The sequence below is a fragment of the Diadema antillarum genome, unplaced genomic scaffold, assembly GCF_040938485.1.
Source record: "Diadema antillarum isolate AM-2024a unplaced genomic scaffold, OU_Dant_1.0 seq00000778_RagTag, whole genome shotgun sequence".
NCBI classification, from domain to species: domain Eukaryota; kingdom Metazoa; phylum Echinodermata; class Echinoidea; order Diadematoida; family Diadematidae; genus Diadema; species Diadema antillarum.
The window spans coordinates 773,237-845,325 of record NW_027271666.1 but is presented as its reverse complement, the minus strand read 5'-3'; the positions used below and the strand labels follow the sequence as shown (position 1 = coordinate 845,325).

The 72,089-nt window shown below is 40.1% G+C and overlaps 2 protein-coding genes across 2 annotated transcripts; one reads left to right on the top strand and one right to left on the bottom strand.

The window, feature by feature from the left end:
- Nucleotides 1–21,416: 21,416 nt before the first annotated feature.
- Nucleotides 21,417–62,313, bottom strand: LOC139738986 (DNA topoisomerase 3-beta-1-like). Its single transcript, XM_071649601.1, has 16 exons — nt 62,038–62,313; nt 60,473–60,547; nt 59,568–59,645; nt 58,293–58,412; nt 57,405–57,572; nt 55,466–55,600; nt 53,191–53,303; nt 52,249–52,449; nt 51,388–51,589; nt 48,919–49,101; nt 46,913–47,122; nt 45,636–45,853; nt 44,435–44,615; nt 43,925–44,124; nt 34,078–34,186; nt 21,417–21,653 (listed from the first exon to the last, which is right to left on the bottom strand). The coding sequence occupies exons 1-16, from the start codon at nt 62,194–62,196 to the stop codon at nt 21,417–21,419; spliced, it is 2,589 nt and encodes an 862-aa protein (XP_071505702.1). The 5' UTR covers nt 62,197–62,313.
- Nucleotides 62,314–62,813: 500 nt separating this feature from the next.
- LOC139739000 (uncharacterized) lies at nt 62,814–68,432 on the top strand. The gene is made up of 3 exons (XM_071649616.1): nt 62,814–62,927; nt 66,250–66,677; nt 68,057–68,432. Exons 1-3 carry the CDS (start codon nt 62,825–62,827, stop codon nt 68,219–68,221), a joined length of 696 nt encoding a protein of 231 aa, XP_071505717.1. The 5' UTR covers nt 62,814–62,824; the 3' UTR covers nt 68,222–68,432.
- Nucleotides 68,433–72,089: the final 3,657 nt, after the last annotated feature.

Here is a 72,089-nt window from a genome sequence, read left to right as displayed (position 1 = left end):
GGCACGGACTATGCGACAAGTCACATTACCACTTTGCCCGACATCCAGCGGCGTCGGCTGGAACTTGGATTGGGTACGGACTATGCGACAAGTCACATTACCAAAATACCCGATATCCAACGGCTTGCTAGTTGGTCTTCTCGTGCTCAGGAACGGTGCTCCAGCTCAGGAACATGTACCACCACTCTCCAAGCTGTTGTATTGTGGTAGAATTCTCAAGAAGACACATTGAAGATAGTAATTCAGGAACATATGTACAGTTTATTACATAAAGAAGTGAACATTAACAACACATTGGAAATGTATCATACACGGGCTACTTGTTGCGGACTATGTCACACAACGGCCACTTTATATGCCTCTCCTCCTGTCGCGGAGTGAAGAGGCAATCCCGCACGGCCGTGGGCATCGCGGAAAATACCCGCAGTAATCGTTCAAATTATTTACAATGTTGGCGTGGTTACAAAATTCGTACAACGATTATACATTTTAGCAGTATCTCTTGTACATGGTTACTTTAATTCGGCATGTATCATCGGTCTAAACCGGAGTTGGTATTAAAATAATCCAAATTTGCCCATGACAAACAAGTAACCACATATTTAATAATAAATGTTAAAACTCATAATAATGCACTACCACCTTGAAACGTTTGTCCAACGTTTCGATATTGTGCCCATTTCTATACTACCGGCACAATCGATTATGACAAATTATAATCGAACGCGGTTAAATCGAATTTCGTTACATGGCTTCCCTCCCCATGCAGGCTTCGTCCCTGGAGCCTAACACATAGAGAGCAAAAAGTGACAACAAAAATGTACTACTAGAAACATTATTGAACGTTTGCTCCTTTACAAAACTCTACGTACAGTCCATAGCAACGTTATGAGACAACTACAGTCTTTAGTTCAAAGCTGTCCAACTGTCATATAGACTAATTGTTCGTCAAAATCTCATCTTTTAAGAGTTCAACAGTCTCTTCATTTGATTTCCTGACCGGGCTGCTCCCTTGCAGCAGACAGGTCGACACGAGAAATGTCACATTTCACCCTGGCATGGTGTGCCAGAATGAATTCGATGTACGACGAGAAGAACGGGCGTGCCTCAAAGGTGAGCGGCTCCTCGATCGGGGTAGATAATCAGGTGGCCTTCCCGGTGACCGAGAATAGCGTGCAGGTGAGGAAGAGTCGTCACACCGGCGATGTCCACTAGGTAGCTTTCCCGCAACCACTGGTGCTGTCGCGCTGACGCGGACACGTGTCCCTGCTCGGCCTGTAGAGAACACCTCTGAGTCGTCTCTCAGAAGCTGGTATGCCGATGAATTGCTTTCTGGGGGAGTTTCTGTCAAACTGCATTGACAGAAGTCATCCGGATGTGGCGGCACACGATTCTGAGATATGCCTTCGTCGAGAGGCGTGGTCTCCGTGTCGTCCTTAGCAAGGCTGGTAAGGTTGGCTGGCGCTGTCCCTTTTACCAACGTCGGTGCTGTCGTTGCTGCACATATCTGTTTCTCATTGTTTATACATGGGAGAGATACCCATGGAGTATGCAGCTGCATGTTCTCGAAATCTAGCGTGGTTTCCAGACCAATCAGGAGATCCAGACCAAGGATGCCCTCAGCTCTTATGTCAGCTACTACCAAGTCAACATGGCACAAGCAGGAACCAAGCTGAAGTTCCATGGTAGCATGTCCCTTTGTTTTCAACCGAGATCCATCTGCTTGACGAACGATGCTTGTCACTGGTTCAAGTGGTGGCTTTCGCTCAGGTCTCATTCGCAGGTACATTGCTTCTGAGACATATGACTGCGATGCACCACTGTCTACCAGAAACATCACCTCCTGCCCATTCACGTTCAAATTCACGTACAGTCCTTTCTGGAACGTGGATGACAGAAGTGGAGTTCCGGAACTAGGTCGTGGCGGTTGAGATGTCTCTGGTTCGGATGCCTCTCTGGCTGGTGTGCACCCGTCGTCTGGAGGATTCGTACCCTCCTTGGATGTGTCCTCGTCAGAAGGCTGACTGTCCTCCTGTTCGCTTTTAGGGAGTGTCTCAGTCTTTAATGCCAAGTCGTTTTTTGGCACTGGCGCTGACTGCTCCTTCTCCCTCTTCTTTATTAGATCGCTCACTGCTTCGATCATGAGAGTGGTGTTATTTTCACACACCCCCATGGGTTTGTCAGCAGTGTCTTCATCCTTCACAGCCACTACGTTATCTTCCTTCTGTGACAACAAGACACGGTTATACTGTCGACGATCACTCTCCATCCGCAGGAAAGCTTCTGTGTTGAGAGCAGCTTGGATTGCCTCGTCGAGCGTACGAGGCTGAGCCCGGAAGAGGCCGATTCTGATATCCCGGTCAACTATAGCATCGAGAAAATGACCTCGAGCCAATTTATCTTGGCCCGCTTCCTCGAATTCAGGATATGCCATGGATGTAAGCTCGCGAATGCTCTGTCCTAGCTCCTGCAAACTTTCCTTCGGTCTGCGTTGTCTGGTGCGCAGTTCTGCCAGGAATACTTCTGAATGCGAAACAGGTCCAAAGCGGTGCTTCAGGCGGTTCACGAGTTCTTGGTACGTCAACTGACGTCCCGTCTGCTGTGCTAGTACTTTGACAGCAGCTCCTTTCAAGCTGGCAGCCAGGTATTGAAGAGCTTCAACTTCCGTCCAGCGGTTAACTCCAGCGCAAGCTTCGAAATGACAAAGATAATCCAGCACAGGTCCTTTGCCATCATATCTATCTGGTATGACAGCCGGTGTGCTGGTTCCGTTGCCCTGAACATCATAATGACGTCTCTGGTCCCAGAGCTCTGTTCGACGTCGCTGGTTCGGGGCAAACTGGTGTGGCATTACATCTGGTTGTCCTCCAAATGTAACAGGCTGGTCACTTGTACGAGATGAATGCGCCTGCTGCATTGGAGTTTGATGCTGCCGAGGTAGTAGTTTTGCCGATGGCGGAGCTGACAACTCCACCTCTCTAATCGCATCTCCAAACAGCTGAGGTGACACCACTGGTGAGGGTGGCAGTGACGACTGGTTACGGCGCCCTCCAAGTGTCATCGGTGAGCAGCGTAAGTTAGAAACCGAAGTTGGCGCTACTCCAGTTTGTTTGCGCACCGACTCTGACACCTGAGCAATCAAGTCGTCGATTTCGCTAATCTTGCTCTCCAGCAAAAGTGACAACTCCAACAATGGCGTTTCGCGTGCCATAGTGAAAACACAGTTAACTACATTAATTCATACAAAAGTTACAAATAGGGATCCCACTCCTGACACCATGTGTGACGAACTCGCCTTCTCGTCGTGAAGTAAGAGAGTGTGTTTGCCTGTTTGTACAAATGTCTCCGCGAGCCGTGTCAGGATGGCCGAGTAGGCGGGGTTCGTTTTGTTGCAGTTTACAACGATCCCTTTAAAGCATTAAAACTACCAGTCTGTGTCTACCATGTAATATGTTGTGTCAGAAGCAGCTCACCAACACAAGCGGCACACATACAAAGTTCAGCATCACTTAGATAATGTCACTTCCAAACGTCAGTTGTAGATGGTGTTAAATTGGTACGTCTAGTTTGTTACCAACTTTTGCTACCAAGTTCTGCTACCAACTCTTGCTACCAAGTGCTGCTACCAACTGTTGCTACCAGGTTCTACTACCAAGTTTTATTACCAACTCAGTCACGCTACCGTGGAACACCTTTCACAACCATATGGTGGCACAGGTATCGTTGATGGCACGGGGTAAAGTGCTATATCGCACCGTTACCAACTTCCTCAGGCGACGACTGGAACTTGGATTGGGCACGGACTATGCGACAAGTCACATTACCACTTTGCCCGACATCCAGCGGCGTCGGCTGGAACTTGGATTGGGTACGGACTATGCGACAAGTCACATTACCAAAATACCCGATATCCAACGGCTTGCTAGTTGGTCTTCTCGTGCTCAGGAACGGTGCTCCAGCTCAGGAACATGTACCACCACTCTCCAAGCTGTTGTATTGTGGTAGAATTCTCAAGAAGACACATTGAAGATAGTAATTCAGGAACATATGTACAGTTTATTACATAAAGAAGTGAACATTAACAACACATTGGAAATGTATCATACACGGGCTACTTGTTGCGGACTATGTCACACAACGGCCACTTTATATGCCTCTCCTCCTGTCGCGGAGTGAAGAGGCAATCCCGCACGGCCGTGGGCATCGCGGAAAATACCCGCAGTAATCGTTCAAATTATTTACAATGTTGGCGTGGTTACAAAATTCGTACAACGATTATACATTTTAGCAGTATCTCTTGTACATGGTTACTTTAATTCGGCATGTATCATCGGTCTAAACCGGAGTTGGTATTAAAATAATCCAAATTTGCCCATGACAAACAAGTAACCACATATTTAATAATAAATGTTAAAACTCATAATAATGCACTACCACCTTGAAACGTTTGTCCAACGTTTCGATATTGTGCCCATTTCTATACTACCGGCACAATCGATTATGACAAATTATAATCGAACGCGGTTAAATCGAATTTCGTTACAATATATATAATAATAATAATAATAATAATAATAATAATAATAATAATATAATAATGATAAAATATACCAATTTTCAAGATAATATTTCTCTGTAAGCAAATTTCTTTAAGAATAGTTACAAATTATTCAGGCTTTAGTATAGACCAGCAACACGAGCACATCTCCTATGTACGTACAATGTAGCTTAGTATTTCATGATATGCAATTGGAAACCTCTCACATCAATTCTAAATATAAATATCAGTTCAACTAACGCGCAGACAATTTGGAGATGATGCATAAATAATTACAGTTTATAATGTAATTTTAATGACCGCCGCTGCGTGATGAAGTGCCGGGATCCATACGTATGTAGTCTATAAAAACGCCCGTTACATGCATCGTTTAAAAAACAAATATCAGACACCAAAGGCACAAGAATTACGAGGAGTAATAAAGTGTCATAAAACATAAATCTTTCCTTTAATTTTCCCTTGTGTCTCTTTTTTCTTTCTTTTTTTTTCTTGTGAGTTTATATTTTTACTTTTCATTTATTAGAAGACGCCAATGCACCCAAGCACATGAATCACAACATGATGTGAGCTCGCAAAGAGGAGGTAATAACTTCTGGGTGATTCATCATTCTGTATCTCATGAGTCGTACTCTGATGATGATTTGCGTCGTTGACTTCGGGAGAAGTATGAGTCTAAGTTTCAGGGCATCCCAGACTGGTGATCCATAACAGAGAACACGCACATAATATACGATTATAATCATGCATCAATAGATATTTCTAGACCGTATATGTAACTGTATATTGGGAGAGACTACGATGGGAGGGGCGGCTTTCACGCCCATTCAAGTTGTCTGTAACAAATCCTGCATCATGAAGTTGTGTACAAATGACGGTAAGTCAGAGAGAGAGAGAGAGAGAGAGAGTGTGTGTGTGTGTGTGTGTGTGTGTGCGTGCGTGTCAGGCAAAAAGAGAAAGAGAGAAGAAATTAGTTGACACTAATCACCTTATAACCCCCATCCCCCCCAAAAAAAAAATGGCAGAGAGAGAGAAAAAGAGTTCTCTTTTCTTGAATCTACTCTTTACTGGATTACCCCTTTAGTTCTTTTCCACTTTCTCTTTCTATCTGCATGAAAAAAAACCAACAATAAACAAACATACAAACACAGAGCTTATAGTTCCCACATGAAGCAACCTTTCCCCTTTATAGCTCACTTTTATATAAGTCCTCGCTGCTCCATCACTCTTCCATCATCTCTGTATAATATTTACATGCATATTACATGAATGCCATGCGATGTTAATAGATTCTAAGAAGATTGAGTGAATCTGTTTGTATATACGGCGATATAAATACGCTCGGTTGGTAAATATCATGGGAATATTGATAGGCATATACATAGTTCTCTCTCTCTCTCCGTCATATATTCTTGTCACCTGTGTATCTTTAATGATGATAATAATGATAATACTTATAAAAAAATGATACATTTCCGATGTTTCTGACAATAATTACAATAATGATAATGTATTTAACCTTATAAGTAATTTCTTATATAGCGCTATATGGTTTCAAACTACTCAGAGCCCATGCTGCTCTCTCCAGAAGAGTATTTATAAAAAATAACAAACTTAACTATGATGAAGAAATAAAACTTCTTTATAACATATTGCATTAAATAGGAAATATATCAATAACAACAATAACCTACTCTCTAAAAAAAAAGACCGAGTGAAAATATTCACTCTTTAAAGAGTGAATACAAAAAAAGAGTGAATTTAGAGTGAAATTGGAGTGAATTTTGAGTGAAAATGTTTATTTTCACTCGTTTTAGAGTGACCTCAGGGATCACTCCAAAATCTTCGAGTGATCCCTGAGGTCACTCCAAAATGAGTGAAAATGAACAACAGGTTTAGTAAATTCTTTATAATTGCTTTCAGTTTATTTCCTGTTTTATTTTGTTCATTTGATTTTTCAATATCTGACATTTCTTTCTCGATTCTCAACATTCTTTTTATGCATAAGCTTCTCTTTTATTCAACAATAATTTCGTGAAAATATTATGGTATGTAGGCCTACTGTGATTTGTGTGCTTTCGGTGCGTTACACCCTATGAACGCTTCCTCTTGTTGGGTTGAAAATAATTCATGTGAAAGTTTCCTTGTATATGTGGGGACCAGAGCTTTCTATCCATGTGCTGTGAATAAACAAAATAAACAAATAGATTGGATACAGAGAAGTGCCTTCCAGAAATGTGGTGGTTATAAAATCTACAGCATTTTTTTCTTGTTCTTTTCATGAACACAACAGAAACCACCTAATCATCAAACCGAACAAACAATCAAAGGTGACATTTTCCTTCATTTGAAGAGAATGTAAGCGTCGCATTCAAGCAGCCATTCCCTTTATTTCATTTTTTTCATTTTCTTTTTCATTTCATTCTTCTTCTTTCTTTCGGGGGAGGGGGGAGGCACACAGGGTCATATTCAAACAAGGTTATTCACCTGCGAATGTGTCCTATGGTCGATTTGCAACATAGGACATCAACCCGGCTGGAAGAGTTTTATTCTTTCGTGCATTTTCAAAAGAACGAAAAACTCCAAAGAATGAAACTCAGTGAAGCGTATTATTATCCGTCTGAACGGAGCATCCGTTGGTATGGCGTTGCACCACAATAAAGTAGACAGCCTTTTCGATATCGATGGTAGAATCAATGAACCTCATGAGGCAGCCACGCGCAAAAAGCTTTTAGACGTGTCTATCATCGCTCGCGTTGATTCACATGAGTGCTAATATGTCATTTTCATCTACCACTTGCGGAAGAGAAGCCTCGCAATTCAGTCATTCGTCTCCCGATATCAACATGACTGCTTGTTATGAGGGGTAATTTGCGTGCATGGGATGAAAAACAAAGATTTTATGATACCTGGTAGAGGTGGCTCCTGAATTTCGCTTTCTTTTTTTCGATCACGATCGAACCAAATGTCTTCGGAGTAGACATTTGGCCTGTCAGAGAAAATACATTCATTACGAAGTGAGGAAATCATTCTTTAAAGAACAAGTTCACCTTAAAATACATGTGGCTTGAGTAAATGCCGCAATATCAGTTGAACACATCAGTGAAAGTTGGGTATTTCTTAAGGAAATTCAGACAATTCCTTCAAAAGTTATGATTTTTTTTTTTTTTTTTAGTTTCTGCGGAGTCAATGCTGACAAGACTAGCACGGTTTATGATGGTACATGCGTAGAACAATATAGGGACAAAAACAGAGAACTCCAGAAAATTTCATGCTTTGAAAAAAAAAAATCACTCGACTTGTTATTGACGTATAAATGATGAAGGTTAATATGATTTCCCCCACCTTCTGAAAGAGTAGAGTCAGGTGCTCTTTTATTATGCGAGGAAAGTGAAAATATGTTACATTTTCTTTATACGGTGTGTATTTCCTTTACAAATTATTGTTGACCGCATCTGACATCACAAACTGCGGAAGTCTTCTTTAGAAGCGGTGGCGGCAACAGAACTTCAAAATTTAATTATTAATTTTTGAGCGGATTGTCCGATTTTCCTCAAACTTTCACTGATGTGTTCCACTAATATATTGCTGCATTATCTCAATCCACATGTTTATCAAGGTTAACTCGTCCTTTTTAGATAGGAAACGATCGATTTTGGAGAGAGAGAAGGAGGACAGAAAGAGAGAGAGAGGGAGAGGGAGGATGAATGGAAAGATGGAAACACAGGGGTGCAAGCGAAATTTTAAAAACTACCGTTATTCGTATGTCTATATTAAATGTGTGCTAACACTGTATTTCATTTTCTTTCGCTACGCCTTCCTCAATAGCGTTCCACGCCGATCAGACATTCTACAGTATGCTTGCTAATGTGGAGCACGATTTTTTCTTCAATTTTATCCATTCTTTCATCTTAATTTGATACTACTTTAGGTGTAAAGTGTATAGCTGGCACGCACACACATCCATACATTACCAATATGTTGGTGTGATTGTGTGTGAGAGTGATTGTGTGTGTGTGTGGTGTGTGTGTGTGTGTGTGTGTGTGTGTATGGTTTACTGAGACATTGCGAGTGGGCTGGAGATTTTTGGAATTGGAGTAGGTTTAGTGTTTTTCAAAGAATTTACATGCAAAATGGGCTAACTTTTCACCGAGAACCATTTTCAAACATCTTAAAGGAAGTCCATCATCAGATAGAGCAAAATAAAAACTGTTCATAGAGCAAAATAAAAAAGTATTCACGCTCATGATTTCTTTTGATATGGTTATTACAAAAACCAATGATCAACTCAGTGCTTAATAACGTAAATTGATGTAGGGGAAATTGTAAACCAGCTGCAATTAAATAAACCTTTCTTGTGCTGCGTCACTAACTAAATAACAAGAAACACTCTTGAAGTAAAAAATATATATAATTTTATAATCAATTTCTTCATATTATTTTCTTTAAAATTTAGCTGGTTCAAGCGTAGACGTCGTACATAGCTCAAATTGACAAGAATATAGCAAACTCGATCAAACTCGATTACCGATCAAACTCTTCATTTTTGCTTCCCCCTTCTCCAGCCTTTATCTTTTTCCTATCCAATGAGCATATCTAACCATTCTTCATCCACCAAAAGGTCATGTACGAGATTTCGCTACAATGCAACAAAACTGTTAAAGAAAATGCGTTTCTACAATCATCGAGTTGATTTCATTTTTATATTGAGATGAATAATTTGTTCCGCGAGTCCACTAAGTCACTTCATGAATATTTTATCCATACATAATTGATGAAGTTGCGTGGGTTTCTTTTTTCATTACAAACATACTTTATTACTTAAGACTTTCTTGTGCGACGCATTTCCCAGGATTTATTGCTTCCAGAAGGATTTTAATAAGCGCTTTTGGGCTTGAAAGACACCAACCCTCCCATAGCTATGAATTTGCTCAAACTTCTCTGTATGTATACATCAGCTCTACCCCACTCCGCTAGTAATTCTCATGTAGGCTGATGTATGATTACCTCGTCCAAATCGACGAATATCGGCTCAATTTTCGATATTGCCGCTTGATGGAGCATCAAAAATGCATGATGTCCTGGTGCCAACCGTGGTTGTTACCCAGGGGCGTCACCAGCTTTTTTTCAAGGGGGTGCGTTTTGACACTAAATGTTTACCGGATTTTTTGGACAGACATTTGGAATATAGGAAGCTCTCAATCCCTAGACTTTTACTGTTTTTTGAGGGAAACCAAGCGGGGAAAGGGCACCGGCGTAGCTAGGATTTCATCTGGGGGGGGGGGGGTAGTATGCGAGGGAGCGAGCAAGGGTGGGGGGGGGGGGAGGGTGTGGAAGTGCCGGAGGGGGTTGTACCCCCTATAAATGGATCATGGAATGACGGTGTGAAACGACAACTGGCAGCGATATCAGGAGAATGGCATAACGACTACATGCGAGCGAGGGGAGCGAGCGAGCTTGAAAATTTTGACATTTTACAGTCCAAAAACTGCCGTTTGTAGCCATTTTTTTGCTTTGTAACTTAAGGGGGGGGGGGAGGCGCACCGGGCGCAACTGCTGGCAATTACTGGCAGCAACATCAGGTGAATTGCATAATAATTAAATGCGAGCGAGCAAAGAGAGCGAGTTTGGAAATTTTGACATTTACAGTCCCAAAACTGCCATTTGGAGCCATATTTTTTCGCTCTGGAAATAAAGGAGGGGTGGGGGGGGGGGGGGGGCGCACCGGGCGCAACTGCTGGCAATTACTGGCAGCAACATCAGGTGAATGGCATAACAATAATAAATGCGAGCTTGAAAATTTTGACATTTTACAGTCCAAAAACTGCCATTTGGAGCCATATTTTTTCGCTTTGGAAATAAAGGAGGGGGGGGGGGCGCACCGGGCGCAACTGCCGGCAATTACTGGCAGCAACATCAGGAGAATTGCGTAACAATTAAATACGAGCGAGCCAGCGAGCGAGCTTGAAAATTTTGACATTTAACAGTAAAAAATAAACAAACAAACTGCCGTTTGCAGCTATATTTCTTCGCTTTAGAATTTAAGGGGGCGCATCGGGCGCAACTGCTGCAAATACGGCAGCAATATCAGGAGAGCATAGTGATTACATTCGAGCGAGCGGAACGAGCGAGCTTGAAAATTTTACATTTTACAGTCCAAAAACTGCCGTTCTTAGCCATATTTGTTCGCTTTGAAAATTAAGGGGGGAGGGGCACCGGGCGGAAGTGCTGGCAATTACCGGCAGCAACATCAGGTGAATTGCATAACAATTAAATGCGAGCGAGCGAAGAGAGCGAGCTTGAAAATTTTACATTTCATAGTCTCAAAACTGGCGTTCTTAGCCATATTTTTTTCACTTTGGAAATTAAGGGGGGGGGGGCGCACCGGGCGCAACTGCAGGCAATTACTGGCAGCAACATCAGAAGAATGGCATAAAGATTAGATGCGAGCGAACGGAGCGAGCGAGCTTGAAAATTTTGAAATTTTACAGTCCCCAAACTGCCGTTTGTAGGTATATTTTTTCGCTTTGGAAATTAAGGGGGGGGGGGCGCACCAGGCGCAACTGCCGGCAATTACTGGCAGCAACTTCAGGAGAATGGCATTACGACTAAATGCAGGCGAGAGGAGCGAGCGAGCTTGAAAATGTTGACATTTTCCTGTCAAAAAACTGCCGTTTGCAGCTATTTTATTTTATTTTTTCGCTTTGGAAATTAAAGGGGGGGGGGGGGGGGGACGCCCGGTGCGCCCCTCCCCCTGGATCCGCCACTGGTAGTCAAGGGTGTGGGTTTATGTTCATGACTGGGGGAGGTATGACCAGCGAGGTGGCGTCGAAGTGACCAAGCGGGGAAAGGATGTCCAAAATCTGCACTTTAGAGCATCCCCTAAACTAATTGTGCGTGTTTGTTTGTGTGTGTGTATTATAATATACATGGAAAAGTTAGGAATTGGCCCAGGTCAAGTCTTTTTATTGGCAATGCAAGACATTTTTATATAGACTAGTATGTAAAGCAACACTGCAAAATCAATGATCTAGCTTTGATATAACGAAGCGTAAGGTTCAAAGGTGTACATTCTACATCACATTGCGCAACATTGTAGCGACTCTTCGTTCGGATGTACTGAGTACATACTATATGCGCACATCCTGCTTATATGCAGAATGCCAACCAGGAATCACAATCTTTTGTCGGGTCCGGGCTTTTTGAACAATGTTTCACACTATATACCTATTTAATTATGGTTAAAAGAAATCATAGAAAAATATCTTATTTCTGGATCACCCTTTCATTCAAAAGCAGTTTACTAACACTTGAACTACTATTTCGGTAAATCTTTTTTTTTTTTTTTTTTTTTTTTTTTACCAGCGGATTGGGAGGGGGCGCATCCCCCCCCCCCCTTTAGTTACGCCACTGCTTTTGGGTGAAATAATTGGACAGATTTCTTGAATTCTAACAAAAAAGCAAGAAAATCGTTTCATCGCGGGAATTATGATTATGTGGGGTGGGGCAAATGGTGCGCTTGCCTTCCAATATTTTTATGGGGGCAACATTTTTGCTTTCTTTCAAAAGCAAGAAAATCTTCTCATTTCGGGAATTATTAATTATGGGGGGGGGGGCAAAACTAAAATATGCTTGCCCCTCCATTTTTTTTTTTTTTTTTTTTTTTAATGAGGCTAAGGCTCGCTCTTGGGCTGGCAATATGGATTGGTCAGAAGTAACGTACATAGACCCTACATACTTAGCACACGTACATGCAAACGTGTATAAGTGCTCCGTATCGTATACGGATGTACAGTACCGTCGATATAGATAGTAAACACTGTAGAATACTAATAGATATGTATAAAATCAGTGCTGCCAGAACCAGGGGTGCGAATTGTTTTTGCCGACGATTTTGTGTGTGTGTGTGTGTGTGTGTGTGTGTGTGTCCCTGGTGCAAAATATTAAAAAAAAATAGAAAAGAATAATTATTTAGCGTCCGTCGTTGAGGTCGGTCGCAGACTGATCTTTTTTTTTTTTTTTTTTTTTTTTAAGGATCTGAAGGGGGGTGCGTTCGCACCCAACGCACCCCCCCTGGTGACGCCCATGTTACCTCGACGAGTAGATGAGAAAAGTCGATACTTTGACTGAACTCGACTTGTGTCTACTCATTAAGCTCATAATTTTAGCCCCTTGAGTAAACCCTACGATAACAACAATTTTTCCCCCGAAGTTATCATTGTTAGGAATCTTTTCTGTTTTCTCTCCTTTTCTTAGTTCATTGTAGCATTACCATTTTCATCAATGCCACTGTGACATCATTTTTTTTTTCTAGAAGCTGCAAACTTTCGTGCAGTCTAGGACACGTGATAATGAAAATTCAGTGTGTGGTATGTGCATGTGTGTGTCGATTTGTGATATATAGAGATGTAAATACATAATATACCCCAGTACAGACATAGGACTAACAGACTATTCATACATTATGCACGTATATGAATACGAACATGCAAACATACAAACACATGTGTCACATGGAACATGGTGACGCACGGAATAAGACTCTCCATGCATTAAAAACGAACACACACACACACACACACACACACACACACACACACACACACACACAAAGTCTTCAGTTCGAATCTCATGCAGAGCGTCCTTTCCTGCTCGCATTGTCCCTCAATCGTGACTGAAGTGTTGAACTTGCACTTGGAAATCTTGCGGTAATAGTAATGACAGGGCCCTCCGGTAAGTTTGATATTACAGTATGGATCAAAGAGGCAATGCTGGTTGCAGAACAAAAAAAAAAACAAAACAAAACAAAACAAAACAAAAAAACACACAACATTTGTATGACAGTTATCACTATTACTTCAATATCCTTAGCAATGCTATTATTATTCTCGTGGGCAGTGATATGTGCTTTCCAAGACATGGATTTGTGGTATATGTATGATATCGTCTAAATTTGTAGACACCGACTTCCTTCACCATGCTATATAGCAATGATATATACCCATGGACACTGCTAGGTGAATAGGCTGACAGCACATGATACATTCATTTGATTCAAATATCCCGAGATTGCTCCTTCAACAGTTTTCTCTCCGAATTTCCGAGAACCTTCGAAATTCAAAATTTAGATTAAATTTTGCCTTTTCTATTCTAATGGAACAACCGAGTGTAAAATACTTAAGTCGTGCAACCCAAGTTATAGAAGTGATCGACGCACGCACACGTTACGCTCATATCACATCACAGCTACAGCAAGCCTGCTGTCCCCTGTCATTTGTAAACCATGCACGGCTCCTTGAGAAAAAAATCCCATCCCGTATTACCATGACAACGTCTAGGACGAGAGTAGGAAAACATCAGGTGTATGTTCTCAAAATGTCCGCGAGTAAGCGTAAGAGAGAGAGCATGAGATAGACAAAAGAAAAAAAAAAGAGGCGAGAGAAAGACAAAAGACAGAGAGAAGAGAGAGAGGGGGATATGTTACACATAGAGAGGGGCAGAGAATATGGAGAGTGAAGTAAAGAGGGAGACAGAAAGAAGGTAGAGGGAGGGAGAGACGAGGGGGGGGGGGGGGGGTTGAGAAGCGGGACTGGGCTTCTGACTGGAGGCGCGTACTGATTACCAGCTGAAATGAGCGATCCTGACCCCTATCCGATGACTAATTGCAAATCGGAACATAAAATAGAGGGACCAGCCACACTCCACTTTCTAGGCATGTATACACTTCTCCTTTACGAGCAGGCTGTGATCATGATGTAGAAAGAAAGTGACGGATGAGACGAGAAAAGTGAATGAGGTATTTTTTCCTCCCGCCATCAATATCCGTAAAGGATTTTTTTTCCCCTATCCAGTTCAACCGCCAGAATATCTTTCGTCGTTGACAAAATGGGAAAGCGAGGAGGAGAGGGGCAATGACCAGTTGCAGGTGTGTCATTTTTATGACAAATGAGGAAATCACCTCATTCGAAATCTTTGCTTGTCGAAACATGAAGGGTCCTTCTCGTCGTATTGCTATTTTTATTTCTGCCCGTAGTAACATTTTGTTCATTACAAAAAAAAAAGACACTTTCTTTCCATCAGGGGATTGTTCAGGGGTGAACTTAGGAGCTGTGCTGAGACAGGATAAGATGCATTGCTTGACTCCTTTGACATTTCAAAAGCGGGATACTGAATGTGACAAAGTCGGTAACAAATACAGCTGTACACGCAGTTACGAGTGTGCACGGGAAGTGTGGGTTGGTGATTCGGTGCTGGGTGGCGGGGGTGTCGGGGAGGAGGAGGAGGAGGAGTTGATCTTTTGAAATGAGAATTTTAAAATAAGCAATGGTTACAGAGCGTTGAGAAAACGGAAAGAAACCATCTAAGAGCACCTGTCACAGTAATAAGCGATTCCCGTAAGGACATGGATGTTAGTTCAGAGGCAGAAGTGTATCGGATGAATGATAATTGACAGCTGTGATGAGACAGGTCAATATACGTCATTGAGAAGGGGGGAGGCGAAAATATAAATTAACAAAAAATGAAACAGAAGAGAAACGTGACAGAGTGGTCAAGAAGAAGTGAGGGATGGTGATGATGACGACAAGAAAAATTAAGGAGAGAGAGGAAAGTAGTGTAATCAACATGGGCATGATGGGTGTGGAACAAAAATGAAACAGCATCAATGATCAGATACAAAGCATTGAACATTAGGGATGGGTAAGGGGTAAGCTAGGATGGGGAGGGAGGGGCGAATGGAGTCCTGTGTGAGTCGGGGAGGACAGTGGAAGAGAGGAAGAATCTGAAGAAAGAGGAGAGGAAGGGGAGGGGAAACGAGTGGGTAGGGGCGAAGGGAGGGGGAGGGAGAGTGTGGAGGGTGGGCACTGGTGGGGGAGGGGCAGAGGAGAGGATAACGGAGGATTGCGAATGGGATAGGGGAGGGAAGGAGGATAAAGGATGAGATGGCGACGAGTTGAGTAGACGGGGAAAAGGAAGTGTAAGATCTGTAAAAGAATTCATCCAACTATCTGGCGACTATGCCACCGGCGCGGCGGTGTTCTGCGACGAGCAGTCATGTACTACCTCCTTGTGGACTCAATGCTCCCTGCAGACATTATGTGCTACAATAGCCTGATGTTATCATCGGAGAAAGTGACTGTTCGATCAACTTTGATCTTCGGTATGTTCTTTAAAGATTTAGTGATGTTTGAAAAGACAGATTCCCATATCGTTCCTGCAATCAAGGTGATTTATTCTTTTTTAATAAAAAAAACCCCCATTAATATATACGTGTATTAATTTAAAAAAATGTGGTTCTGCATCGCAAAGCCAACGAAAAAGTCGTGCCGACTGGTTTTACGTGAGGACTCATTTAGGTGAAGTGGGTCAACCCCTAGTCAATCTTTAGTTGCTGTTGATTTACATTTTCTGAAAGAGCAATTCTTCTTGTACATAATTCGTTTGAATGGGATCATCAAACATTGGGAAATTGTGTTTCCTGCAGTTTTTGTAGAACACTTTTTTTGCAGCGTACTGTGATTACATGTCTTACAGGCCCCTTTTCATTTCTTTAAAACCACTACACACTCCTCACTTTCAACTCTGATAACTTTTGAAAGGATGGTGCTACTGCATTCAAAGTTGGTATGAGTCATGATTAGAATGTGTTTAATGAGTGTGCAAATTAATCATTCCGTTTCTGTCCCATTCGTTGCACAGAACACAGCACGTGAGATTAAGCACTAAACTAGGATCTTTACTGCGAAGCCCCTCCCCCCCCCCCCCCCGTTAGCACTTTTCCAGAATGTGCAGTTTCTCGTCATTATTTTAAGTAGGTGAGAAAAATCAATTTGTAGTGAGCTATACATCATTTTAAAGCTTGGAGTCTACTCTTTCAGAATCTGCCCGTAACTGAAAATCCATGTCTGGCGACTTGTTGGTGGATTTGTAATGCAGTGTCACACAAATAAAATCTAAAGAGTGCTGAAATCGTCTTTTTGACGAAACGGCAACACATTTTCTAGAAACTGAGAGACGCCGTTTGTTTGCGGCAATAGAAAATAACGATGCTCCATTTTTTCAGTTTATCAAAATGGATTAAATAGATTCATGGTATTCAGTCCATTCATTTTTTAGTATTGATTTTGGTACTGGAATAATTTCAGAAGATCAAGATATACATATCCGTTCCCCGTAATGTTTCCACACCTATGAATGGGACATACAGTTTTACAATCGGGCTTTTATTTAATGCGGGACTGTCTGAAGTTCCTGAGCGACTTTAATACTACTCTCTAAATGAAAAAAACAAACAAACAAACAAACTTTCAAACAAACCAAACAAAACAAAATAAAGAATACAAGCTTATATCTGTGTTTGCATGCGATGCACAAATATGTATTTGAACATCCATCCTTACATAAGGAATTCGATTCCTGGATTACTAATACCAGTCTATTACTTGGATATCCCTCATGGTTCCCTCGATCCACCAGAGATTATTCATCTTTTCTTTTTCTTTCTTTTTTTCCAGTTCCGGGAAAAGAACACATATAGGTACTATGAATGGGGGGACGAGCCCAGATAATAGTTGGGCAGTCGTAGGTATTTCGCATCAACACGAGCAAGGGGCGTCACTCAGGCACACACACAAGCTCACAAACACACACACACACACACACACACACACACACACACGCACACACACACACACACACGCACACACGACGAACAACGGAGTCGACAAGTTAGAAATATTAATAGATCCAAGCTGTACAATTCATTGTTAATTCTTCAATGCAGCAAGACGTTTCTTGTTCACGATTGTAAAAGAGCGTCTATTTTCTTCTTCTTCTTTTTGGCGAGGAAATTTTTTTAAGTTCGTACAATGGAAAAGAGGTGTTGAACATTAATAAGGCCTATAAATCGTTTTTATACAAAAATATGCGCAATCAATCTAACGCAGACTATACCCCATGTATTGCAAGTCATCTTGCAACCTGTACTGCGTAGAGCGAACTCGTATTAAAGATGCCTTCTACGGAACCTTAAGTCACTATCACTTATACAACTGCCACGCATAGATCGTTCTTCATTTGTACACATAATTATTCTGGGAGAGTTCCGGTCCAAGACATGGAGTAAGACATTCTCAATATCATTATTTAAAACACACTCGCTGCCTTTTAACATCATACACTTTACTCTCTGGAACTGCTTCCGGTACGGAAGTACTTGCTACGCCGGTCCGGGAAGGGGGGGGGGGGGGGGGGGGGGGGTGTTGGGTAGGTAAGGACATTATTTGTCATTGTGGCAAATCGCGCCTGTGACAGACTGTCCTTGTTATCGATGACAAGTTTTCACTATTGACAAATTTCCGTTTCATAACGCTTGTGGCAGCTTGTCATAGAACACATAATACATGTTCTATGATAAAGACTGCGGATGGGCCTAAAGACAAATTTTAGCGACAGCATACAGCCGTTTGAAGACACCGCACGAAGTACTCGGCAATGGAGGCCTACCCCACTTTGACAGTAAGTTGCTTTGATTTGTTGCCCATGATATCAATTTACAGCAATATACACTATTCAGATTACTGAATAAAATAAATGTATTTGATGTTATGAAAATACGCTAACTGTAGGAACATGATTCAAATAATGTACTCAAGAATTACTCGAGTTTCCGGACTCCAGTGGTGTTATTTTCACGTTCACTGTAAACAAACACTGCGCAAATATCAACATCTTCTTAGCAACGGTATATCAGTTTGATCCAATGAGTGATAGTTGTCGCTCCCTATAGTGACAAGTTCTTTATGAAATGGAAATGTGCCGCTGCGACAAGCGCTTTATGAAACACCCTAAGGTGTATCTTACAGGGGGTTTTGATGCCAGAGATTACATCTGTGACATAGGCCTATTGGACGAAATATACCTGGAATCCTGACACACTTACAACACATGTCCGCTATGCCCTCGTAGTACACACACACATACACACAGAGTACATCATTTACAATGACAAGACGTTTCCACATGCAGTGTATCTTTTGTTTCCTTGAGAGAGGGAAAAGGAGGGGGGGGGGGGCAGTTTACTGACACATTCAAATCTACGCATATTCTGTCTCTGTAACGACCTCTTCCAACCACCTGCACAATCTCCATGAATTTCAACGACTTTGAACCCTATTGTTTATTATTTGTTAAGTCTGCCTGGCACCTGGAAAGCTATCAAATTTTCTTCGAACAACCTTCGATAAACATGGTATGCTCAGAATTTGAATATGTTGGTCAAGCAGTCAATTCGTTTCACCTTTGCGGATATCGCACTGGCGATGCTGCAGTATGTGTGCAAGCTACCTTCCGCAATCATGGCACTAACATACGGTTGCATTTGGGAGCAATAATATCGGCTGAGCAAGAACACGCCGATAAGACGGTGCTACAAACTGAAACGTATACAAACAAGAAACACCTACAATAGGTCATGCATACATTGTACATGTTAAAACCATCCTATTTAAAAAAAAAAAAAAAATGTGATTAAGTACAGTCAATCCCGCCTACGTCGAATCTGAAGAAACCGGAGAAGATCTTCACTTCAACATAGCGAGTAATTCCACTTGTGCAAGGTCGACTTAGGTGGGGTTGACTGTACTACACCTAGTTTAATCTTGAGAAGAAAAAAGAACATGATGCAAAGCTTTTCGAGCGAATTAATCTAACCCTTCCCCCAAAAACAAAAACAAAAACAACATTAAAACAATAATGATAAAGAAAAAAAGTACCGTACAATAAAAATGGTCGCTAAATATAACTAGAAAAGCACTCTGAGAGCGCAGACCTCCGCCGAGCATGCAAATCATTTTCACCATTGATCTTGTTCTTCCATAGAGATACAATGTATCAGTGATATCAGTGATTTCCATCTATACGTACTTATAGCATTGTGTGCTGAAAGTCGCCCGATTTCCCAATATAGAAGCCTTTGTTACGTCATAAACCCTCAGCTGCACGGCGCGCCCCGCCCTAGCTGAAACCAATGAAACTAGAGCACGCATTTTAGTGCGCGCACGCAAACCTCAAATACGCGCAGCCTGAACTCCAAAGTTCATTGACCCTACCTGCCAAAATATCAAAAATCCTTCATAAATTCCCCAAAAATTCTCGGATCACTACCAAAAGTTAATCATTTCTTACTTGTGTCATTTTCAACCTTTCCTGCAAGTTTCATCCCAATCCGTTAACTACTTGAGTTATTTTGCACACGAACAAACGAACTAACGAAGTAACAAACAAACCAAAGGTAACGAAAACATAACCTCCCCCTTGGCGGAGGCAATAATTATAGAGTAAGACTTGATTACTGTGTCCCATGCGACCTCCATATTATTAAGGGCATATCATAAAGCATCGTTACTCGGTCTTTCCGCGCATCGGGGAAGAATGTGGTCTAGTGGATACGGCCATGCGAGTTCAAATACGAGACCTCGGGTTCGAAGCCCGTCTCACACCTACATTTTTTTTAAAATTTCTTTTCCTTCCTTTTTTGTCCTAGACGTGGTCTACACATTGGGCCCCTCTCGGCGCATGTGGTCATCTGGTAATGTTTACAGGACGTGTATGAAATCTTAAATCCAAAGCAATCACATTCTCGTACGTGAATCTCACCCTAAAATCACATTGATGATTATTTCTTTCTGATTTGACAGCAACATAACTGGGCTAAAATGCGGAAATAAAATTTACAAACTTGAACAAAATGACATCGAGAGTTATTCTGTATGTACCATACACATGGATTTTCCCTACAAGAGGGAGGGAAAACAAATACAGCTGTATATATAAAATATGATCACTTTACGGCAGTTTGATAGCACCATGTTGCGCGAATAAGGTTTCTTAATGAGAGTACACAAAACAGGGGGTGTTTCATAAAGCTGTTCGTAAAGTTACGAACGTCTTACGAACGACTGGTGATCAGTTCTTGTGCTGAATTATGGAAATTCTGATAAGTATGGCACATTACAACTGATCACCAGTCGCTCGTAAGTTGTTCGTAACGAACAGCTTTATGAAACAGGGCCCAGGGCAATAATAAACGCACGGTGTGCGTGCTTTCTATTACGTCATTACGGACAGGGAGAGGATCGGACACAAACTAACCAGGTGCGGTGTCCAAGGAGAGTGTTTTACACGAGGTGTAACACAGTGTGTGTCAAACTTGGGTGTTGGGTGTAGTGAATGAAGCCCCAATCGCATTACGACGATTATACAGAACTGGGAGGATGACCGATGATACCGCGTGTCAAACTGCGTTGGGTGTTGTGGAGTAACTCGACACCTAGTTTTAATAGTAGAGAGGTCATTCCAAAATTATGATGAAATGAAAGGTGTGAGTCCGTTTGCGTCTTTCGGAAATCAATCACTAGTGTTATCGCCGTCCGGAGCGGTGTATGGTCTCATGTGTAACATCACACTGGCACAATGCCATGACAATGGTGTACATGTGAAACGACATGGAAGGACCCCCTCGTGACAAAATAGCCACCAAACCGATTATCACCACGCGTAGCGTGATGGGGGGGGGGGGGGGGGGGATCAAAATGTGATAACGACCATCTGGGGGGACTTCGCATGACAACGGTAGTGAAGTTCACAGATCCATTACGTTGACAAACGTACTCCTCTGAGGCTAAATCAAGACTGAATTATTCAATATGAGAATATTGGACCATCAAAGCTCAATCAATTATGTATGAAGAATGATTGTTCATTAAATTTGCATGCCCTATGACTTCAACTTGATACAAATAAAAAAAAGAACAACTGTATCATATCTCAAGGGCACTGACAGAGAAGGGGGAGCACGGCATCATCAAACAAAATAGGCTGCAAGCTGCGACATTTTGTCCTTTGGTTTGCCACGTCCCCGGCCCCGCCCCCTCCCTCGACCCCGCCCCCTTCCTCCTCGACCACGTCCACCACCGCCCCCGCCACCGCCCCTGCGTCTCCGGAAGGTGGCGTGTTGTGCCTCCGTCAGCTTCGAGAGGATTGGGTCGCAGAAGATGCATCCCTTGTGGTTGGTCTCACCCCCTTCCAGTGGAGTCTTGTTCTGAGCAGGACAAGACAAGACAAATCAAAACACAATAAAACAAATACTCAATAGATGAAAGTACGCACAAAATGAGAACACATCGAAAAACAATATATACAAATATATAATCTTGAGAGATATACTAAAGATAACAACAGGATGACCAGAGGATGATGGTGTATCTCGATGAAAATCACGCCAGACACGAATGGCTGTGTACAAATACGAAAAGTACAATACGTGTGTTGCATGATTAAAGGCATTATTTACCATTTGCAGATGAAACAAAAACCCAGCTTTAGTGCTCCAAAACAGTTCGAACATGTGAGTTAGGGATACAAAAGCCAATGAGCCAATTTAATCACTGTAATTAATGTTAAGTATTGTTAAATATACAAAATATGAACAATACTTAAAGTAGAAACGTTTCTAGACTAAACCGTTTACAGTTATGGTTGAGTGAGGAAAATAATAATGATATTTGTATCTCCTTATATTCTAGGCATTACAGCAAAATTTTACATGGTACAACTGACCTACACATGTGCATGAAATGTGATATCTTGAACATTTTCAAAATCACTGTTCCCAATAGTAAACAATACCCTTTAAAAGGTATTATGTCTAAATCACTCGGGCAATTCAACCTTAAGTTGAAAAGTTCGTCTACGCCTCATCTTATTTAACCAGAATAACACGTATGTCATCACGACGGACACAATGCCCGCGTTTATTAATTTAAGCACATTATCAATTCATTCTCTTGGGAGACGTCCAAATCGTGAGACTGTACGCGACTTTCTCTCCAGTTGTTATATTCGGTTCGTCGACAACTATACATGTCAAAGGGGATGTATTCGCAATTTTCATTGCTGCTTGGCTTGTGTACGGTTCTTGACCTACGGGAAAAACGATTTTCGCCGAAACTGCCTGCGGCGCAAATTGAGCGGCTGTGACTGCACCTCAATCACATACAACGCCTCGGTGGAAGACACTCTTTGGTACTAATCACTCTCCAGTTTGTGATCAATCAGAGACAAGGAGAGAAACAGACGGACAGGCGGACGGACAGACAGATAGAGGAGGACTTGACGGAGAAAGAGAAAGAGATTGAAGAAAGGGATAAAACAGATAGATACCCAGGAGAGACGGAGACGGAGAGACAGACAAACGAACAAACAGATACTATGAGAAGGGAGAGGAGAGAAAGAGGAGAGATAGACGGACAGACACCTGTGAGACAGAGTGAGGACGAGGGAAGTATAGTCAGACATCTACCAATATGTATTTTTATATGTAACTTTGTATGAACTTTGTGTTGTTTTTATGCAGGGCCCCACTGTAAATCAATTTTTGCTTTTGGTGTTGTTGTTTTTTTTTTGTTTTGTTTTAACTGAAAGGTCTACCCTGAGAAAATTAAACAGCATAGATACATAAATCAAAACAGATAAATCAATTAATTAATTCATAAATAAACATAATTATGAATAGATAAGTACGAGAGGAAGGAAAGATACATAGTAGATAGACGGACACCTAAGAGATACAGATAGAGAGAGATGGAGACAGACAGACAGACAGACAGGTACTCAATCCAGGAGGGAGATGAAAGAAAGAGAGAGATATACAACTAGGAGAGAGAAGGGGGCGAGGGAGATAGAGAGAAATCGACAGACAAACCGACAGGGGAAGAAATATCACTGAAATAACCGTAGAAGCCGGGCTTCACTGTGACAGCTGATTAACTAGTATTATGAAACAGAGGACCCTTGGTCCCTTTGTCGAGTTTGAAGAATGACACTTCCACCGCATTGTAAATTTTGTACAACTCGTTGTCTGGTTAACGGGACATTTGGCAATGAGTCCACGAGGAACCAGAACACTCCACGCCGAACGCGGGACCCTAGGGGACAGACATTGCGGAAACGTGACGGGGATCGAGTTCCGCTATAAAGGAAACCAAAACCCAAAGAGAAATGTGGATTGAGTGAAAGCACCAACATTAGTAGAACACATCAGTGACAATTTGAGCAAAATCGGACTACCGATGCAAAAGTTATGAATTTTTGAAGCTTTGGTGTTGAAACCACTGGATAGGAGACTACTAGAGGTTATGATGTCATGTGTGGACAGCAATATAAAGAAAATATAAAGGAAATTCCACAAAAATTTACTTTTCTAGCAAAAGGAACGAGCACTTGACTAACCGCTCTCAGAAAGCAGGGGGGAATAATTGCTACCCTTAACATATGTCAGTATCAAGTTGATGGAAAGTGTTTTTTTTTTTTTTGTGGAATTCTCTTTATACTATTTTCTTCATATTGTTGTTCACACATGACACCATAACCTCAAGTTGTCTTCTCATCCAGCGATTCCAACCCCAAAACTGTAAAAATTTATAACTTTTGCATCGATTGTCCGACTTTCCTCAAACTTTCATTGATGTGTTCTACTGTAAATGTTGCTACAAACTTTCACTCAATCCACATTGCTCTTTGGGTTTGGGTTCCCTTTAAGGTGGATGATAACGTGAGATAGACACAGGAAGAGCGTGTTTGTATCTAATAAACCAGTTCGTATTTAGCTCATAAATGTGCATATGGGTACAAATGACCTTTCTTTATTTCTCAGTTGGTTAGGCAATTCACTCGTTTATAAAGCGCCATAATGCGTGATCTTGTTCGACGGATAACAAAGTATGCAATTCATGTTCACACAAAGAATGAACTTACAGTCGGTGGTCTGTCAGTTAATTCCACTTAATAGTGGTCTGTCAGTTGAGATTTGGAGAAGCATTAATTACACTGTCTTGCATTCAATGTATAGAAAGGAAAAATGAAAAACTTTAATTAATATTGCCAAATACCAGACTTATTGTCAAATGGATGTGCTGGCGAGCACAATTTATAAAGATTACATACATTCATTACATCACAGATGCTTATCTATAAAGTGAAGTTACAAATCAACATGCCGTGTTGGTAAAAATTATTTCTTTCTTTTTTTCTGCTCATGCGCAAAATGGAATTACGAACTGGTCTATCATAATCGGGATGCCTAACGGACAAAGGTTAAACCATTTCGATTAAAAAATAATGATAATAATGGTTTTTTTTTTCTTGGATATCGACAATACAGCTTCCCAAATTATACGCGGAGGAATTTCGTGATTCGAAAGGTATATTATCACGATTCATGGCATGCTTTAATAATTCCAAGTGCCAATATCGATTCCATCGGACTATACTTGCATACACAAATGCACACGAGACATGAAAACTCGTCACATTGAGGACGAGTTAGGTGATACGCTTGTGGTCATGAGATGACAGTCATCTGTGATCGACAAAGAAAAGAATGTGATATAGGCACCTTGAAGTTATATTGAGCGTGCATGCGAAACCGTATCTGTAACCACTCGACCACGGGTCATCCACGGAAATGGTAAGACAAAAAAACAACAACAATGTATAGATATAACGGGGGGAAAGTCAATGCCCACTCAACTAACGTGGCCGTGTGAACATCTATTGCATTGCTAGACGGAAAAGCGGCCTTGTAACGACTGAGGTCGCTATGCCATTTCTGGCAACTTGGGAAAAATACGTCCCGCAGACATAAAACCTATAATCGGCTGGTTTTGATACCTTGCCTTTAATCACAATTTTCAGTGTAATGACGTCATCAAATTACAAAACAATGACATGGTCTTGAAAGAAAATTGTTCAAAGTACAACACCTCAGTCGTCGTCATTACATACTATGATCGGTTTGACAAAGTCAACCTGCAAAATGTTGCTGCAGTCGAAGCAATGTGGTCTCCAACACACAAAAAAGAGGGATATGGCGTGTGTGTGTGTCTGTGTGTGTGTATAGGTGCGTTTATATACGAACGTGATTTCTACATGGACGAATATGTAATACAAAATTGAAGAAAAAAAAACAGTAAAGTAGCTAATTATTTTGTTTCGTGATCTTGTGGGGTTCGAACCCGCAACCTCACGTCTCTGAGACGTCGCCTTTAACCACTCGGCGACACGTCTCGACGGGAAAATATGGGGAACGTTATGGACTTGAAAGACAGTTGTTCAATATATAACACATTCATCGTACGTTGTCAGTTTGCTATTGACATGACGATCTATCATTTGAATATGAGGCAGGCATTAGTACCTGTATGAAATTATTATAGGCATGGTTATCAAATTGCCCTAAAATATCCTTATAATTGCCTTATTTTTACACACAGTTACGCTATCCCTTTAAACTCGTCACAGTTTAATCAGAATCATTAACATCATACATTAGTACCATATTCAGTTCCATAGCTGATCACGTTTGCTAATCAATTAAGAGTAATTGTCTAGCATGTGTCATATGGCCAACCTGTATACACACGTATATACACACACACAATGCTAAATGTATGTATCAAACATCTGTAACACAGCTTTGAACTAACTATAGGAATTATCGCTGCACTTATCATCCATACTTTTTATCACTATCTGAAACTCCACAAAAACCACTAATTGACAAATAATCATCAATACAGAAGACTGAATACCTTTTTTACAATGTATAGCTTGTTACATGTATAAATCAGCACAAAGTAACCACGACTACATTGTGTTACTGAATTAATATGAACAAATTTCATGTTGTGACAGTATACTATATCAGTTTGAAAAGCCCAACCTGCAAAACTATAATTTTGCAGCAGTCGAAGTAATGCAGTCTCCAACGCAAAACAAAGGTATACTGTGTGAGTGTGTGCGTATAGGTGTGTTTACATGCAAACGTGATTTCTACATGGACGAAGGTGTAGTACTCTATTGAAGAAAAAAAGTAAAAAAAATATATTATTTTCTTTCGTGCTCTTGTGAGGATCGAACCCGTACGTGTGCAACCTCACGTTTCTAAGACGACGCCTCTAACCACTCGACCATACGTCTCGACGAGAAAATTAGAGGAACGTAAGCTTATGTACGTGAAAGATGAATCAGGAATCGTTTGGTCCGCATTCCATTCTCATTTTCAGTTTTAAATTGCAAAATTGTCAACCTCATGAGGAGATTTCAAAGAATAAAATGCATGATTACTGCAGCTTATTGTCACAGCTACAACATAAATAAGTTTCAGAGGAAATGAAGCAAAATCAGCTGAGATAAAGGTGCTTAAACGTTGTCAAGTCAATGCATGGTTTCTAAAAAAATCACCTCCCATAGACATAACACGTAAACTTGTCCGATTTTGCGTCTTTACCTTTAAACACAATTTAAAGCATGATGACGTCATCAAATTTCAAAACCATGACATGGACTTGAAAGGCAAATGTTCAAAGTACAACATATCTGAATTTGGGATAATATTGAGCTTAAACAACAGAGATACGAGCAAATGAATGTCAGAAACAGTACCTCAAAAAAATTAATTCCACTTTTTTGATTTCAGATGACGATATGATGACGTCATAATGTAATTATGGAAATAATGATACTTGAAACGTCATGTCCAATTTATATGCTTTTGTAATATGCAATAAAAACATAGGGTCACCTGACGTTTTAAAGAGCTATGGCGAAATAAACAAAGACATGTTTTTTCACTATATTTGCACATAGACGCGCACGCGAAATTTGAACTTTGACGCAAGTGCATTGCTTTGTTATTTGTAGGAATCGATTAGAAATCAATGGATATTGTTGCTCAAAGTATCAGGAATCCAAATCTGTCAAAAAAAGTGTATTTTCATGTTGCTGACGCGCTGTGCGCGCGAAAATGCGCGGACGGACGCGCACGCGCAAAATTGTTTGAAACGCATAAAATTGTCTGAAACTTCGAGATTTCCCATTGGAAAGTTGTTTTGAGCCTTTTAAAATTTTGACGCGCGCTTACGCGCACTTAATGATGTCCTAGGTAATTAGCATCAAAAGAAGTAAGATAGAACGTGACCTGAACTTTATGTCCACAAAAAATGATACAGAAATGACCTTTAGTTATGAAGTTATGATCGATCATGTAACATGGTCCAAAAATCACAAAATGGCGCCTAGACGACGTCATAGATATGTTACTGTCATGAAAACCTTATTGTGGCTAGATATTGTCATGAGACATGTTCCCTGAAAATGTCATGTTATTCCGTAATGTCATTCTTGAGATATTGATGACACAAAATTGTCCAGAAAGAAAGAAGAATAAAAAGAAACTAGACTTGGAATTTGTCAAGACTGACAAATTAGGTGATCCGATTTTTTTTAATCAATGATTCGAGTCCTGATCGCAATAGGCATGACCATATAGGTTTCATCTGTGTTTAGAGACATTGGACGTGTGATATTTGGATTCTCATTTAGAAAAGAGAGTTAGGTCTGCTATCTCTGTTACCAAATTCGGTATACACTATAAAGAAGATACAGAATGAAGTATATTTGACCATTGACCCAACTTTGCACAGCCAAGATGGCATCTGACCAAAAAGTGGTTATTTTGTGAAATGATTCTTGTAACATGGCCTTTGCGTGTGTAAAATATGGGAAAGATAGGACATGTATTCACCAAGATACAGGTTAAAACATTTATGACCTTTGACCCTAATTTACATACCCAAGATGGTGTCTGATCAAGTAGTTGTTATTTTATGAAATAATGTACGTGACATAAACTAAACATGTGCCAAATATGGGGATGATAGGGGCTGTTTTTCTTGAGTTATTGCAAAGAAAGTTGCAGAGAGAAAGAAATATCTCAATACATCGAATATAAGTTTGATGTCAACCAAGTTTTTACGTGATCTCGGCATCGTATGAAAAAATGAAGAATCACTGATGATAGCCCAAAGTCTCAGCTACATCATATTAAAATCTGGGAGAAATTTACAGAAGAGTAAGTGAGGTAGTGCTCGATAAAGAAAGTCATGTCAATTTTCATTTCCAGAAAAATTCCCTCCCATAGAGATAACACGTAAACTGGTTAAATTTGACAAGGTTACATTATATCCATTTTCACGTGGTGAAGACATCATCCGATTAAAACTTTGATTAACAAAACTTAAAGAGTATTACATTGGCTACAACATACTAACATCTGGAAGAAATTCACCGAAGGGTAATTGAGCTAGTCGTCGATAAAGACAATCATGTCAATTTTCACATCTAGAAAAATTCCCTCCCATAGAGATAACACGTCATAATAAAGATAAAGAAAGAAGTACATATGACCTTTGACCCTACTTTGCACAGACAAGATGGCGTCTGAGCAAAAAGTGGTTATTTTGTGAAATGATTCTTGTAACATGGTCTTTACGTATGCAAAATATGGGAAAGATAAGACATGTATTAACCAAGATACAGGATGAAACATTTTTGACCTTTGACCCTAATTTACATACCCAAGAAGGTGCCCGATCAAGTAGTTGTTATTTTATGAAATAATGTACGTGACATAAACTAAACATGTGCAAAATATTGGGCTGATAGAGCTTGTTTTTCTTGAGTTATTGCAAAGAAAGTTGCAGAAAGAAAGGAATATGAAAATACATGGAAGATAAGCTTTAATTTCAACCAAGTTTTTGGGCATGATGCCGACTCCGTATGAAAAAACGAAGGGCACATTAACGATAGCCCAAAGTCTCAGCTACAACATACTAAAATATGGGAGAAATTCACCGAAGCATAAGTGAGCTAGTGCTCGATAAAGATAGTCATGTCAGTTTTCATTTCCAGAAAAACTGCACTCCCATAGAGATAACACGTAAACTGGTCAAATTTGACAAGATTACTTTAAATCCATTTTTACGAGGTGATGCCGTCATCCAATCAAATTGTTGTTATTATATATCTGAAAGACCATTTAATAAGCTACAACATATTGAAATTTGGACGTAAATCAATTAAAGAAAAAGTGAGATATGCTTGAATGAACTTGAAATTTGATGACGTCATTTTGAAAATTTACTTTTTTAACTTTATTAAGAAATTTGATATCTTTGAATGACTTTTTCAGTATCGCCAACCCATAAACTGACATGTACAACTCATCAGCTTTCAGAATATGTAAAGAAAATGGGGGGTCACCGTCCATCCTGACGAGTAAAATCGGATTTAAAATTGGCGGTTTTGGGGCATTGTTGTACTGTATATCGCCATTGACGCGCGCGCGGAATTTCAACTTTGACAGTCCCGTATGACGTCATATTGAGTCGGATTGACTTGAAACTTGCTAGAAATATTCCTTGACTTTTCAGACATCCGATAAATGTAAAAAATCGGGAAATTTCTGTTGCATATGAGCTGTACGTGCGTATATGTGCGCGCGCGTACGCGTCCGTCCAATTTTTTCAATTTTTCAAAAAATGCTCCAAATGGTCTGAAACGTATGCAAAAAAAATTTGAGCTTGATTGGAGCATACAAATATTTCAACGCGCGCGTACGCGCACGTCTTTACGATGCGAGGAATTCTGAAAATATGGGTAGAATTCCCTTGAATTGAAATTTATGTGACGTAAATTTCATTGAGAAATTCCACTCCATTAATGAGATATGATTGAAAATGTGTTTTCATATAATGACGTCATAGTGACGTCACGGTCGACTGATCACTACGATTTTACTTGACATGTCGTCTTTGGGACATGATACACATATGGTATAAGTTTGACATTCATAGGCAATGCACTTTCTGAGCTTATCTCTACACAACTTTTGCGGAGAAATAAAGAAGAAGAAGAAGAAGAAGAAGAAGAACAAAGAATCAGTACAGATACAGAAGGTGATCCGAGAGGATTCTCGGATCACCTAATAAAGAGAGATTTTGACAATCACAATAGGTGATACGCTGATAGCGTATCACCTAACAAGAGCGGCATGGATACACACTCTGTAAATGTCCATTCTCTTCTTTCTCTACTTACATATAGTATTTCATAATGTGTGTATAGCGCGCGTGTCTGTTTGTAAGTGTATTAGGATATACTACTTTATGAGAGAGAGAGAAAGAGAGAGAGAGAGAGAGAGAGAGAGAGCATGAGAGAGAGAGAGAGAGAGAGAGAGAGGGGGAGAAGACATCGATCTCACAGAATTAGTCTGGTTCCATACGTCCGACCCATGACCAATTCCTCTGAGGACTACACTTCACGTTTAATATCCACGAATCCAAACGCACCATGTTCATATCTTATGTAGACGACAAGAATGGTTTCTTGAAGACACTTCACTGGCTTGGCGTTTAAGAGTTAGAGGACCGGGGGTGTTTCATAAAGCTGTTCGTAAAGTTACGAACGACTTACGAGCGACTGGTGATTGGTTCTTGTGGTAAATTATGGAAATTCTGATAAGTATAGCACATCAGAACTGATCACCAGTCGCTCGTAAGTTGTTCGTAACTTTACGAACAGCTTTATGAAACGCCCCCCAGATATGATTTAATTGAAATTAAAAGACACATAGTTAAAGGATTGATAAACTGGACTGAAAATAACGAAGATACGAAATATGTCTGACACGCATGAAAAAAAAACAATGGGGAGAGATTTCCTGCAAGAATCCATCTTATAGGTCCTGTTTACCTTTGGGAGCAGTGATTTCAAAAAAAAATGTTCAAGATATCACATTTGATGCATATGTGTAGGTCTGTTGTATCACAAAACATCGTACCATATAAAATTTTTGCAATAAAGCCTGAAATATAAGGAGAAATCAATGCTTTTCTCAATGAACCGTAACTGTAGACGGTTTAATCTGGAAACATTTCTATAATAACTATTGTTCACATCTTGTGATTTTAACAACACTTAACATCGAGTGAACGGATTCAAATTCTTACAGTAGTTGTTTCTATCCCTAACTCACATTTTAGAACTATTTAAAGGCACTAATGCTGGGGTTTTGTTTCATATGCAAATAGTAAATTATGCCTTTAACAACGCGTTTCGCTTTCACCTTACCGGTGAGTCAGTTTAAGATCGTCAAGCGTTCTATTTATTTGACAGGTCCTTACGTCAAACCAGAAATAAACATTGAGTGAGATTGAAGAAAAAGTCCACCAAGCACTCAGGCACACTTAAAGAATACACTTTCCCATAACATGTCCACACACTTACCATATTCGAGTTTTCTCTCATTTGGGTTTTCTGGGAGGAAAAATCGCTTAAATCATCAGGCTGGAGTCGTTTGGATCCATGCCCGTAAATAACCCAAGGTGTGATTTCACGCCGAGTGACCCACTTCGGTGTTTTCGTTACCCCTTATTGGCCGCTATACCGCCGTGGGCACCAATCTCATACTTGTTTCGGCCGCCGACGGGACGGGGCGGGGCAGCCACCAAGACGGAGTGGCGACACAGTGACATATTGATATCGAGGGGGAGGATTAGTCAGGCCAAATAATTCCGCCTATTGCGAAAATTGGCGCCAACTCACCAAAATTAATGCCCACAGTGCGCTGATGAACCTATATGACGCACACACAAACACATCCATGCATTCATAGATCAAACGCACGCACGTGCATGCCCTATAACTACGACACACACACACTCATGCACCCTCCCACACAACAACGCGAACATACACAATGAAAATGCACAACTGCCGCTATTTCATCACAGTAGCTGAAACTCCTTTTGTCCTTATAAATCTAATCTTTCCCCTTCAATAACTCAACCTTAATGAAACAATATAGGACGTGGCCACCTTCACCACGGACACGTACAGAATTCCCTGCTTCTTTTGAGACAATGAAACCAACCATAACCACTGGCGAATCCAAACCGGGCGCCCCCCTCTTATTTTTTTTTCAACAACAAAAAAAGACCAAAAAAAAAAAAGACAAAGACAAAAAAATGGGGGGGGGGGGGGGGGGGGGGGCCTGTGGCCCCTTCAATTTTGTAAAGGTGCCCCCCCCCCCCAATCCCCTTATGAAATTCCTGGATCCGCCCCTGATAACCTTCACATTACATTGGTAGACATCCAACACGTGTGCACCTTTATAGACCGGTCATTACAGGCCGATATACTGTCATGTAGCTGGCAACCTTTCGTGATTAAAAAAGTTCGCGTTACGGAAAGTGATAATTACGCGTTATCACACGCACACACACATACTGCAACCTTACCGCGGACTCCAACATTTTATCTCATATTTCGAGATACATTTCTACTAATCTCGAAATGTTGCAAATGGTCACCGTCACTCCACACCATTCCAACTTAGAGCAGACTTTTACCAAAGACATCTTATTCGCTTGATCTTTCTCAAGAGGTCACATTCATATTGTTCGTTTCGCTGTTTGTCAATTCTAGCCTTCAGGAATGGGATCACAAAATATTGGTTTTCGTTTCGTCTCATTCTTATCATTTCCGTCTTTCCTTATTTCTCGCAATCATATATCTCCGCCTGACTTGCTCTTTTATTTGTTTTGTTGCCCGTGATTTCTCCAAACTTTTCTGCTGATGTGTTACTTTATCTTTCTGTTTCATACTAAAGAACACCTGTTTTCTGGTAATAATTCTCTTTTGTCGTTTTATTCTCCTCTAGACATGACGTCATACATTTTATGGTGCAACTGGATTTTGAATCCTTCCGGCTTTTCCTTCTTGCAGTTGTTTCAATGCATTTGACCATGGTCATCACCAACATCCATTATCACCACCAACATCATCATTAACAATCATTATCACTATCATCATCATCATCATCATCACCACCACCACCATCACCATTATCATCATCATCATCATCATCATCATCATCAACCATCATTATCATCACCATCATCATCATTAACCACCATCGCCATCATCATCACAACAATCACCATCATCACCATCATCAACTATCATTTTCATCATCACCATCACCAACATCAGCATCATCATCACTGTCACCATCAACATCACCACCAACATCATCAACAGCATCATCACTATCAGCATCACCACCATCATCCACATCATAAACACCGTCGTCACCATCATCTTACACTCTTTCATCACGCGTCTCTCTGCCTTTCCACCGTCCTTGTCAGCTTTGACGAGAAATGTTTCTATTTCTATTTTATTTCAACCACACAAATATGCTACAATAACATGAGCGGCCCTACATTCAACTGTTGACAAAATAATGACACTCGGACAAAAGGGGGCAAGGTAGTTAAACCACAAGGGCAAAAACTGCACGAGGACCCACTATCCTTCCGGGGCAATATTGGTACAGGTAACTCCCGTTACAACGAACTCTTCCGATACGGCAGTATTCTTCCGATTTACCGGAACGTCCGTAATAGGCCAACGATAAAGAAAATAAACACAAATATATATCCTGTATACAGACAATAATTTCAGGAAATGAATTCTACTTCGTAATTTTGAGAGTTTCGTCATAACCGTGTCCGTTGTAACGGAGTGCACTGTAGTAATGTTCCCGTCGGCTCTGCACTCACCTTGTTAAAGTTCACGTTGAGAATGGACGCTTCGCACTTTTCACACGTTTCCCCCTCGGACAAGGTCACCTTGTGCGCGTCCTCGAACACGTTCATGATGATGTTGCACCTTGACAACGCCGCAAAGAGAAGAGGTGTTGGAGGTGGCGGGGATGGGACACAGAGTCAATTAACAGAACACATTATTTTGTATCTTACAAAATAATCTTGTAATGCATACATTGCGGTTTCTGTACTTTGCAAACACTTCGACAAATTTGCACTACGGATAGTATGTAATGCGTCCACAGATGCATGTTGATAATGATAATAATAAATACTATCATCATTGCAGATTACTGAGAAGTAATGTGTTATTATCATATGTATAAATCAATTCATGATAATAATAGCAATAGCAATACCGCAGACAAAACCATTTATCATCAATTCCTCTATTTAATTATTCACGATCATCGCCATCATTGCATTGCTATCATAATCACTGTAAACACTTTATTATTTTCACCACCATGAAAACTTACTAAAGTAGCGCATTTTAATTTGAATAGTGAATTTAATTCCGTCAGGGGCGAGATAGATAAAGACAAGGGAAATTTCAAAGACATGTCATTTGGAAAAACGAAACATCTATTGCTAAAATTTTGTGACTTCTCGGGCTTTCAATCCGACGCGCTCTCAAGATACAAACAAATGGAATCAACATCACAGACAGGATTGACATATCGGTAGAGTGAAGGAAGTACACAGACCACAAAAAGAAACAAAGAGAGAGAGAGAGAGAGAGAGAGAGAGATAGAGAGAGAGAGAGAGAGAAGAAGATAAAATAATTGGCAAGACAAGCATGAAGAGAGCTGCCACATATCTAAGCCGTCTCCAATACTCCAGAAAACACGCTGTTCCACGTAGTTCTTACTCTATCAACAACAAAAAAAAAAAAAAAAAAAAAAATCCATCGCAATTTAAATTTCAAATATTAGCCACTTCCGATAGAATAAACGCCGTCAGCCTGTCTCATGGTTCGATTCTTCTACTGTGATGTATCACACGTAACTAAATTTTTGTCACATTCCAGGCATCTTCGTGAATATTTCCCGCTGAAGTGGGTGACAATTATACCTTCAAATGACATGAAACTGTAAAAAGGTTTCCATGCCTGTGAAAAGCTTAGCGTGGCGGTTTCATACTTGACATTTTGTTCACCCTTCTCGTGGACTGGCGTTGAATATGTTTGGAAAAGAAGTGGCACTGCAATTTTTACGCTGCCTTTAAAAAAGCACATCGCTTACGCAGTCCATACATTTTGCAATATTAAGAAGTCTACGACGATAAGGTGTGACAGCCATACTTGAGAAACAACAGAGGGCGCCATTCATCGAGCCCAGCCAGTGCCGTATTCTTAATATACGGCACTGAGCCCAGCACAGGTCTCGCACTTGTAGACTTATATTTTCTTCTTTCTCAGACTTAAGAAGTTCATAATAACAAAATGAGTGAAAATACCCCCCCCCAAAAAAAAAAAAAAAAAAAAAGACACACACACACACACACACACACACAAATGAACGAACGGTAAAACAGCGAAAGGTGAAATATGTTTCATAAATGGCATTAGCACGTATACCAACCTGTTTCACTGTGACACTAACACGTACATGTAAGAGTATAATATGTCCCCCGTTCCCTTCTTAGTTCTCTCTTCAGAATCGATGCCCACGGAAGTAAGTTAATGGTTTCACTACCAACAGACTGTGAGTTGTTCTGTGAATTCACCTTGAAATTTAACGATTGGAGCAGCCGTAACTTTAATAGAAAGACAACCAAGCTGCAGCACAAGGTGAATCTCCACACAGGAATCACCCAAGACTCTTAAGACAAAACTTCATTTGTGTCTGTCTGTCTGTCTGTCTGTCTGTTTGTCTGTCTGTCCTTCTTTGGAGGTGTTGTGTGCATCTGTTCGTTTCTAACATTCATTTATATGTTTCTCTTTAGATGGTTGCTATGGTGTTTCATATCGGTCTGCTGTCCTTATCAATGCCTACTCTTCTGCACGACTAAAATAAAAAGGCTTAAAAAGTTTTGTTTTCAATAATGCCAGTGTTGTAACTGCCTTCAGCTATCAATACTTTTTCTAATCATTTAGGGAAAGTTGAAGAAATCCTGTACAACTGAAGAGCACAGTTTGGAAATTTGTAAGGACCGAGAACTTGTTTATCTTGTGTTTGTGTTGTATTGTTTTGTTTGTTTGTTTATTTGTTTTTTGCTTTTTTGTGCCGTAATCAGGCTCTTGTACCATACAAATGACGTGCACTAAAAAATCCCAAACTTTAGACACTGCCTTTAAAAGGGGCAATAAATGCTAAGTATGGCAAAATAAAGGCTTATACCGCAGTGAGCTCTCTCTCTCTCTCTCATGAACATTCATATTAATGATGTCTAATTTAAAAAAAAAAGGACAGATGGAAGACGAATCACATAAAATTCTCACAGTGGCAGGATGACAACTCTTTCTACTGCATCTCCAAATTTATCTCTGAGTTTGATTTGCGTGTACATGATTGTGTCGCTATTCTACGATGTCTATGGAAAATACTAGGTGTTACAAAAAACATTTCACACTTTTGATTCTTAATACTGAAAAAAAAACCACCTATGTATCAGATAAAACTGTCATTGATAAGAGTAATAGTTGAAAAGTGTAGAATTTAGTTGGAGGTAATTTGAATATGAAAGCCTATATTAGTTTCTTGAAATCAATGATTTATTTCAATGTTAGGTTCCAGATTTTGAGCAAATTTTAACCCTCTGTACAAAACTTGAACTTTACTCAGGAACCAATGATGTGTATGTGAGTGTGTACTTACAATGACCCTGAACAATGGACATGGATACCACCTGTTCAGAGCTCTGCTGCAAGGCACATAAATGCTTCATTAATTATTTATGTGGATTGCCCTGAGCACTGCTAGTCTGAATTCATGACACAGGGTGAAATGCATGCACATGAAAAAAAGTGAACACATATTTCCATGTGCTTGCATACTTCGCATTTCAGAATGAATAAAGACTAGCTGTGATAATGGAATTCCTCATGAATATGTAATAGAGCATTCCAATCCTGGCCATTGTCCAGGACCATTGTCTGGGTATCAGCAAATCACTCCTATACACACCAATAACCCCCTGTGCAAAGTTGAAGTTTTGTACAGAGGGTTGAAAATAGAGCAAAATTGAAACCTAACTGGAAAATTAATGTTGAATTTAACAAAACTGAATCATGCTTTCATTTTCAAATTACATCCAAAAAAAAAAAAAATTGTACACTATTCAGTTATTGCTCATATATCAATGTTAGTATTATCTGATATATAGTTTTTTCAACTATATAGGATCAAAAGTGGGAATGTTTTTTGTAACACCTAGTACTTCTCACTCTTGAAGTCTTTTTTCCCCCTTTAAAGGGGATGGCTAGTAACTGATCAGTGGGAATCAGTGGGGATGCTGAGGGATGATTGTTCCAATCCTTGTGGGATTCATTTAAGAGTACATTATATATCTATTCTTGTGTGAAAATAATTTGCTTCAGAATGGTCTCATATTCAAGTAATGTGCAGTTTAATGTTTCCAGGTAAGCGTCCCTGGTCAGTGACGGGGCATTAATCTGCACATTACTTGAATATGAGACCGTTCTGAAGCAAATGATTTTCACACAACAGTAGATATGGTATATAATGTACTCTTAAATGAATCCCACAAGGATTGGAACAATCATCCCTCAGCATACCCACTGATTCCCACTGATCGGTTACTAGCCATCCCCTTTAAACCTTGGCATGCCAGATTAATCTCATGTTCACAGGTAAGTGTGAAATTTGCACACACTTTACTCATTGGCACAGAAAAGGGTTAAAAGAATACAATCTTTTTTTTTTTTTGACTGCCATATGCTGGCTTTTACAATCAACAATAGCTATTGCAATTTGACAAATGAAAGAAAAAAAAAACACCAACAAACAAATTCAGTTGGCTTGTGTAATGATACCAGCATATTGCTGATAAATATTATGAGAGGGATTGACTCCTATTATGGCAACAAATGGGGAAAAATATGATACAAACAAGTAGACAGTGCAACATAGCATGCATGACAAAAAAAAAATCTCTCTCTCTATATATATATAAAATCTGGCATCTGTGGTGTAAGCTGGTAGTGCTGTTGCATTGATTTTTTTTTTCTTTTCTTACTAGTAAGAATGTTTGTTTGTTTTTAATGTATGAATGTTTGTTTTCGCTAGTTAGTAAGTTAGTTTAAAATAGTTATAGTTACTTAATTGGTTTGTTTGTTTGTTTACCAGCACATTTCCAAACTGGCAGTGAGTTTGTCTGGAACAACAACAATAAAACTAAACAAAAAACACTCAGCAAGGCAAAAAAACAAACAAACAAACACCAAAACCAAAACAAAGCAAAAAACAACAAAATTACAATTGTATGCTCTCTTAGTCTCACTAATAAACCAACAAACGAACAAAAACCACTGTTCTCTTCAGTCACTAAGACGTTTTGTAAATTGGTTTTGGTGAAATCTGCCCCTTCATTCATCCCTTTGCACCAACACAGGCATAGGCATTAAGATAATCGAGGGAACGCTCGCTTGAAAAATCGAAGGTTTTCCCGGCAAATATCGTCACCACTGCACCCAAAAGAGAGGCAATGTTCTAGGAGATATTCAACAATCTTGTCTAGACACCAGCAAGAAAAAATCCTCTCCTCAATGTGGGATAAATAAAAGATGATAATTTTTTTTTTTTTTTTTTAATGGAGGTTAACAGTTACCAGCAATATCGCTGCTTGGCATCAGTTTTCTCATTCGTAATAAAAACGACACATTTTGCTGTGAAAATATGGATGGGTGGTGCCGCTGTGCAGTCATTTGGGGATTGTTTGCAAACATTAAACTTTGAGACTCTTTTATTATTGCAGGAAGTACGCACGCAAGGAGAGAGATTGAGCGAGGGAGAAACAAGGGTGAAAGTACACCATTTTCTGTTATGTCATCCCCTCGACATGTTCTCTTAGAATTTGAATTCACTCAGCACCACGAATGGCTCAATAAAAAATATTATCACCCAGCTAGGCACGCCATGCATCACAGACGCATGCCTATGAATCGATTAGCATAGTGATGTTCAAAGCTTCGTCAATAAATGCTGCTGACTACCGAAATGCCCTTTGCATGACTTCCTGTAACATTTTCCCCTCTCATATCAAAATCAACATCACTCCATCAATTCTATTCCAGTGGGCAGGCAGGTGTAACCAGGCATGGGTCGCCATTTCCTGACAATGTTAAAGCTGGAACATTCACACACACACACACACACACACACACACACACACATACACACTTCACATTTAATATTCTGCCTGCAAGCTCACTTCCTCTTTAATACCCGTAGTGAGAAATCATACCATGCATGATGAAGTGTGTTTGAACTTTGTAAAGTGTACCCGCCTTTGTTTTGTTCTGTTTAATAGCTTTCTGGGCGTGGAACTTTGTTGGTTTAGAGTTGCTATCATTTGTTTCATTTCGAGTCTTTTGCCCTTCCGTTCACCTTCACTGTGCAAACAATGTCGTAAAATGTTACGATTATTTGTCCTTCTTGTGGAAAATGTGTGGTGCCCATCAAAGCACACCACACAAAGATAGAATAATTCATAGTTTATAGCAGAGTTTGGCATCAAAAACAGGAAATCATTTTTTTTTTTTTTGATGAATTCATCAAAGTTCACTCTACGAGGTCTCTTTAATGTGAAGTTGCTTGGTTGAGGAAAATAGAAGGGCAAGCGAAAATGGTATGACATGATGGTATCTTCATTCAGGTCACACAGGGCATCAGAAAAGATACTTGTCATTGCTTCCTTGAACAGGCATGTGGCCAAACGCTCAAGACTGTGCATGGGCAGATATCCATTCACGTTTTTACTTGTTCCAACAGCAAGTTTTTTATGGCTGCCCCCTTGGGCAAAATGACATGTGGGCTTTTAGCTCTTTGCCATGTTTTACTAAACTAGCCCGTGGAATGCATGATTACATGTGTATCTGTCGATAATAACATTTAGTCGATAGTACATGCCACCTGTTCGTACCATAATAAAGACAGAAACAATGCTGGCAAAAATAAAAACAAACACAAAAGATTGGACAACATAGGGATTTGCCAAGGGATGAAAAAAAAAACAACAAAAACAAAACATTTAGTGTTTGTTACAGAAAAGAAATGAAGACCTGAATATAAGAACGACCCAAGTCCAATTTTTGGCCAAATTCAGTTTGACATGAGAAATTGTAGCTTATGCATGGACTCATCTTGTGTATAAATGATAAATCCTAATTACCCCCGGAAGTGCCTGAAATGAATGAGTTAAATCTTATATTAATGTAAGAATGAAGGACTTGGGTCATTCTTACATTCATATAATAGCACCCTCTCTCATCCTTCTCTCATCTCGATAGCAGAATATCATGTATATGAATCAAAGAACGACCCAAGTCCATATGAATCAAAGAAAGACCCAAGTCCACAACACAAAATGGCCTCTCCACAATTATTGTAAATGTTAATTGTCATAATAATATATACAATGTTGCCTTCCCATCACAGTTAAATAGAATATTATTGGACAAATAAAAAAGATATGAAGTTTTTTTTAGTTTACTTGAAATGGTCTTCCATGGACTTGGGTCATTCTTATATTCATATACTCAAATGTTTTATATCTCTGCTTCCTCTTGTCCATATTCAGAGTCCTAGAATGTCTTGAAATGTGACCCCCTCGACCGAAGTTCCCATGTGGTATAATCAAACTGATATCAATACATCACATTTCTGTGGTTTAGTGTTACACTTTCTTATTAATATCATTAATTTCATTGTGAATGCTTTGTAAGGTAAACAACAAAAAAAGTTATATGAGGTCTTTGTTGTTCATATTTGATTTTTTGTTTTGTTCTTCTTCAATTGCAGATTATTCAAATGTTCTTAACTTGGTGAATATGTACAACCACTTTTTTTTAACTTGGTCACACAAATTCCTCTCTCTCCATCTCTCTCTCTCTCTCTCTCTCTCTCTCTCTCTCTCTCTCTCAGATTAGCGAAGTTGGGTATAATTCTGTCTGATTTTGAGCAGATTGAACGATTTTATACAGTTCCACCAAATCATTCTGTAAATGTGAGATTAACAGGAAACTGAGTTGTCAATTTGCCGACTAATCTTTCTTTAATGTGAAATAAACAGTGAAATTCAGAGTTCCCATTTTGCAAACTAATCTTTCTTTCATAATGTGAGATAAAATAATAGTGAAATTCAGAGCTGCCAATTTACCAACCAAACTTTCTTTAAGGTGTGAGAAACAGTGAAATTTAGAGTTGCCAATTTAATGATGTACAATGATCTCATTTCTGAGTTAATGCAATTACAATGTATGACATGAAATTGAATGACAAGAAACTTTGTCCCTCTGCTCCTTTCTGATTCCACTGGCATTCTTTCAAGCTATGGAACCAATATAGTGGGACAGGTCATGAGGTTTAATGAAAGAAAAAAATAAGTCGAGGTTTCTTTCTACCTTCCACTTCACCTTGCATCCAGAGTTCATAACTCAGTGCAGCTTTTCAAATGTACATATACCCTGATATTTATTTTAATTCCTGGGAATTCCATGGGGAATATTGTATCTGGCCCAACAGCCCAGCAAACAGTTTCTTTCCCATAAAATGAATCAATCTGAAATACATTTTTCTTTAGTGGCATGCCCTGGCCTATTTCTTTCTTTATTGTTTTTCTTCTTTCACAGAAATTGATCTTATAAATATAAGATATTAATATATATCTTTTTTTAATTCACTTCCATTTTTTTAGAACTCCACCTGAACACTGCAATCATTTTCTTTTATGAGTATCTACTAAGAGAGGACATAAAATTTTGACACAGCATTGGCTGTTGGGTCAAATACCCCATCAGATTTTATGATGACAGTCTATACATTTCACAAGAAATTGAAATGAAATCTGTACATGGCATCCCACAAGGGTCGATGGAGGGTTGTGGTATTGGATTACAGACCTACATCCAGGAGAAATTAGAGTCTAACCCCTTGATGACAATGAACTGTCATCAGTTCTTAAGCACTCTTTGAATTCTATGCCAACAAACAGTGCTACGGAATCTTTATCTGTGAGATACGCATTGTATCTTACAAGCCTTTTCATGCATGTCAAGATGTACTACCTTTTTCCCTCTTCCCTTTTCTGCTGCATCTCTTAACCATCAAGTGCTTGGGTGACATTTTACCCTGGTGTGTCTTATAAACTGAATTATACTACTCAATCAAATGAAAATACAAAAAAGAAAAAGAAAAGAAATCCAAGATACTGAAAAACCAGTGATGTTTCAAACCTACCAATCAAAAAAAAAATGAAAATAAAACAAATGAAAAAATGAGTGAATAGTCACAGTATGGATAGTGCTATATCTAATTTTGATACAAGTGTACTTAACACAATAAATCTCAAAACAAAACAAAACCAGAATAATCAAGGGGAAGAAAATCTGCCCATTCAATGTCATAGAAAGAATTTGACATGCTAGATAAATGCGAAAACAAGAACAAATCGATAGGAAATCACCCAAAATCTCTTCTGAAATCACTGTCAATCCTTCCCTCTGCAAGATTTCGAAATACTGCATATAATATGTATATAATGGTATCTATGTTTTCACAAAATTTTTGCGTTGACTGTTGTTCACAAATTAACCCGTTGAGGTTGACTGATTTTGCTACAACACACATTTTCCGTAGACACTTGCCCAAGAATACTCAGGATTTGTCCTCAACAGGTTAAGAACATGCAAAATATATTGCTTCTCTTTAAACCTGATGCAATGTACACTGTCTTCAGACTAGGAAATTACTCATGGTTCTCTTGAATAGAGATAACACCCACGTCTAATACCGTGGCTGTGCTTCTCAATCGCAAATAGCAACACTGTCATGAGAAGTCTTCTTCTTTTTCTTCTTCTACAACGTAAACCCCGTATAAGGTAAATCTACCTGCCTCCTCGTTTCTGAAGATTATTGAAGATGTACCTTGATTGTGTGCACCCTATGGGGAGAATAGTGCCAGTGTTGATAAGTACTTGGTGTTCATTTACAGTGGTGCTAGTGAAACTTATGTCCAGTTAATTAACATCATACTTTCCCTCAAATGTCAACGGGAAGGATTCCACAGATGGTGCCATGATGGTACAGCCCCTGCATTCACATTAGACCCCGCGTTGAGGGGAAAGTCACCAGAGATCTTATCTTTTTTTCACGACTGACCGTCCACACTGCTATCTCCACTGTCACCAAGCTGTGGGGGCAAGTGGGGCTTAGTGTGAGCTCTGCCACTTGGAACCAGGCATCGGGCATGCACACATTTGATGAATAGAGCTGGATGCTATCAATTATTGCGCCCCTAGATCACTCTCCCCTCTAAATCTTGCCCCGGAACTCGACTTGCTTTGAGGGGACGCGGGGACAAGTCCTAGCGAGCATTCACATTTTGGTTTTAACCTGTTGAGGACAAGAACCGAGTATACTTGGGCAGGTGTCTACAGGAAATGCATGCTATAGCAAAATCAAACCGTCCTCAATGGGTTAAGGAGCAAGTCCCAGAGCGTGGGACTTTCTCCGCATCGCGGTGACCAACGTGAACGCAGGGCTTGTGGGAGATTAGTCCACTTACGAGCGGTGCATGGAAAGAGAGAGAAGGTCATGTGACCTGAAAACACAAAACTTACTTGTTACAAGCCAGCCTCCACTTGGGGGCGGAGGAAGGGTCGAGGACCATCACCCCATCGTCGCACTCAATGCACTGAGCCACGCCTAGCATGGTTAGGGAGTGGGGACAGGTGGGGTGGGTGCATGCATTGCACCCCTGGGCCTTCTTCATCTCAGCAAAGGGAGGATTGGTAAAGCAGTACGGGCACACCGGGTAGCTCTGGGAAGAGGATCGGGGTTGGGAAGAGACACAAAGAGAAAGTTAATCTTTTTTTTTTTACTTTGTTTTGTTTTGTTTTGTTTTGTTTTTGTTTTTTGTTTTTTTGTCTAGACATTTGCCGGTCCAATGCAAACAGAAACATACGCAACTCAAACATGTTGTTTGAATACAGTGATGCCAGTTAGAATCAAAGAGAGGCCCTGAAATTCACCCAAGACTATAAAGGAACAGAACTACAGACAGGAAACAAAATAAGAGATAGAGGGAGAGAGAGAAAGAGATGAAATAGACGTTCATATTCCTCCCCCACCTTCCCCTTGGGGCCGGATGACCACATGACCAGCTCAAAGTCGTCCAGCGGGCAGCGGATCTCCTTGTACAGTTTGATGGAGCCGTTCTGTGGAAGGCCGTACGTCTCCTCGCAAGTCGGGCAGTGCAGTCTCATCGGCTTGGCTGAGATATACTTCATGAATCGATGGCACTTTCCACACCTGAGAGAAATTTGAGGATTTGGAGAATTGGAAGAGATGGGGGTATTAATTACAATTCTGTCCTTAGCATTGATTAATATCAGTTAGATTAATCTCAGCATGAACGTCCAAATCAAATTCAATCAAACATACACGTATAAAAATGTCAAGTCTCACTGCAAAAGTTACATCATGACTTTATGACCAATCACCAATGGGCATTTCGAATGTAGACCATGAATTAATATGTGACCGTGCATCACAAAACGAACAAAAAGTCGCATGCACTGATTTTGTGTGAGAGCTGAAAATAGGTGAAATAGGCCAACATAGCCAATCTTGATGCTTTTTTCATATTTTCTGAAAGAGCAAGTCTTCTTCTACATTATACTAAAGTTTGGGATCATAAAACAAAAAGCAATTTAGGTATGTAGCAGTTTTTCTGGAACACTTTTTAGTAGAATAGTGTGAAGTTGTTTCTCAAAGAGTCCTCTTTTCATTTCTTAAGAACCCTGTCCATGCTCATAACTTTCAATTCCAATAACTGCTTTGAAAGTTGGCATTGATCCTCAAAAGAATGTGTTAATCAAGCATGCACAATTTCAGCTTAATCTGATAATCCCTTCATTGTTGTTGCTCTGGTGGTTATCATCCTGTTAGTGTTCCATTCATTGTACAGTTCGCACAGCTTGGTAAAGAGTAAGCGCTTGAATAGACCCTGTTGTGTTCCATTCATTGTACAGCTCGCACAGCTTGGTAAAGAGTAAGCGCTTGAATAGACCCTGTTCTTCGAGCCTCTTTTCTCAGTTCACACTTATATACTGTGTGTACTTGCTTTCCAATATTTAGATAGGTTAGGAGAGTCCATATGGATAGAGTTATATATCACTTTAAAGCTTAGAGTCTGTTCTTTCAGAATCTGACCTTAACTAAAAATCCATGTCTGGCAACATTTTTGTTGGTTTTGTGGTGCAGAGTCACATATATTCTGATATTCCCCTCTTCATCCCCTAAACCCAGTCAATATCATACTAAGATTACCTGGACATGGGCTTGCCCGTAGCGGCCAGCGGAGAGAAGGAGACCTCAAAGAGGTCATCCATGGACTGGATGTGATCCACAAAGTAGAGGAACTTGCGGGTGAAGATGTCTAGCGTGTGCTTGAGGACGGAGTCGTACTCGGCCCGGCCCTGGGCGATTAGGTTCAGCTGCTCCTCCACGGCTGATCGCATGGTGGGCAGCGAGAGATCTGGGTCAATCTGCAAAACGAGTCATTAAAAACTGTTTTCGTGGACGCTCTCTAACTTTCCAATTTTGAGATTAGTCAAAGAGGATCTCCTCATACACGAACACCATCCAATGGAAAGTAAAGAGTCAAAAACAAAACTTAAAAAGATTACATTAGAAATGAGAATTATTTGTTTGCTGGGGTTTTTGCTTTTCTTCTTTTTTTTCCCCCCTCTCTTCACTTTGTGCAACCTGGGCCCTAAATAGAGCTGTCATTTGTCATTGACTTATTATTTGTCTGGTTTATTGTTGGGGGGGGGGGGGTGGTTATGCAAAGTTAACACAGGCTAACTGGTCCCAACATACTGTAATTGTGGAAAAAGTTGTTGTGTGGATATGTTTGCTAAATTTTGCCCTGCATTTTATAAACTGTTGTCAACATGATAATGCAGAAATATGGAGATAAGACGGAAAATCATGTCATCCCAGAAATTATAAGCAAGCAAAATTCACTAGAAATGGCTAACATGCAGAATTACTTGCACCAATATATTTTCTTCTCTACCAGTATAGTTGGAGGAACTTAAGAATATACATTCTAACATTTTGGCAAAGCTTTGATTATGCGAATCCAACAAACATTTGCCAAAAGAACACTGCAAAACCTGGGTTTGACAACAAAATGGTCTCATTATTCTATGGCCATGTTTGATTTTGTAGCAAGCATGTGTACCTGTGAAGCATCACCGACTTTAGAGGATTACACGCACATGCCAGCATTAAAATCATAAGGAAATGAACTTATCGATAATAACATATTCCTTGAAACGCTACCATTGAGAACAGATATGTGTGTTGAAAGATATTCATATCTCTTAATGAAAGTCAATATGAGGAAAGCAATAATTTTGATCATCGGACTTATGATTTTATCCGAGTTTTGCTGGTACAAGTGGTTTAATGCCTTTTTGACAACTGTGACAAAGAAGTAAACTGAAGTTACACAATCGTAAAAGGTCTCTTGGCTTACTTTCAACTGTGACAAAGAAGTAAACTGAAGTTACACAATCGTAAAAGGTCTCTTGGCTTACTTTTTGATAACCGTGGACCAGCACGATGCCAAGCCGCGTGGGAATAAGGCGACGCCCACTCTCCACCTTCACATAGTTACGCTGGCAGATGTTTTCAATGTGAACGGGGATGCTGGCGTCCGTCCCGATGCCATGTTTCTCCATGAGGGAGATGAGTTCACTCTCCGTCAGGTAGTCAGGGGGGCTGGTCTGCCTCTCACTCAGCTTAGCCTGGGGTTACAAGAAAAAGGAAGATAATTAAAAATAGGCTGCCTCTTCAGTCAGCATTGCTGATTAAAGTCAAATCTATATAGACTGAAGAAGTCGCTTCAACTTAGAGAAAATTCAATTTATGAGTGCTTAAACTTAATGGACTATAAAGAGAAGAGGACTTGAAAATACGTTCAACTTAAGCAATTATTTGACTTATCGTCGCTGGGGCGACAAGACCTCGTATAGTTATACAAAATGTTAAATGTTCACGAGAGAAAAAAACACGTCAACCAAAGCACTGTATCAAGTAGGACAGCCTTTCCTTTGACATGCCATGGTGGCTTCATTTTGGGGGTAAGACAGCTAGGATTTGGACAGGACATCACTTTCATTATCGAACCATTAAACCAAAAAAGTCATTTTCATCAAAATTTCAGATATGAGGCCTTGTGGCCCCAGCAACGTTATGTGAGGTCGACTTAACCCTAACTAGGCCGGGCTATTTAGGTAGATGATAGAGCCGGGGGGGGGGGGGGGGGGGGGCCTCCCAGGCCCCCCCTCCGGATCTCGGCCGTCGACCGCGCGATCGCGACGAAAATTGGCACACGCATTGCCTATGATGTAATCTAAAGTACCATGAAGTTAATTTTTTCAAAAATTATCATTTACACTAAATTATGCTAATTTATGCAAAATGATGCATGAAATCAGATAGTTTGGTATAAATCACTAAATAAAGCTCAAAACAGGCACAATTTTGGTGTAAATATTCTTTTTAGTGTCCTTAGCAAATGTAAGAGAAAAAAATTGCACAATCAGAAAAAAATTTCCTTAGTATTTTATTGTTTTTTGAATTTCTTATGTATTTCTTTGTTTTTCCGACTTTATGTTTTTCATTGTTTTTTCGATGAAATTCGTCCGTGACATTGTTCCGAACAAGAAAATGCGTTATTAATTGATTTTAATCAATAAACCCCCAAAATAATCATGCTTTTATGAAATTTGCCTGTAAACACAGTTTGCATTGAAATTGTACACAAATTCACGTTTTCGAGCAATTTTTGGTCTGACATACACATGCATATTTATGCGCAACTTCAGAACCGTGCACCCGAGCGTCGCAAATTTGGTGTCAAAAGATGCGGGAGACTCGAAAGAAAAAAGTCATGAAACGTCGCGGCGATAGCTTCTCACGATAGCGATACATCGCGCGAAACGTCGAGGGGGGGGCCTCAGAGGCCCCCCCCCCCCCCCCCCCCCCCGGCCTAGTTAGTGTTAAAGCAAGGTTTGATTCTTTGTGGAACCAACATTTCACTCCCACAAGATCAAAAGTTTCCACTGAGTACACTTTCAGATATCAAATCAACTAAACACTGCAGAACACATTAATTAACAGCTTTCTATGTATCTGACAATAGCTTAAATTCACATTGTTTGTTTTTATTGTTCTACAAAATTCCACGTTTCCAGAAATAAACCATAAACATTAAAAAAAATTGCATAAGTGAATTGTCGAATACAGAAATCAAGACCACTGAAAATGTGAAATATGAGAAATCTATGCAGAAGTTTGTAGAGTGTAGATTCCCAGATGCCGATATGAGATGAATTCTTACTTGAAATTCACAGTTGAAAGGGATGACAATTTATGAAGTAGGGATATACAGTACAGAGGTCAAAAAATGTAAAAAAGAAAAGAATGTCCGCAACCCAAAACTTGTAGAGAGTGGCATGATCACCCCATATACGTAAATCACATGTAGATCACCCATGATACGTAAATTATACAAATATAAACAGTACATAAGATATACCTCATCAATGGAGCAGATGTCCCCCTTGCTGACGTTGGGAAGATTCTCCTCGTCTTTGAGGGCTTGCCAGGGCATGACGGCTGTGAAGCCCTCACTGATCAGGGTCTTCCCCGTGCACGTGAAACCCTCGTCACCGATCGCCAGACGGATGGTGGTCACCAGGTACCGGCAGTCGGGACTCACCTGTGTCACGGTTCCAAAGGAACAGAAGATCATAGAGTTCAAAGGTCAAAATGATTGCCTCTGTTCTTCCAGCTTCCTTCTTTCAGTGGGAAATAAGTATCACGCATGGACAAGTATTGAAATTATACAATTTTAACGACACAGTAAGATACCACAGTGCCTCTACACTGGGGAAAAAACAAAACAGTTTCATGGGTCGTGTGTACTTATCAGCTTTGATAACATTTTGGAAGACTTGTGTTTGGTGTAAAAAAGAAAATCCCAAATAAATAGTGGAATAACAGCATGCCATATTTTCAATGATTCTGAAAGAGTTTTCCTAAAAATGCATAAAAACATGCTACATTTGTTCCACAAGTTCAAATCCATGTTTACAGGCCAATGCTTCAAATGTAATCCAAATCATCATGATGTTCACATTCAAGCAGTCACTGATTCTCCACAGCAGCACAAGAAGATAAAGCAAGGCACATTCACAATTTGTTTGAATGGATGCAAGGCCATGCTTCATCATCATCATCATCATCATCAACATTGTCGCCATCGTCATCATCATCACCGTCATCATCATCACTATCACCATCACCATCATCATTAATATCATCATCGCCATCATCACCATCACCATCATCACCACCATCAAAATCACTTCTCTTATCATCAATGTTTCTATTTCTTTGTGACCTCTATGGCCTGCAGGCTGCCCAGTTTGTGATACTCACCCAAACAATTAACACATTCAGTACTTCGTTTGCCGACTGGCAGGTCCCCTGAAGTGTTTTCTTTGCCCATTGCCACAGTCATCTGGATGCTAACTGCCATAGAGTTAGAGTTTCTAACTGAATACAGATTACCTAATCCTTTTAATCCCAACTGCAGTACCATGACCTTTACTATTGGTTCCTGGAACATTGCTAATAGTCCATGGGCCAAGACCCGAAAAATGGGTTATTGGTACCACCTGAGGTGGCAAAACATTTTTGGTGCCATTTTGTTTGTTGGGCATAGATATACTTATCAAGCTATGATAGCATTTCCATATGAGTAGCTTAGTCATAATAAATGAATTTTTAACCAATTTGGTCTCGTTTTTATATCCATATACTTCTGAATCGAAACTAACCGCTATACAAAGAAGAGCACTGTCTTCTGTATGTCCACAGGTGTTCTGTTGTAAACGCGGTGCGCTAAGTCTTTATTCACGGCAGCGAAGGGAATATCGAAAGGGTTATGATGTCCACAGCTGTCACGCGGTGCGCTTAGTCTTTATCTAGACCAATGTACCGTTATCATATCTAAAGTTCCTAATAAAAGGGATTATCTATCCTGTTTTTTTACTACCCTCTCAACAAATACATCAAAAAATCACTCTGTTCATTTACAATATTATTTATTATAATGTATTGTAGTGTAACGGTACATTGTGTTAGCATTATCTTTCATTGTTGGATGGCAATAAAGCGACATTGGCGTGGTATTAGCGTTTTTACCGTAGAGTTTTCACCGGAAAATGATAAATAATTGAAAAATACAATAAAATTCACGAGGAATTGCTTTTTTTGTTGTTGTTGTTTTCAGATAAAGGGGTATACACTGTATCATAAACTTTGGATTTTCCCTTCGCCGTCTTGAATAAAGACTAAGCGCTGTGGACATCATAACCTTTGGATATTCCCTTCGCTGCCTTGAATAAAGACTAAGCGCACCACGTTTACAACTGAACACCTTTGAACATACCAAAGAGATTTTTCCCAGTGAGGAGAAAAATCTTTTTGGAACATACAGGAGACAGTGCTCTTCTTTGTATAGCGGTTAGTCTCGATTCAGAAGTATAGGGATAGAACAACAAGACCAAATAGGTTAAAAATTCATTTTTTATGACTAAGCTACTCATTTGGAAATGCTATCATACAAGGTAGCTTGATAAGCATATCTATGCCTGACAAACAAAATGACACCAAAAAGGTTTTGCCACCTCAGGTGGTACCAATATCTGGCCTGCCCCATGGACTATAAAGGGTGGGTTGGTTTAACCCACTATCCAGTCACATTTAAAGGATTCAATGGATGATGAGGAAAAAGTTAGGAAGGTTACGGGCAAGTAGGCCCTACCCAGGCAAATAAAGGGCAAATAAGCCAAAACCAAAAATACCTCATTTTCTGTAGCACCGAGAGGTAGAGAGAGAGAGCATGAGCATAACTGTTCCAAACCAATGCGAAATCAAATAAGCATGCCTGCGTTACCATTGGTAGACACCACTTAAAAAACAGAAGATGCAAGGTTACCGTGGCAACAAAGTGTCTGGCGATGTACTCGTACAGCCTCCATGCCTCTCCCCCAAGCTCCCCTTCACTGGCTCCTCTCATGGGGGTGATGGGGGGATGGTCCCCTGCGTCGCTCCCCTTGCGTGGGTGGGTGAACTCGCCGTCTAGCAGTGCCCTCACCTCGCTGCTCCAGGGCATCGACATCTGCTGCCGAAGCGTACCTCTGAAGAAGAGGGGAAAAGATATTGGAGCCTTTCCAGAAATTGGTATCAAGGTATCCTCATGAATAGCTTGAAGATTATTTGGAGATTCATACTTTGGACTATTTGGTTTCCTGTTGCTGCAGTTTTACTGTTTGAAAGTACTTTGTCGTTAAAGATCACCTTTCAGCTGAGAGTGTCATAAAACAACCATATACTTCACACAAATAGTGGTATGGGGTACACACATTACATATTTGAAAATGCATGATGCTTTCTCTAATTCCGTACTGTAGTTCTCTTACAATTCCCAATTTAGTATTCAGAAAACATTTTTGCGTATACAGTACTCTTGGATAACGTTGCTGATGTTACAGCAAAGAGAACTGCAAATTTAAATGAGTTGGCTGAACACAAAATAAGATTGATACTCTGATTACATATTGTCAAAATCTCATAAACCTTCAGACAGTACTGAAGATCAAAATATTTAAGTGTTAACAGCATTGATCAAATACGGTCTTCCTTCTATTACCACATCATTTGCAATTATAGGAAATACATTGAGACTCTTTACAGGTCACTGTCAATGTCAGAAGGTGAATGCTTGGTAACTTTTTCATGCCGTTGTCCTGATGAGGCAAAAATAATTCTTAAGTAATGAACATGCTGCTCTCCCTACTTGAGGTCAAAGTTCGCGGGGTACTGTGTGGTCTCTGTGCGGGGGTAGCTGATGTAGCCCTGAATGTAGAGCCTCTCAGCAATCTGCATGGCATGGTGTGGACTCATCCCCAGGGAGGAGCTGGCAACTCGCATTAACTCTACGGTGTTCAGCGCCTGAGGGCGCTGTTTGGCTTTCTCCTTTTGAGATACTGATGTTATTCTATTGGGGAGCAAGATAAACAGAGAGATGGTCAAAATGATGGAAATCATCCCATAACATTACACATGCACTGTATCATATGAAAATTGAAATGATGATCTTTTGAATATTGAATATGTTTTGTGTATAAATTGTTACCATTTTTTTTTAGGACTGGGGGTGTGAAAGCTCGGTAGTAAAATTCATCACACACAAAATGCATGCTGGCCCCAGACAATAGTAAGCTCCCAGCAAATTTGAATGAAATGAAAATGAGATAAATAACTTCATTTTGCAATTCAATTCAAAAGAATTTTTAATTCCAATAACACATGTTTGTTGTACAAATTCAATGAAAACAAAATGTACAATGTATTTATATTACAACAAAATGCATATCCATGGAACTCATCGATCAAAATAATAGCGTTAATGGAAAAGAGGAACCCACGTAAAAGACAAGCTTGTAGAAATGTGGGCCCCTCAATACATTGAACTTACAATAGAACAAAAGTAAAGGTAAGGAAACACAAACACACACACACACACACACATGCAACAAACACACAGGTACAAGATGCTCACAGTAAAACAAGAACATACACAGGACAAACAATGAGACAAAGGAAAGGGACAGGTTAGAGCGGGAAGGAAGGATGTAAGGAAAAGAAGAAAAGGAGGGAGGAGAGGAGAAGAGGACTATCGAGAAGAAGCAACGAAGAGGAAGAAAGGAAATGGAGCATCCAATGATGCAACACTGACCTCGCATCCTTCTGTCCCTTGATGATGTTGAGGAACATCTGGGCCACGTCCCGGTCGAACACCCTGACCCGGTCCCAGTCCAGATGCAACTTTCTCCCACTGTCATGTGACACCTAGGAGCAGGAGGAAGAGCAAGGTCAAAGGGCAAAGGTCATACAAAAAATCTTTAACTCTTTATTTGTCATGGTGTAAATCTCCTGTGTGCCACATTATTCTGAGACAGCAGCGTACAGTTAGTCATGCTTTGGGAAAACCTGTTTTTCAAATCTGTGCAACTTTCATAGATTTTTGTGGATACGGAAATGCATGAGATAAACTGCCAAACTTTTCTTTGTAAATTGCGTGACAGCTCTATTTTTGTTTTTTTTTAAATAACCTGTCGCTCCATTATTGTAGAGGTATGACTTTGTACACAAAGCAGTGTTAGAAACTGAGAATTTCCTAGAGAATCCACTTAGGAATACCACTTGATAGACAATAGCCAAATAAAGTATGGAAGCTACACGTGACAGGATTGGAATCGCAAGAAAAACTTTCAATGTACCTGGGCATTTGGTGATTTATCAATCAGTTTTGGCGAGTTTGTGTGTTTGAGCAGAATATGTGAACTTGGTACACTGTCAACTGAGTCGGGCATGGGAACATGGTATAATGTACATACACGTAGAGAGTTTCAGATGGAAATGAAACGTTGGTTCTCAAAGGAATTTGGGGATCCTTACAATGGCCGCCTCAGTTTGATGCCTATTTGACAGATGCCACACCACTAGAGTGTGTTAGAAATATACAATCAGCAGTAGACTGTGAATTTGTCAAACTTCCCACAATACTATTATACAAATAGGGCATGCTCTATGGTGCACTATACTGGATTGTAGAACGACAATTACTAAATTATCCCGAGTGCTGTTTTGTTTCACTGAGGCTGCAGGCCGAGGTGAATAGAACTGCATGAGGGATAAGTTTTAATAGTATTTGGAGTTCTACTGGCGCATCAATAGAACATGCCCTAATTGTTATAGTAAATAGGTCCCTCGATCTGCGTGTATTTTCCGTAGGTCTAGGCCCTAGATCTAACATTAGACTCACCGTAACCGCAACCTTGCTCACGTACAGCGCGACGCTATATAGTACAGCCGCGTATGCGTATTGCACAGAGCAGACTCGCGTATAATAAACTGCTACATTCTGCATCCAGTGCGCTACGCGCGCATACGTTGAAATGCTCGGCCTTGTCCTACTACGTCCCTCGCTGCGCAAATCTGTGCGTACATAAAGCGTAGGCGCGCTGTAAGTGTTCGGTATAGTGGCACGACTGTTCACTATACCCAAAGTTTTTCAACAATCACGTGATGCAATCCAACCAATCACAACAAAAATTTTACTCTACCTATTTACTATAACGAGATGATTGAAATGACATGTCAAAAAAGTCTGCATCACAAAAAATCAGAACAAAGTCCCATTAAAAGAATATGTGTCTCAACAGTTTAATGTTGGCCGACAGAAAAATGTTTCACAAGGATGCACCATGTTGCCTTAACGGCAAAAACAACAATTTAGACTTCCAAAAAGCCTGCAATGTATGGTCTTACATCTTTTCTAACTTTCAAATCAGATGCAAGATTCACAAATGATCACCTGATGTGTTTGCCATGTACAAAAGTCATTTTAGGCATATTCATCTAATGTTTCCTTTCTTATCTCAGTATGTCAAAGCCTCCTACTTGCATAGCACAAGACAAAAATTTGATCCATCAAACAGAGGAAATAAATGACCTATCCTCTGATGGCAAAATACTGACCAGGTTTTGCAACCTTCAGAGATTCAAAGTAATTCACCTGAAATCAAATGTGCATCTGAGGATTTACTTTGTCCAGGTACACCTAAATCTTGCTTTATAGAGGAAACCTGTCCAGAGCAGTGGACAGGTGGACCTATAATGATTGCAATGAGCCCAGTGAGGGCAGACTGATTTTGCTACAACACGCATTTCCCATAGATACCTGCCGGAGTATACGCGGGACCCATCCTTAACAGGTTAAACTCGTCTTTCTACTGGCCAGTTATTTACCATACGGAAGCCGGGCTGTAGTATCCTCCACCTTCTTATATTTTCTCACAAACAGTCTACACTCTTTGTGTGCTCTGAGTGCTGATTGGCACAGTAAACTCCATAGCAGTGTACACACTGTCCAAAGTCCCCAGCACAAGTAGGGTTTAGCAGAACTCTCCTGTGTGAGGCAATCTTCATTAATAGGATTTTGGACCAACCTGAATCTGGATGACCCAGAACGGCTCTGGCTTGAAGGACTGGATCTTGTCGTGTCTGTCAACGCAGAAACCCAGCGTTGGAGTTTGGCACGGGCCGAAGGAGATCAGAGTGCTGTCCAGGTCTCCATATTTTCCCTGGAATAAAACAAGAAATACAGTGTTGGCCATTAAAGAAGGATATAGTGAACAAATGGTACACCTGAACATCTAAAGAAACAAGAAACAAATCAACCCCTCTCCTCAATATCAATATCATGCTTGCCAATTCTAAACTTCAGGAAACAGGAGTAACTTGGAGAAATTGATGCAAAAACAGAAATTTTCACCCATCTCCCAAACATACTATTTATCAGAATTTGACAAAAATGGAAACACAAGGTTGAATAAAGCTTCCTCCTACTAAAGAAATAAGAATGTTCCTACTGATTGGGAAAGGTCAGCAGATAAATTGTACGCAATGTGTACAATTTGGAATAGTTTTATTACACCAAGAGTTCTCAAGGTGGCATAAACAAAGACGAAATGAAATAAATCTACACAAGCCTAGCAATCGTTTTACCTCAGTGAAATATTCTGCTGTCCATACAGTCATTCATGAAGCAAAATGTGCAAGGTTGCTACCCTTTGATGACTGTGTGTGTGTGTGTGGGGGGGGGGGGGGGGGGGGAGGAATGGAGGATTCTTCAAAAATTGTGAGTTTTATATATGTGACCCTGCATCACAAAACCAACAAAAAGTCGCTAGACATGGATTTTAGTTAAGAGCAGATTCTGAAAGAGCAGACTCTAAGCTTTAAAATGATGTATAACTCAATTCAAATGGACTCTTCTAACCTATCTAATTATTGGAAAGAAAGGACACACTCTGGAAAAAGTGAACTGAGAAAACAAGCTCTGAAGTACAGGGTCTATTCAAGCACTTAGTCTTTACCAAGTCATGCTAGCTGTGTGATGAATTGAACAAAAAACAGGATGTTGACCACCAGAGCAACAACAATGAAGGGATTATCAGATTAAGCCAAAATTGTGCATGCGTCATGAACATATTCTGTAGATGATTAATGCCAACTTTCAACGCAGTGGCATCATTCTTTTCAAAGTTATTGTAGTTGAAAGTGAAGAGTATGGACAGAGTTTTTAAGAAATGAAAAGAGGGCTCTATGATAAACACCTAATCACACTATTCCACCAAAAAAGTGTTCAAGAAAAACTGCTGAAAAACACAAGTTCCTGTTTGTTTTATGATCCCAAACTTTATCATAATGTAAAAGAAGACTTGCTCTTTCAGAAAATATGAAAAACTGAAGATTGGTTAGGTTGGCCCATTTCACCTATTTGCAGTCCTCACACAAAGTCACTGTGGTGCTACTTTTTGTTTGTTTTGTGATGCATGGTCACATATCAAATACCTCACGGCTGAATTTCCACAGCTGAAGATCAACATTAATCGTGAAACTGAGTTTCTTTTGATATCATGCAATGCCAAGGTCTTTTGTCCCCTTGTACAGTGTTGTATGTAACAATCTGATCATCTGTAGGCTTGACTGCATCTGGAGCCCGCAGCACTCTTTCCCACAAGCTAAGTTCATATAGTGGCCAGCTTTTCTACAGTTTCTATGGCAGGTTTTTGAGATACCAGCAATTCTTGTTATGATAAAGTCCGCAGGACTGGCTGTATTGTCTTGCTATAAGTAAATCAGAATAACCTAACAGACAAAGCAGAACAAATGTACATAGATAAAAATCAAGGACCTGAACTTTTATTTTGGCGTAAAAAAATTCTGTTATAACTGTGTTCGTTATAACAGAAGTGCACTGTAGAAGCTCAGGATCTGGAGAATCAGGACATGGATATTTGAAAACTCTATCAGGCTTTCAGAGTCTCTGGTTACATCTCATGTTGAATTTGTATGATGGCAGAATTTTTGTCTGATCCCAACCTGAAAATACTTCGTCTGGAAGCGAGTGAAGGCACAGCCAATCCTCAGGTCCAGCTCCTGTCTGGCATCCACCGACATGGCCTCGTTCTTGTTAGGCTCGACCAGTGTGTTCATGGCTCGCCGGATATCGGTGTCTGTGATGGCGCTGAACTTGGCGCGGAAGATCACCTGTCAAGGTGAGCATGGAAAGATTTCAATATCGTGAGTAACTGCCGACATGGATGTATCATATAATACAAGTACATGGATATGAAATTCTGCTTCATTGCAATAAGGAAATGACACAAGATAGTTGACATCTTACAACCCTTTCAGAGAACCTTTACCTACTTGGTCACCCACTCAACTCCTGGCGATCCAATGTAGATAGTACAGCATATCATCAGCACTGAACATATTATCCCCTCCCCCCCCCCCTGCTTCAGACTAAGAGTTGATTAACCCTTTCTGTGCCAGACACTCTGAACAATGTGTACATTCTTATGGGGATTACAATGCCAAGCAGTACACGACGCACGTAACGGGTTAAGCCAGATGAAATTCACAAGCACAAGAGCATGTCGCCCCAACTGTAACTCGGTCGGTGTGCTTGACAACCCAGTAACTGGACACTTTCTGGCTGGAGAGGTGTGTGAATTCATTGGTGTTTGTACAGACAGGCTTTTTTCTGTCTCAAATCCACATGTAGCACTGAACAATCAGGACATACTTACTCTAGGGGTGAGGAAAGCACACTTTGGCTTTTTAATTTTTATCCATGTTCCAAGAGGAACTGCTGGCAGAAAGCTTCTGCACCAGAGAAATTCAATGGGCACAGCCAGCTACTTTACATTTATGTGGAGTAAACCAGCCCAAAGGAAGGTCAGCGATGGTAAAATAAGCCCTTACCTGATCTCTACCCGAGGATCTACTCATCATCGGCTGTACGTAGTTGATGACCTCGAAGCATATATTCTCTCCTTCTTTGTCACAATCCAGCCAGAGTACGAGGTAGTCACACCCTCTGCCCTGTAGGGTAGTGAAGAGAGTGTGATTTTGATTACCCCACTGCCAATGAGAACCTGTTCACAGACATGCAAGGCCTGTACTTCCATACAAACAAGCCAAACTATACCATTTAGTCCTCAGCACATTTTTGATCACTCACATCTCCTTCTTCTACACTTGATACCATGCTATTTGTGTCCTCCTCCTTCCTTTTTTTTTTTCTTTCAATAGTCTTGTTAATCTTTTATGAACTTTACTTTTATTTTTATTGTTATTTTGCAAGTAGACTTTACCTCTTTATGCACCACAGTGTAAACTCCACTGTGTGCCATACTCTCCTAAAACTGCCATGCAGGCATGCTATAGGAAACATTGTTTTTTTTTTTTCAAATCTGTGTAACCTTTCAGAGATTTTTGTTATGCTGGAAAAAAAATGAGCAAAGTTGTACATAAAATCCCAAGCTTTGCTACGATGTAAATTTTACGACAGATCTTTGATTATGTTTCTTTTAAATGATCATTAGCTACATTATTGTCCCGGCATTACCACTACACACAAAACAGTTACAGAAACTTAGAATTTACTTGAAAATCAAAGAAGGTACACAATGATATTCAATCACCACACTATGCAAGCTACATGTTAGAGGATGTAATCACGAGTGAAACTATGGAATTTGGCAATTTATCGATCAGTTTGGGTGGATTTGTGCGAACTTGGCACGCCGTCGACCGAGTCAGGTGTGTGAACATGGCACATAAAGAGTTAAATGGGCAGTCAGAAAGGTAGAGAAATGATAAAGATGCAGAATGATAAACTCAAATCTGCTTAACCCATTGAAGATGGGCTGATTTTGCTACAACACACATTTCCCATAGACACTTGCTCAAGTATATTTGGGACTCGTCCTCAACAGGTTATTTTTCCTCCCCAAAATGAAACAAAAATATGAATGAAGTAATTAACTTGAGCAACTAACTTTGCTTGCTTACATGATGATATTGGTAAGTACTTTATTGGCACCTGAAATGCAGCTACAGTGTATAATCTCATTCAAATTCTTTCAAAGAATTGAAGTACAAGAAAAAGAAAAGACTTGCTGATAGCCCTAAAGGAAGATTCTACTCTACCAACAACGTTGCTAGTAAATATCTGCCTTTCCCCATCCATCTTACCTCCTGCGCAAGAAACTTTGGCATGTTGAGGATTGGGTTAGCCTCTTTCTTCTCCGTGATGGCACCAAACAGTTCAGACTACCAATCCATTGATACAAGAGGAAACAAGAAGAGTAAAACTGTTACATGTATCTATCAGACAAAATTCAGATTACAGAGAACAGACAACAAGGACAACAGATGACCATTTACAAACACACACACACACAAAAAAAAATGCTTGAAGGTGAATAGCTACCTTCCATTCTGTACATCGGGAAACATACAAAGTACTACATTAATGAGAACTACAGTATTTGAAAGCGTTTTCCTGGCAGCTATCTTACATCACAAACTGAGGCTCACTATTGCAACAACAACAACAACAACAACAAAAATATCTGTGTGAACACATACATGTAGATTACATATTCGAAAGCAAAAAAAAATTATCAAAACGGTTGGAGACATCACAGATTATCAGATTATTAATGGTAGATAATACATGAGGTGGGGATACCCTCTTTTCAACTTCTCTTAAATTACACATTGCTGCCATGTTGCTAGATGATATGCTCATCAGCGGCATCATCCACTGAAATTTAAAACAAAAAAATGAAATAACTGCAAAAAAAGAAGAAGAAGAAATTGAATTCTGAATGTTTCTACTTCATGCTGTCAGAAGGAAAATATAGAATAAGGGTGATCGACTACTTCATCAAACTGTGTCAAAATGGAGAGCTTTCCCATAGAACCCTCATCTCAATTCAACCCCGATACAGACTAGTAGAATCATTAAGTCATTGATGAGGACGGGCTGATTTTGCTATAACAGCATTTCCCATTGACGCTTGCCCAAGTATACTTGGGACTCATCCTCAAAAAGTTAATCAGTTTAGTGAACAAACTTCAGCTGCTCCACTCACAGGATCAACTTTGTCCCAATTGTTGAAGCGAGGATGGAAGTCGAGTCCGTTGACATGGCCACAGACAGATGTCATCTGTCATGAAAACATAAGCAAGAAGTAGAAGAAGCATAGAGCAATCATAGCTGGATCTTTCTGGGAATAATTTCACTTCTTAGAATTAAATATCAATTTCAGTAATTGGACAAATATGCTATCACTAGATATTTGTACAAACTGCAAAAAAAAATATGACATTTTGAAATAGCTGTCATTTAATTATTCAATCAAATGCATACACATAGCAAAGTGCTACAAATTAACGTACTGTATGCGGTGGCAGGAATTGTTCCCTGTCTCTGCTACTTTTAAGTTATGGTGAGAACAGTGACTGTTTCATTGATAAAGCAACAATATTTATAATTCTACTTCCATTTCGCATTTGTTGAGTTAACTCAATAACTGTCTAAGACGTCAGTAAGTAGTACAGTTGAACCTCTCGTATCCGGACAAGTCGGGACCGGGGCTTATCCGGATAAGGGATTTGGCCGGATACGGGAGACTCAATGCTTTATACATGTACATATACATACACATGTACTGATGTAGCCCATTCTACACTGTAGTACCACATGTGGTAATGTGTATACTGCCACCTTTTCATTGTTACACTCAGTAATAGACCCCAAAATAGAGGTTCGTGTTTGCAAGAATGAAATCATTTTCTTTTATAAATTCTTGGGATGATTTACCTAATAAAATAGAAATGTATCAAGTATATGTAATTCATGTGTGTTTGTGTAGGAGTTCTCAAGGAATTGGGAATCCCCGAAATTATTTTAAAAAAAAATCACGGCGAGATTGCGTCCGTATAATAGAGAGATCCGGATAAAGGGAGGCCGGATAAGAGAGGTTCAACTGTAAGTGTAACTCATAATCAGTGACAGTGGGTGGACTAAGTCCAATCATACCCGGTAACTGTTAGGGCGGTAAGATTTTACCCACAATACTTTTTCACAGTGCTGTAGAAGTAGAACCACTAGGGTCTAGACTAGTCCACTAGACCACTACTGAACCAGACACTGAAGTTGTATGGCACACAGTGTGTCATTACTGCCAGGGACGTACTATCAGCAGCTTATGTGTACGTGTAAATTTGATTTAGGCCTTAATTTAGGTTAGTTAGCTTACTTGTACACATCAGACAATGCATGGTCATGTCATGAAACATGTAACAAGATTAAATTTACCATTGTTAGGCGCCTACATAAAAAATATATATATATATATTTTCCCATGTTTAGATCTAAGGTTAGACCGCGTTTCTACCTAATTTACAATCATTGGAATCATATTCATAAATTAACATGATAACTTTACAGTTACAAATTGTGAGTAAAATTAGAATCTAAAAGGTTATTCTATACAAGTCACAAGAACTTTAAGAAGTGCATGTATTATCCTGAGTGATAGTGATACGAATATCCAACTCCCAACAATCTATAAAATTTAACACACAAAATTTTACAAAACAACAACGTTGTCGTTGACCTCAACTTGAGGTGCGCCACTGCTGCCGTACTTACCTTGAAGCTAGCTTGCTGTCCCCGGAACGTTCCCGTGTACTCATGGACAGAACACGCTCCATTAAATCCCCGACGTGATTTCAGACTTCCGTAAGATAATATTTTAGCCAGCGATTGTGCCAGCTGAGGCTTTTCTGCCACCATTAACACCACCTTCATTTTATTCTGATTCGATCTACTTAAATTCCTAGGTCAAAATAAACCTTCAGTTATAAGCCCACATATCAAATTTCGCCGAAATTCTATTCAACAGCCTTCCAAGCTTCCTAGCTCTTTCATGAGTGTCAGGGAGGAGCCATATTGTGTCTCGTTCATTTATTCTTCTGTTTTAATTTTGTATGCCAGTAAATAATTCAAGTTATTGTCCAATTTACTAACCAAATATATTTTATTCATAAGAATATTTATACTCATGTTGATGAAAGGAAATTTAAATTTCCTTACATTTTTTTTTTGTGTGTTAAAGTTGACGAAAAGATTTGACGTGCTAGATTGACATGTGTTCTGCTTGTGCACGTAAACAACACGTTACTGCACTGCACTGTACATGTATGTACGTCGTAGGGATTAAAGTTTTTTAGACTCTATTACTAGACTCTATTACTAGATCTAGGTCTACTCTATTATTTCTTTTTGCAGGCGGTCGACACTTTCTCATGTTGGCATTATCGTCTGATGTTAGCGCACACACTGCAAGCTCATTGTGGTGAAACCTGTCTCATCACTCTGCTCTGTTCATGCTGGTCTGCTAGCTAAGCTGCGGAACTGCACAATCACCATCTCGATCATGGCTATGCGATCCTCATCCCCGAAGAAGAGTCAAGCTAGGTTCCTTGCCTCACGGCGTCCCTCCGCCATACATAAGAAGGTCATTGGAAGTGTCGAGGAAGGTATGTTGAAATTGTGAGTGCAATGCTAACAGTTAGACCCTCTAAATAGGTGATCTAGGTGATCCACACAAGGCCCCTGGTCCTGACGGAATCCTACCCTTCGTGCTGAAACAGTGTGCTCCAGAATTAACACCCATACTCACAAAATTGTATAATACTAGCATCCAAAGAGGTACACTTCCCAGCGGATGGCTGAGGGCCAACATCACCCCAGTATTTAAACATGGGAAGCGCTCAGATCCAACAAATTACAGACCGATATCACTGACATCAGTCTGCTGTAAAATTCTGGAACATATAGTATATAGACATGTTATAAATCATCTCGAGGACCACAATGTTTTATCTGATTATCAACACGGATTTAGATCCAAAAGATCCTGTGAAACCCAACTGATTACCACCATCCAAAGCATCTCGGATGCCTGTGATAACCCAAGTGTCAAGCAAGTGGATGCTATCTTACTGGATTTCGCTAGAGCTTTTGACACTGTGCCACACCGTATTGAAGAAGATCACCCACTATGGAATCACAGGGAGTCTGCACAAGTGGATATCCGCATTTCTTACAAAACGAGAGCAATCAGTAGTTATCGAAGGGGCAAAGTCCAGTCCTGCTCGGGTAACTTCAGGTGTCCCACAGGGGACAGTCCTTGGACCCCTATTATTCCTAATATACATCAATGATCTTCCATCTGGAATTGAGTCCAAAGTATGTCTTTATGCCGATGACTGTATTCTATACCATGAAATCCGCTCACCGTCAGATAGTGTTGTTCTCCAAAATGACCTCCAGCGCCTAGAAAAGTGGGCGAAAACGTGGCTAATGTCATTTAAATTGCCAAAATGCCAGATGATCCACTTCACAAAAAAGCGTACCATTATCCCAACTTCATATACACTCTACGGCCATCGCCTTGCAGAGGTGTCACAACACAAGTACTTGGGAATAACCCTGTCATCGGATCTAAAATGGAATACACATATTGACAACATCACCAACAAAGCAAGCAGTATGCTCGGATTTCTACGGCGTAACCTCCATAGAGCCCCTCTTAATGTCAAAGTACAAGCATATAAGAGTTTAGTCCGCCCTCACCTGGAGTACTGTAGCCCTGTTTGGGACCCGCACACTTTGAGGCTTATCCAAAAAGTAGAGGCTATACAAAGGAAAGCTGCCCGTTTCATAACCAACGATTACAATTATGGAAGCTCTGTAACAACCATGCTCCAGAATATCAAACTACCTACCCTGGAACATAGGCGTCACATGAACAGTATCATATCCATGCATAAAATAATCTATGGCCTGGTTGATTTGCCCTTCGAAAGACATGGTGAATTCAACCCTGAACCACTTAGAAGGACCAGGAGTTGGAAGCCTCTTCAAATCAAGCTCCCTACTTCCAGAACTGATCTCCACCTACACTCATTCTTCCCAAGAACCACCAGATACTGGAATTCCTTACCACAAGCAATAACCAATATAGCTGATCCATGTTCATTTAAAGATACATTATTCAAACATTTTGAGTAATGTCCCTTCTACCATGACCTATGAACCAAAGTTGAGTGTTGCTCTACCAGGGCTGATCAACGTACACCATCAAGATCAAGATCAAGATCATCCAGATTTCACCAAATTACGCTGTTAAATTTTAACTTAAAGAAGGATCGTGCGTAAGTCATGATGCCATGGACTTTCTGACCGTTCAGCTAACGTTAGAGATTATACATTTAATAATTTATTATTATCATTACCTGTATTTTTTTTTTTATACCCCCGCCAAACGAAGTTTGAAGGGGGTATAGGAATCAGCGGACGGTCGGGCGGTCGGGCGGTCGGTCGGGCGGTCGGTCCGTTGCAAATCTTGCGTCGCGAACTACTTCCTCAGTTTTCAACCGATTCCCATAAAACTTGGCACAGGTGTGTGCCTTGGGTTGTAGATGTGCAAGACATATTTTTTGACAGTACCCAAAAGTACGTTGCCATGGTAACGGCATATTATGGGCAAAAATGGGTACAAATCTTGCGTCGCGAACGCCTCCCACAGTTTTTGATCAATTTTTATGAAATTAGGTACAGATGTTCATCTGAATATGTTAATGTGCAAGACACATATTTCCGCAGTGGCAAAAAGTGCGTTGCCATGGTAACGGCATGTTATTGGTAAAATATAGGGCAAAATGCTTCATGGCAAAACTGCTTCATCAGTGTTCTTCCAATTCTCATGGAATTCATATTGAATGTTTGTCTTAGGATATAGGTCAGCATGACACATTTCTTGACAGTGACAAAAAGTATGTTGCCATGGTAACAGCTCACATATTATGAGCCAAAATGATGGAAAATTTTGTGTTGCAAACTGCTTCCTCAGTTTTTGCCCAATTTCCATGAAACTTGGTACAGATGTAACGTGCCTTTGGTTGTAGATGTGCAAGACGCATTTTTCGACAGTACCCGAAAGTACGTTGCCATGGTAACGGCATACTAATGGCAGAAGATCAAGGAAAGATCTTGCGGATTTAACTACTTCCTCAGTTTTTTGACCAAAGCTTATGAAATGTTGTTTTGACCAAAGCTTATGAAATGTTGTTTGGCGGGGGTACAGCGACATTTCTAGTTTACAATGAGGTTTGTTTAGAACAGGGGGATTACACCATGATTGTGAAGGCTGATCCAAACGATGCTCAGTACAACGTACGTACATGTATGTGGTCTTTGGCCACTCTTAATTATTTTTCCATTGATGGTGTGTCGTGTGTACGTGCCCTTTAAAGTTTATATCAATACTGTAGCTGGAAAATATAGATGAATGGTATAGACTATGTCTATAGATCTGTGTATTTGGTTGAGATGAGGATTCGGCTTTTAACCCGTTGAGGACAAGTCCTGAGTATGGTATACTATAGACGTGGTCTACTCGGCTCGGGCAGGTGTCTATGGGAAATGCGTGTTGTAGCAAAGTCAGTCCGTCCTCAACGGGTTAATTTTTTTGCGAGATACTCAAAAAACACTTTATGAAATATTAACCCGTTGAAGACAAGTCCTGAGTATACTCGTACTCGGTCAGGTGTCTATGGGAAATGTATGTGTTGTAGCAAAATCAGTCCGTCCTCAACGGGTTAAAGAGCATACAATTCTAAGAGGAATTCAAAGTTTATTATGGAAATCGGTTTTGAAATGGCTGAGATATCCAAAAACAAAACGAAACAACGTGATCCCATGGCATTAAAAGGTGAGTCCCACCTTTTCTTAGGTTTGCATGTTCAAAACTATACCAACCCTTTAACTAAGGTCTTGCTTTTCATTTCCCAACAGGTCAAGGCTACGCTGACAAACGGAAAAGAAAATTCATCAACAAGTATCAGAAGATAAGAAGGAAACATAAGCTGCAAGCAGAGAGGACAACTTCTGGAGGAGGAGGTGGAAAAGTCGACACGAATGAAATTCAGTTATTTCATCCTAGCAGACTACATGATGGAAAAGCAGGAAGAGAAGTTGATGAATTCCCTGATAAAAATGAGGTGACAGAAGCAGAGGTGTCAGACTCAAAGGAAGGGACGTCTTTGGGGAAAGAACGTGTGCATGCGACGACTGTAGAATCAGAGGAAATGCCGAACAGTGGTGGTGCAGAAAACAGAAGGAGGTATAAGAAAAGAGGAGGCAAGAAAAATGGCAAGAGCCGGTTCAGCAAAGCTCAGGATGAGTTCAACCGAAAGAAGAAGGCTGATCAGATGAGGCTAGAGGTATCCTTCAAATAACCAGAATGTATTTGTAGCTACCATGCAGAGTTATCTTTCCCTTTTCAGGGCTGCAGCGTAAAATGACAAGTGTTTGGTATGCAACAAGTTCACTAATAGTGCTTGTGTTAGGCTCACCGACAACTGTATTGGGCTGGACTCCGCTCTTGTGCCTTATGTAGACACCACAGTACATATAATTTTGTCCCATTCTTTTGCCTCGGGATGAAGTTTTCTTGAGAAAGCAACATTATCATGTAGTGGCATGCCACATCTTGCCAGATATATTATTAAGTAGAGAGATCAATATTTATGTCTCTTTTTTTTTTTCTCTCATTATTGTAGAGACATATGTGACCCGCCACAATAAAAGGATCCTAAAGTCGCTTATGGCTATAGCCAAGAAAATTGAGTTTGAAGTCAGATCATCAAAATCGGTCAAAACGATTGGATTTCTGTTTTTGGCATAATTTTGTAGTATAATGGATGGTCTATCATCTGCCGAAATTTCAAAGCTAATTGATCAAAGGAAAGGCAAGAAATTAGCGTTTTTCTGGGTCATTATTTTCTGACTTTCAACGGAACAGAAACACATCCGAAGATTTTGGATTTAGCGCCGCAGCTACACTCTGCCCCTAGCAACGAGGGAGTGATTTTATTGGTCAGTGTGTGGCATCCTGGACTGTGATTGGTCATGCGTAGACCACTGGCTATGGGCTTGAATGAACATCGCAAATGTTGTTAGGAGCATACCTTATAATTATTGTCAAGAGGTGAAAATTGTCTTGCCTCCCTTGATCATGATAGCTTGGAAGGAAAACTTTGAAGGCGGTTTTCTCGAAACACTGATTTCCTAAACCACGCGACATGCACTGATAAAATCATTTCCGCAACCGAGTACTTTTATGAGTCATTTTATTTATGAATGTAAAGTGGAATTGAGTAAGGGAATAATGTCATGTCATTTTCAAAACATTTTCCTCGCCCGACTTTCGGATCCTTTTGTTGTAGCGGGGCACATATTTTGATGTATCATCAATAATTTTATCTTTTTTTTCTTTTCAAACATCCAATTGCCAGAAATGTTCCACTAAGTTCATTCAGTTTATGTTGGTACATTCTGACTGAACATGTTTATCTTTAAAAAGATTTCATGCCATGTTTAGGTCCCTGTTGGAGATGAGTCCCGAGAATACTTGGGCAGGTGTCTATGGGAAAATAGCAAAATCAATTTACCAAAACTGTACCATCCCTTTAAATACCTTTTCAATGCCTAAGATGAGAATGAAGAGATTGTGACTCAGAACATTTTTTAAAGACATATTTGTAATTTTGTTTGTCTTTCATTTATTTTTTTTTAAATTTATTACACTGTAATCCTCCAGACTCTACGGCGGCAACAAGAAGAAAGGTCGAAGTCCCTGGAGAAATACCGGCAGAATAAGGCAGAGCGCCACCACAAGATGAGCAAGCGGACAGCGAGGGGGCAGCCCTTGATGAAGTTTCAGATGGAGGTCCTATTGGACAAGATCAAGTCCCAGTCCCGTTGACAGAGGTCATTGAGCGAAAAGACAAGTCAAATCTTCTGAGGTGACAGCATTGCCATTTTGCCGTGCGTTGCTGATAGAATAAACTGCCCCTATGGTCTCTCTAACAGGGCTGTCCTGTTGACTGTAAGTGCCTTGAAGGTGTAAAAGTGTGTGTGTAGAGTTTAATTGCAAAGCAGGTTAAAGGGATGGTATAGTATTAGTGGAGATGAGAATTGGACTTTCAACTTTTTGCGAGATAACAAGAAAACACTTTAAAACACCATTTTAAGAGGAATTCAAAGTTTATTTGAAGAAAATCGGGTTTGGAATGACTGAAACATCCAAAAAACAAGGTAAAACAAAGCAATCGTAATAAAGTGTTAGTCCCATACTTTATTAAATCGTCTTTTTTGGATATCTCAGCCATTTCAAAACCAATTTTCATCAAATAAACGTTGAATTCCTCATAGAATTACATGCTCTTTCATATTTCATAAGAGGTTTCTCATTATCTCACCAATAAATGTTAGAAACCTGAAATTAGGTCTCAACTAAAACTATACAATCCCTTTAAGCCCAATTTTAAAGTATATGTACCGGTACGTTCATTTTTAGGCAGAATAAAATAAATCTTTTCCAAAGATACCTCTCTTGTTACATAACACAAAATATTCTTTAAGTAATGGTGAGAAATGTCCCATATTTTCTGGGGGTTTTTTTGAGTGTGTTTTTAGCTCACCTGAGCCGAAGGCTCAAGTGAGCTATTGCGATCGCTCTTCGTCCGGTGTGCGTCGTGCGTCGTCTGTCGTGCGTAAACTTTTTACATTTTCATCTTCTTCTTGAGAACCCCATGACCGATTTTCACCAAACTTAGCAGGTAGCATCCCTAGGGGAATAGGATGTCAATTTGTTCAAATGGGCACCATGGCCCACCTGGGGGGCCCCAGGGGGGCCCAAACACCCTAAAATTAAGGAATCTTTAAAAATCTTCTTCTCTAGAACCAGAAGTGATAGGGCTTAGTTGATACTATGAGTAAGTACATCGATGACTATAGTTTCAAGTTTGTTCATGGGGGAATCAGGGGTGCCCACCCCCCCCCCCCCCCCTTGGGACCCAGGGGAGGGGGGTGGGGAGGGGTCCTAATGGGGCCTAAATTGTACATTTTCATCTTCACTTTGAGATGGCCATGTCTGATTTTCACTAAACTTGGTAGGTAGCATGCCTAGGGGGATAGGATCTCAATTTGTTCAAATGGGCTTCATGGCCTACCTGGGGGGCCCCCAGGGGCCCCAAACCCACTAAAATGAAGGAATCTTTAAAAATCTTCTCTAGAACCAGAAGTGATAGGGCTTAGATAATACTATGAGTTAGTAAATTGATGACTGTAGTTTCAAGTTTGTTCATGGGGTTGGCGGAATCAAGGGTGCCCCCCTCCCCCCTTGGGACCCAGGAGAGGGGGTGGGGAGAAGTCCTACAGTTGTAATGGGGCCTGAATTGTACATATTCATCTTCTTGAAAACCTCACAATGAATTTTGACCAAACTTAGCAGGTAGTATCCCTAGGGGGATAGAATCTCAATTCCTTCAAATGGGCACCATGCCCCTCTTGGGGGCCCCTAGGGACCCCCCCCCCCCCCAACATTAAGGAGTATTTAAAATCTTCTACTCTAGAACCAGAAATGATAAAGCAAAGTTAATACCATGAGTTTGTACATTTAGTTCCAAGTTTGTTCATTGAGGATCCAGGGCTGCCTGCCCCCCCCCCCCCCCCCCCCCCCCCCGGAGTTGGGAGAGGGGGGAATCCATATGTAGACCTAAATTTCCAATGTTCTCAGGTAAGAGTGTGCAATACTCAGGTGAGCGCGTGGACCCGGGTGTCTTGTTTCTTTAAGCAGCTTTAATCGCAAATACATCGTATCTCAAATTAGCAAGAATTGTGTTATCTAGTTTTGCAATCAGTCTCCTCATGTGTAGTCAAACCTGACTTAACCCATCGAGAATACTCAGGCAGGTGTCTGTGGGAAATGCGTGTTGTAGCAAAATCTGTCCGTCCTCATCGAGTTAAAGGCCATCTCCTCTGTGCTTGTGAAAGATTGGAAGCATGTTTACCCCCTTACCATGGCTGATGGAATGCTTCCATTGCTGATCATGGCTGACAGACAGATAGATGGGTATCTGGAAACCAATGGTCAAAGAAGAATAGAATCAGGATTGTGTAACTATAGCCTTTCCTGTTGGACGAAGGCCCTTTGGTAAACTCAAGTGGGCTAGCTAACTTTACAGCTTGGTTAATTTTATACAGATTACTGAATGCTCAAGAAATAATACTTTGCATACATGGCAGTGCCACCTGTCTAAAGCAGCTAGTGGTCACCTTCATGTAGTTTGCCCCCCTAATACCAATGTATTGTCTGAATCTTGGCAGTCCTGTACTTTGGTTTGTCTTCAGTTGCCAATACAAAGTACAATTGTCAAAGCAGTCACCTGGTCATTCTATGCTGACTGACTTTATGGTAATGAGGGTACCTTGACAACTGTTGACGGGTATTATGAAAATTGTCGAAATGTAAAGAAAACAATGCATATTAAACTGATCTTTTCAGAGGGTATTTTATAACGACCTTAAAGTGTATCTTTGCCCAAAAAATTATTTTGGATATGTGAAAGAGACACATTACAGTAATCCATTGCACCAACTTTCAGAGAAAAAGGGTCATTAATTAGTGAAATAATGCCTCTGAAAGTTTGTAAACACAATGGGTCTGGGAGTCAAGACTACAGCAAACCCTATTGTTTGCAGTGGGTTACGGAACCACAGCGGTTCCTGAATCTCCCAGACACAGTGTGTTTGGAAACTTTGAGATGCATTATTTCACTAATTAATGACCCATTTTCTCTGAAAGATGGTGCAATGGATTACTGAAATGTGCCTCTTTCACATATCCAAAATAATTTTTTGGCCAAAGATACACTTAAAGGAATTCATATCAACATCCATTCCATACAGGCTTAGACTATGTCAGCCACAGAAATTGTCTACCTACAGATTGATTTCTTTTGTTGCTTGAAGGCTTACATGGTGAAGTCAATGAGGTAAAAAAGGTGGCAGTAGCACATGGCATGTACATGTATATGTAGTCCTTCTAGGGGTTATGGCTTGACAAAGGAAGAGCCTAGAAAGAGGAGACTTGAGGAGGGAAACGGCATAGGGAGAATGTAAGGAAGGCAAATAGAGACAAGAAGGGGGCAGCAGTGAGCTGGAAGTTGAAGTTGCACTAGTGGAGACGGGAGAAAAGGGTAGAGAGAGAGCCGTAAGGGAGAAGAGAGTGAAAATCAAGTGAAAGATTTGAATATTGCAGGGAGGAGAAAGATGAAGTAGAAGGGGGTGGGAGAGGGAGAAGTTGAAGGTTGGGAAAATCATGGAGATAGGAGAGAGAACTGAAGATTCATGAAACGAAGTTGCCTACCACAAAAAAAAAAAAAAAAAAAAAAAAAAAAAAAATTCTCCCTCAGATTGATTTCATGTAGATAAGTACAATTTGTAATTATCAACTGTTGAACAACTTTGAATGAAGACTGTGGATACATTAGAATTCAGTTACAGGTAAGTCAGTGGTGGTAATAACTACCCAAATTTGACTTGGTGAAATTCATTTCACGGAGACGATATCACAGACTTCTCATTACCATATCTGTGAAGTTATCAACTCAATGACAGATTAATTATTTTTACATATTTCTTGATATGATAAGATGGGGAAAGTAGCGAGAAAGCTTTTGCAAGCCGAGGATGAATTGCAACTCTTACGCTGTACATACCAAATGAAAGTATCATTGTTAAATACAACTGTTTTCAATAACATGCCAAGAGTGAGACTATTTCCAATG

Excerpts from the sequence above, each read along its gene's own strand:
- LOC139739000 (XM_071649616.1), top strand. The coding sequence starts at position 62,825 with ATGGCTATGCGATCCTCATCCCCGAAGAAGAGTCAAGCTAGGTTCCTT. Across the intron at positions 62,928-66,249 it reads CATTGGAAGTGTCGAGGAAG|GTCAAGGCTACGCTGACAAA; the intron begins GTATGTTGAAAT and ends ATTTCCCAACAG. Across the intron at positions 66,678-68,056 it reads CTGATCAGATGAGGCTAGAG|ACTCTACGGCGGCAACAAGA; the intron begins GTATCCTTCAAA and ends GTAATCCTCCAG.
- LOC139738986 (XM_071649601.1), bottom strand. The coding sequence starts at position 62,196 with ATGAAGGTGGTGTTAATGGTGGCAGAAAAGCCTCAGCTGGCACAATCG. Across the intron at positions 52,450-53,190 it reads AAGGGACAGAAGGATGCGAG|AATAACATCAGTATCTCAAA; the intron begins GTCAGTGTTGCA and ends GCTCCCCAATAG. Across the intron at positions 21,654-34,077 it reads TCAACGTGAACTTTAACAAG|AACAAGACTCCACTGGAAGG; the intron begins GTGAGTGCAGAG and ends TGTCCTGCTCAG.